Genomic DNA, 60948 nt, shown 5'->3' on the forward strand with positions numbered 1-60948 from the left:
ACAGCACGAGAAAACTCACCCCCATGATTCAATTACCTCCCACCTAGTTCCTCTCACAACACGTGGGGATTATGGGAGCTATAATTCAAGATAGAGATTTGCAGGGGGACACAGCCGAACCATATCACCACCAGACAATTAACAAAACTTCTTCGAAGACTTATGGATAATGGAAGGAAAGCTCAGCCTCAAAGGTAATTTCAACTTTTGGCAAAGCAGCTACCTGAAACACACCTACCAGAGTCATTCTCAGTAGCAGGTCCAGCTCCACATGAGAGTCCAGCACATGTCTGCCACCAGAAAGTTTGGGCCCAGCTGTCAAATGGCTTTGAGAGAGAAAAGACTTCTCTGTCCCTCTAGTTTCAGGCTGGCTTCCCAGAGAGGCAGAAACTACTACGGCTGCCTGGCATTCATTCCCCCGTTTTCTTAGTAAGAGCACCCTGATTTACTTAGGAGGGTAAAGTGCCCAGATAAAAGGCTTCATTTCTCAATTCCTCAGCCAGCTGTGGAAGTGTTTGGGGGAATGTCAGAAAAGCTATTTAAAGGGAGAATCAGTGAGGAGGTCTCACTCTAATACACATACACTCACACACGCTATTTATTTTTCCTCTTCCATCTTTCTTCCTTCTAGGCTTCAATATGGATATGATGGCTGGAGCTCCAGCAGCCGTCCTGTGACCCTGAGAACAAGCCATTCATTGAGGCTAATGAAGCAGAAAGAAGGAATCCTGAGTCCTTGGGAAACAAGGATCTACCCGAATAGCTCCGAATGCCTACTTCTAGATGTCCTTTTAGAAAGAGAAGCACACCCTTGTGTATTTCAGCCACTGCTATTTAAGGTTTAACCTAATCATGATATAATTGGTTTTTCTTGGAACGATTGACCCTGGTAATTTTTTCTTCCATAAGAAGCAATCCCAACCCCTACCACTAGGGGGTGGCCTTGCCCTGTAGGCCTCAACATGACGATTACATCACTGCATATCAGAGTCCAATATCAGTGCATTCTGTGTAATTCAGTCTCAAATAACAACGTGCATGTGACAGCAGTGGTCCAGTCTGAGCTAAGTTGTGCCAAACTCCATCCAGTTCCTCTAACATGAGATTTGGATCTCATGCTTTTCTTCTCTTTTCTATATCCAATTCTTCAGCTCCTGTAAGCAAGCCCCACGACCAAAAAAGTATGCAGAGAAGCAGCTCTGACTCTAGCAAACACACAGTTTGTATTTCCAAACAGAACAATGAGCTTCTAGTCTGAACAACATCCCATTTGATGGTAACTTGATACTTTCCTCTTTTTGTTTTTCCAGCAAGAAGCAATCGGTAGGTACTTGCTTTACATTTGTGAAAAGATACCTGGCTGGTGGGTCTGATAAAGACAGACTCTACCCTGACAGGATTATTGATATCTCTACCTCCTACAAGATGGAAAATCACTTGCAGCATTTAAGTGACAGTTTTTCCAGTTTATGCTGATCAAAGTTTCAAAAATCTCTAGGCAGAGTTTTAGTCATTAATAATCTGAAGTGAAGGGAATAATTTATCTAATTATTGCTCAGGCTAAAAGCAAGCTGCTGTCTCAAAATGAAAGTACAGTGCTAGTTCTATAAATACCCACTCACAACTAACCAACAAAGGAGTTTGTGGTGTGAGAAGTGGAACTTTTGATAGTTTCAGATTGCATTGCTTCGGTATCATCTGTGCTCTCCTTGTCTACCTCCATTTACATCGTGATGCTGTATAGTTAAGACTTGGGCAGAGGGAGGAAAGGGGTTCATGGGGAGCTAGTAATCCTGCATTTTTCCTCAATTTTCTTACAAGACTACCATATTAGATAAGAACAAAAAATGTACCTGTAGAATAGTCTAACCAAAGAACGTGAGAAAGAATCACTTCTTTTTCCTCCATTTCTGTAAAGACCATGCAGAAAGTTTTCATATGTAATAAAACCAGTGATCACCAGATAATCTCAACCTAAGAGAAATAACCAAAATGAACCACTCACAAGAATAGAAACAGGCATCCCTTGGGAGTAGGGTTTAACAAATGAAAATACAGGACACTCTGTAATTTGAATTTTCTGCAATATTTGGAACCCGCTTATATGAAAAAATTATTTGATATTTATTCAAAATTTAAATTTAATGGTATGTCCTAGATTTTATCTGGCAACCCTACTTGGAGGTAAAGAATCTGTTCCTTCCTTGTGGGGGATGGGAAGAACAGTACAAAATGAGTAGATTCTGAAATACATCAAGGGGACTGTCACTGGAAAAGTCACTGATTAAAAACAAAACACCCACAAACCACTAGGCCCTGTGCACAGGTTCCTCCAAGAAGCTAAGTCTTCTTGTTTTTTATCTTTTGTATCTTTACAGAGTCTAGATGCCCTCCTGCTCTGGGTATATTGAGAGCTCAGTGAGGAGTGCTGACCAACTGGATAGTCAATGACCACTGAGGAGGAGGTGGCCATGCAAGCCCCAGATCTCTGGGATCATGTGTTCTGTAATTTCAGATGTGCATCTGCAATGGCCTGGGATGCCAAGGGTCCTCTCCTTAGAGAGGCAAGGCAACAGCAAGGCAATCAGTTGTTACCCCAATGTCCAGCCTCCCCTATTGTCTTTCAGAGGGCATTTTGTCCAAACTACGGGGTAAGAAAAGGGTTTGGTTTTACACTTTTAGCCAGAGTTTACCCTCCGGGAATGCTCCTTCTACCACATCTGCCAGGGATCTATTTTCCAAAAGTACTGGTTGGTCACTCAGAATCCACTGGGTGCAGACATTCAAAGATGTGCAACTTCTCCTCTGTATCAAATAAGGATACAGGTGGGCAGTACTCCATTTTTCTGCCTTTTCACTCTCCACACTAGGCTTCGTAGACATGAACACGTGAAAGCACAGAACAGTAAGTCAATGTCAGAGGGAATTATAGGTAAGGACCCCCACCTTCATTCCAATTCTCTTCTGACATTGAGCATGCCATTCCGTAAGGCTAGAGGTCTCACTTACTTTTAACTTTCTTGAGTTTCACAGTATGGGTACCTGAAAACTTAGACTCCTCTCCTCAATGAGGTCCTCTCCCTGGTTCTCTCCCACTCCTGACTCGGTTTACTTTGAGCCCCCTCCCCAAGCACCTTAAGTATTGTCTAAATTTTTGTCCACCTCCCCACCCTTTTTTTTTCTTTTCTTTTTCTTTCTTTCTTTCTTTTCTTTTCTTTTCTTTTTTTTTTTTTTTTTTGAGATAGGCTCTCACTCTGTTGCCCAGGCTGGAGTGGAGTGACACAATTATAGCTCACTGCAGCCTCGCTCTCCCAGGCTCAAGCAATGCTCCTGCCTCAGCCTCCCACATAGCTGGGACTACAGGTACTTGCCACCACGCTGAGCTAATTTTTTAATTTTTTAGTAGAGCCAAGGTCTCGCTATGCTGCCCAGGCTGAACTCGAACTCCTCACTATCCTACCTTGGCCTGCCAAAGTGCTGGGATTACAGGCGAGAGCCACCGCACCTGGACTCCCCATTCTTACCTACATGGAGAAGTCTTATTCTTTGGATTCATTCTTCTTCCCCATGCAAGGCCTCAAGTTTGCTTTCAGTCTGAAATAGCACTGCTGGATGATCAGAAATGCCCATTGCCACCCAAATCTTTTTGTTTTGTTTTGTTTTTTAATACCATCACCATGGATAGATGTGGCTCCTTCGGGCCACAATTCCATTTAATTTCAAGCTGCAGGCATAGCAGCCCTTTTAATCATGGACCTGCTAAATTAGGCACATGGACTGTCTCAGGGAGAGTGTAGTCTGAATTCACATCGAGAGACACCTGTTTTCTCCCTGGCACGACAACTAAGCCCCCTGGTTCCACCTGGGGCAACCCATTAACAAATCCTCCCTAGAAAGGCCAGGAAGAACTCATTTAACTCAAACTGGTTTAATTTAGGTTCAGAGTGTCTTCTTCTGTGGGAAAGGGAAAGGGAGTGAGGACTGATTGGCAGTTCTTCCCACACACAGCTCAACAGCAAATGTTCACGGAGTCCTTAATTCTTTTAAGAGTAGCCTCAGAGATGTTGACTCTCTCTAAATTGTGATGTTGCTTTTACAGCTGGGTTATTATAAGATTAGTGTAAGTTTGGTCACTTACACTTCATCTTACTATTCCTTCCTCACCTTATTGTTTATGAGCGCTCATAGGATCCCATTCTCCCACCTTCTGTTTCTCTTTGTCCCTTCTATGGCTCCTCATCTCTAACCCCTGTGTTCCCCACATACCACCAGCTCCTCCCATGGATCTGGTTTTCTTGGACTTCCTGATCTTGGCACAGACTTTCCCTTCAGCCTAGAACAGTCTTCTCCCACCTTCCCGCATCTGACCTACTCACCCTTCCAGACTGAGTAAATGTTACTTCCCTATTTAGACCATGCAGACCCGGATGGCAGGGCTTCTCACACTTCAGTATGCATGAGAATCACCTGGAGAGCTTCTTCAACTATAAATTCCCTCTTCCCATCTCTGTCCCCTTCACCAAATTGTGATTTAGTAGGTCTGGGATGGGGCCCAAGAATTTGCATTTAAACAGCCTCCCAGGTATTCTCAATAGTGCTGGTCTGTAGGCCACACTTTGGGTACCACTGCCCCAGACTGAATTAAATCTCTCAGCTCTATGATCCTGGAGCTCCCTGTATTACTCTATCAAAACATATTATTGTTAATATTCCTGTAATGTCTTTCCTCCCTGATAGGCTGAAAACACAGTGAAAGCAGGCCGTGTCCATTTTATTTGCTGCTGAATCCCCATCAATTAACACAAGGCCTGTGACACAGGATGTGCTTAATAAATCCAGGATTTATAAAAAGGAGGTAGAAGAAAGGGGAATCTTTCCATGCTGAGAATCTTCAACATGTGAGCATGTTGCTTTGAAGTCAGTTCTCAAAAAGGAATCCAGAATGTATTGATGGTGGCCTTTGGAAGAAGGGTCTAGACAACCCCAGTGGTAATTTGCAATGTCATTATTTGCATTATTTCTGTTATCTTTGTGGGGTGGGGTTGGGGGAATCTATGAGGCAATATTTTCAGTTATATCTAATAAAATAGCTTTGCAAATATCTACTCAACCAGGATGATGAACATATCTGAGTAATTAGCCAGGAGAATTCACCCCCTTTCCATTTCGGGCACTCCTTGCAGGGAATTCATGGCTGTGGAATAATACATGGGCAGAGCGGAGGCTCTGGAGTTAGACCCAGAAGGCCAGCTATACCATTTCCCAGTTCTGGGGCTCTGGCCAAGGTAACTTAACTGTCCTAAGCCTCAGTTTCCGCATTTGTGGATGAGGATAAAATGGTACCCATGGATAGGCAGTAGGCTGTAATAGTTTAGAGCACAGCCTGCCTATGTTTGAATCCTGGCTCCTCCACTTACCAGCTGCACGACTTTGGGGAAGTTATTTAACCACCATATGCCTCAATTTCTTCTTCTGTAATCATTTCTTCAAAAATGATTGTATTAAATTGAACTACTTTAAGCTGCTATTTTGTAAGTCAAAAACAGTCGAATGTCAGTGATTTCAAATGATTCAAACTAATACCTACCTTACAGGCTTATAAAGAGAAGCAAGTGCATGAGTCAAGTTTAAGTCAACAGGCTTAAAATGATGACTGTTACATATTAAGCACCATACAAGAGTCAGCTCTTATTGCATAGCTGAGTTTGTTGGGGAATAAAATGAATATGATAATGTGATAAACACTTGGCAGAGGAGGATTGTAAACATTCAATAAAATGCTACTTGTTCTTTTTTGTACTTATGTAACCCCTTCTTAAGAATATCTGACTTTAAAATTACTAATGTTTTCAGATGGTTGTTTTTGCACTGCCCTCAAGTCCTTCAGCCCCCGAGCACATACAAACTAATTACCATGAAGTTCAGAAGGAGAGTAGGTGAAGCTATGAAGAGAAGGGACAGCTCAGGACAATGGACCTCGGAGAGATAGAAGCCCAGGACAAGGGTACTCTACAGTTAGCCTCTTGCCTCCCCAAATATTAGGTTGAAACATATGAAACTCATTTATATAGGCCAAAATGGAAAAATATTCACAATTTCATATGATTAAACATACTAGATTCCCCTAGCCAGCCTGGATTTCTTTCATATTCTTGACAGTCTATCAGTTAATACCATGTCTCTTTTTTCCTTTACATTTTAACATTTTTAGCATTGGGATGTATCTTACAATCATGTGTGTCTTTAATATGGTTGAATTTCTTTCCCTTTCTCCTTCTGAGCAACTAGGTTCTGGTAATCTCACTTTTTGTCTAGTGTCCTCAGAGTGGTAGCTGCTTTACCTCAGCCCTGGGGGAAATAACTTCTTCCAACAAGTATTAATAACCGGTTGCTTCAACTTCCTGTTTTGCTCTTCCACCCTTCCAACATCTGTGAAAAAATTCCCTGTATTAAATCCCCTCTGTTTGAAATACCTAGCAGGGTTTCTATTTCTTGACTATGCTGACTATTGCATATATTAATTTTAAAAGAATCTCTTCAAATGGCAAATGAGAGAGTTAAGCATTCACATAGTTGCATAAATTGTATATATCAGATTTCTTTCACTTTATCATGATGTTTTACTCATCAAACATGTATTGAACATCTAGTTTATGCCACAGCCTATGCACCTATCATTGGTAAAAAGGTGAAAAGGACAATTTTTGTCCCAGAGGAGCTTAGAGTAGGGGTAGAGCTGGGACTACAGCACAGACAGAGATCACAGCATGATGAGTGCCATGGGAGCACACGAAGAGCACTTAGCCTAGTCCAGTCCAAGGCAAAAGAACTCAGGAAGGCCTCCTTCAATCTGTCTGTCCTGCATGTACAGCCATGGAGGAGAAGGAAAAGGCAGGAAAGACCTTCTAGGCAGAGCAAGGAGCAAATGCTAAGGCTCAGACTTAGAGAGTAGGGTTGGCTTCAGAGCATTGAAATGTTTCAGTATAGTTGGAGAAAAGTTGGAGGATGACAACAACCGAAGCTGGAATGATAGGTAAAGGAACAGATCATGAAGGATGGTGTACACCATGGTGAGGAACTATGTAAGACTATGTTTTTATATCGAGGTCAGTGGAAAACAATTGAAATTAGTGGCTTGATCAAGTTTACAGTTAGGAAGATACTGCTCACTGAAAAAAGAGGACAACATACTTTGTAGAAGCTACCAAATGACTAACTGCCTAGTCACAGGGGTTAAGGCAGCAGTTCTCAACCTTTCTGTCACCAGAGACCAGTTTCATGAAAGACAATTTTTCCATGGACTGGGGTGGGGGATGGTTTCGGGATGATTCAAGCGCATTACATTTATTGTGCACTTTGTTTCTATTATTATTACATTATAATATATAATGAAATAATTATACAACTCACCATAACGTAGAATCAGTGGGAGCCCTGAGCTTGTTTTCCTGCAACTCAGCAGTCCCATCTGGGGGTGATGGAAGACAGTGACAGGTCATCAGGCATTAGATTCTCACAAGGTAGTGTGCAACCTAGATCCCTCTCATGCACAGTTGACAATAGGGTTTGTGCTGCTATGAGAATCTAATGCTACCTCTGATCTGACAGGAGGTGAAGCTCAGGCGGTGTGAGCAATGAGGAGTAGCTGTAAATACAGATGAAGCTCATCTGCCACTCACCTCCTGCTGTGTGGCCCAGTTCCTAACAGGTCACGGACCAGTACTGGTCTGTGGCCTGGGGGTTGGGGACCCCTGAGTTAAGGTGTTGACGGCTTCTTCTTTCAGTCACTAAGCATTTAGTGAACACTCACTATATATCAGACACTGTGACTGATCCTTGTAAGATAAATAAGCTTCATGCCCTCCAAGAGCTTACAGTCTAATGAGGGAGAAAAACATCTTAAATAATTATGAGGAGTATTACAGAAATACAGATGAGGGAGGAACCAAGTAGGAGAAGATGGAAGATTCCACAGAGGACATGACATTGGCTTGGATTTTGAAGGAAAAATAAGGACATGCAAGATAAAAGAGCAGAAATACAGCATTTCAATTAACAGGAGCACCATTTGCAGCAGCATGTGGACATCGTGTTCTTGGTGGTCTCAGAGAATAGAGAAGAGTCTGATGTAACTGGGCCACAAGGTTTACAAATTGGTTGAAAATAAGGTCCTAGGGCCCGATTCTAAAAGACTTTGTAAGTCTTGTTGGTATGAGGCATCCCCTCTAGGTAACGGAATCACCAAAGGTTGTTAAGAGAAATGGGGGTTGATAAGATAAGATTCATGTTCAAGCTTTAAAAAATTATGTCAGAAATAGAACTGAAGAATAGAGACTGGCAACATGGAGATTCATTATGAGGCTGAGGTCATAGTTCGGGTGGAAGCTGACCAGAACTTGAACTAAGAGAGACGCAATTGGGATGAAGAGGAGCAAACCAATCCTGGGTCGATATGCTCCATCCTAGAAAACATTTTCATGTTAAAGCATCCATTAGTGCCCAAAAGGAGCTTCAAAACTAAGTTTCATTCATCTTTCTCAAAACTTTGTTAGAGTCTGTTTAACTGTGTTAAAATTCATGTCCTAGTGGAGCAGACTTTTCTCATCTCAAATTATTTTGGAAGGTATAGGCTGCATTGCTGAGGAAAATGCTGAAAGGGAAGTGTGAGGACATGGGATAAAGCGCAAGTAAACACTCTGGGATGCAGGAGAAGAGCTTTTCAAAGAAGAAAGGGCAGGAGCCTGGGGTAGAGAAGTGGAAAAGACCTGAGTCTGAAAGAGATGTGACACCTGGGAGGATTTTTCTTTCTTCTTGTAATTGAAGGGGAGAGAGAGAGGAAAATTCTGGAAGCAAAGGCTTAGAGGTTCCCAAAGGCAAACACCTCCAGGAGCCAGCATCAGGTGACAAATAAATAAAGCAGACTTGCTTTAAGAACATGGAGGTGATCCCAGCAATTTGGGAGGCCAAGGCGGGAGGATCATTTGAGCCCAGGAGTTTGAGGCTAGCCTGGGCAATATGGTGAAACCCTGTCTCTACAAAAAAATACAAAAACTAGCCAGGTGTGATGGCACATGTCTGTGGTCCCAGCTATTTGGGAGGCTGAAGTGGGAGGATCAACAGAGCCTGGGAGGTCAAGGTGGCAGTGAGCTCTGTTCATGCCGCTGCACTCCAGCCTGGGTGACAGGGTGAGAGCCTGTCTCAAAAAACAAACAAACAAACAAAACCCATAAAACAGACTGGGCACCATGGTTCAGGCCTGTTCCCAGCATTTTGGGAAGCCGAGCAGGCAGATCACCTGAGGTCAGGAGTTTGAGACCAGCCTGAACAACATGGTGAAAACCCATCTCTACTAAAAATACAAAAATTAGTCAGGCATGGTGGCGGGCGCCTGTAATCCCAGCTACTCAGGAGGCTGAGGCAGAAGAATCGCTTGAACCCAGGAGGTGGAGGTTGCAGTGAGCCAAGATCACACTATTGTATTCTGGCCTGGGTGACAGAGCGAGACTCTGTCTCAAAAAAACAAAAACAAAAACCACAAAACAAAACATGGAGGCCAGGTGGCAGCGGCTCATGCTTGTAATCCTAATGCTTTGGGAGGCTGAGGTGGGAGGATCACTTGAGCTCAGGAGTTTGAGATCAGCTGGATAACATAGTGAGATCTCGTCTCTATTTTTATTTTTAAAAAACTTTAAAAAATATGTGGAAGTGCATGGTTTATGAAAGGGGCAGATACCCACAAGCTCCAGCCAGCTGTTGTCATGTGGAAATGCAATGTTCCTGATCTTGTGATTTTTCAAGAGAAGCCAGAAATCTAGATATTCCTGTAAAATCATCCACTGTTCTTTAATGCGGGCAACAAATTCGTTTTTTTTCTAAACAGCAGGCTGGCCAAATAAAACATATGTGGCTGCATTTGGCCCTTGGGTGGCCAATTTGTAACCTCTGGTCTAGAAGGAATGGTAGGTTATTTGAATAAATCCCACCAGCCATGGTGGATATGCAGCCTACTTGTGCTAGAATGTAAACAAGTCATGGGAGGATACCATTTCCCAGAAAAGCAATTCCCATTAAATCCACTGGCTAAGTTTGGAAAGATAATACAGAATGTACTGATATGTAAGTTTAGTTTTGCTTTGTTGGGAAAATTTTTATGAAGCCGAGCTAGAAGGAAGGAAACTGATCTTCTCTGAAGTCATTTCTATGGTATATCTTTAAGAAGTCAGAGTTGAGGAGAGAGTCACTTTGGAAAAGATCATAGCCTAATGTCTTTTTCAGGAACTAGCACTGGAAATTAAAGTCAATTATTTCAACCTGTATCACAGACTGTATATAAAGAGTTCCCATGAATCAACAATGAGACAACATCCAAAGGAACATGAACAAAGAATATGCACAATTCTCAGAAAAGGAAATATTATAGGTTTTTACCTATAAAAACGCTTGATTTCACTTAGCATGGGAGAAATCCAATTTATAAACAATGTTTTTCACCTATAATATAGGAAAAGTTAACAAGAACTTCATATATATAATACACTGTGTAGGCAAAGGTGTTGGGAACTTGGCACTGTCATACAGTGGTGGTGAAATTTTAAGTTGGCACGACTGCTAAGGAGTGCAAATTGGCAGGATCCATTAAAATAAAAAAATACATACATGCCTTGACCTAGACATTTCTAAATCTAAGAATTAATTACCTACCCTTATTCACACTTGTGAAAGGACATATATATACACACATGTGTATATAAGAATATTCATTATAGCATCATTTATAATAGCAGATGATTTGAAATAATCTAAATGTCCATCAATATGGAAATAAAATAAATGATAATAGACCCAAACAATGGCATCCACTGAAGCAATAAAAAAAGAAGCAGCTCCATACCTACTGAAAAGAATGCCTCTCCTATATATATCTTAAAAGCAAGGTTAAGAAGTGTAAATTGTATAACGCCATTTGGTATTGCATAAACATATACTTAGATATGCACAGTGTATCTCTAGAAGGCTTAAAAGCATCTTTTAGAAAGGGATGCCTCTGGGGAGGGCTGAGTGGTGGGAGACAGACTTGGGAAGGAAAGGTTTTGCTCTGTACTCTTCCATATATGTATACACAATAATACATAGATAATACATTATGTATTGTATAATGCAGTAATATGCATAATATAATGTATATAATTTATTTTTATATCTATATTTACATTAATCCATGAATTTTTTTTCTTTTGAGATGAAGTCTTGCTCTGTCACCCAGGCTGTAGTGCAGTGGCATGATCTTGGCTCACTGCAACCTCTGCCTCCCGGGTTCAAGTGATTCTCCTGCTTCAGCCTCCTGAGTAGCTGCAATTACAGGCACTTGCCATCACGCCCAGCTAATTTTTGTATTTTTAGCAGAGACAGGGTTTCACCAAGTTGGCCATGCTGATCTTGAACCTCCGACCTCAGGTGATCCACCCGCCTCAGCCTCCCAACCCATTAAAATTTTTAAGAAAAAAAGTTATACTAACATTTAAAAAAATCACTAACTTATTGTCAAGCCTCTCTAAAATCTCCTTTCACTTTTGAATTCCAAGGTCAAAGTTTAGGTTCAAATTTTTACTCTTACTTTTGAATTCTGAGGTCAACCTTTTGAGTTACTAGTAAGTCTACCAAAATTTTAGCTGTTGAACTAATTGCAGTTATTTTTCTTTTGCTATCTCAGATTCGGATTCAAACCGCCATTACTTTTTCTATCCAACATGCTGGTAAAAGCACATCCAACCCACAAATGTGAAAAACAATGAGACCTAGAAATACAATTCATCTGTAGAAAAGTTCTGAGTCAGTTCCTTTTCAGGGAGTCCAGACGGTTCCTGAGCTTCTGTCTGAATGATTTCTCTGAGTCAAATAAAATGACAAGGCAGGCATTTAAATGACAAGAAGCCAACCCTGGGTCTGGTGTGCTGGGAGTGGAAAATTCTGTGAAGTTTTTATGTTCCCACTGTGTACAAGCACAGATTATCTTTCTCAAGCAGACACAGAAGCATATAGAAGACCTAGAAATTCCATTAGTTTCAGAGTCTAGTGCCAATAAATTTAATAAGAAATGGAAGCAAGGTTATTTATTTGTTTTACAGCATTCTAAAGACTGCACAGAAAGAAACTCTTAGAAGAGTTTAGCTCAGTAATTGACTAAAACATTCGTGATCATTCACCAAATCCCCAAATATTCCCTGAGCACCTTCTAAGTACTAAGTCACTGGGCTAGCCGCCATGGTGGGATTAAAATGATGGGTAAGGAGTTTCTAATTTAATTCCATGCTTTCCAAAGACTCCTCTGAGGAGCACTAAAATCTGAGGAATATTAATATTATTATAAGACAAAAAGATTTTCTTAGTAATTAAGAATCAGAAAATAATTAAGCTGTTTTAATTGGCACAGGACTTTTCAGATCTTTTACTATGCTCACATGCAATATGAACCTTCTAGAGAGGGGTATGGTATGCAGTCTTTCCTAAAGCATACCCCAAATAATTCTAAAATTATTTGAATACAATTAACTTTTTTGTTTTGGGCAGCTGCAGGAGCTCACGTCTATGTAACATACATTAGGAAAACAATAACCTTAAATGCCGAGACAAACATAAATACATATGCGAAAACAAAACTATCCTAAAGCAAACTGGGGTTAACTGCCCAAATACTTGACCTGGATGTAATAAACAGCTTGAGTTTAAAAGATAGCAGTGGTCTAGAGTTATAGAAGCTGGGTGGAGCAGAAGGAGCTGGGTCTAAGCCTGAAAAAAAGGAAAGTGTCCATCAAGGAGGAGAAGCAGCTGAAAAGTGATGGAGCTATTTGGAGGATGAAGGAGACCAGCCAGCCAGAGCAGAGGGTTCATCATATAGGAAGGACAAGGAGTTAAGTCTAGATAGGATCAGATTGAAACAGGTCATGACTGTCAGGTTAGGAAGTCTGAACCTTACCTTGCAGGCAGGAGGGAGCCTTTAAAAGCCTCTAAGCAAGACACTGAAATGTTCAAAGTGGTCTTCTAAGAAAATCACTCTGGTGCTCATTTGAAGAAAGGCATTGGAGTATGACGGTGAGTGGAGTGGGAAGAGAAGATGGAAGCCCGGTGCTGACTGTGAGATGAAGGTCTAGAATAGGGTTAGTGCACAGACTAAGAAGGGCATTTTAATGAAGAATTGACAGAAAGTGAAGACTGGATGTCAGAACTGTATAAATGGGGTTTGGCTTCTGGGTGATGAGGTACCATTTTTATGGGGAGGATAGTTTTTGAGATGTCAAATTGCATCTTACGCCTTCCCCATCTCCAACCCCCTACTAATTCCACAAAAGCAGGTAGGCCTTTCCTATTTCTTTGTTTGAAGAGCTGTCAGCTCTACCTCTCTTTTTTAAAAGCTGAAGCTCACCAAGGATGGTGGTGGATATCCCAGAATGATGACTAATAATAGCTGAGAAAGGAGTTTTTTCAATGTCTGGGGAAGAGAAGGCAGCAGAGGTGGATTTGAGGAGACTAGGAAGAGAGTCCCATGAGAAGCGTGCACCTGTCTCAGCTCCCAGCTGCCTTCCAGGAAGGTGGCTAAATTCAGAGAGGAGGGCTGCAAGGTGCACCTGGAGAAACCTAAAGATAGGTCCTCCCAGGAGGAGGAGTTGAAGATTCCCATGTCTCACATTTAGAAGTGTGTATGGATGAGGAGCAATGGAAATGCTAACTGCTATGTGAATATAATCCACTTTGGAGAGCCATTTAGCTCTAGCTAGTAAAACTGAAGATTCCCAGAAAACATCTAGGTATATAGGTATATAGGCCCAAGGAAAAAGGTGTAAGGATGTAGAAGGGCAACGTTGTTTGTAAGACTGGAAAATTGGAAACAGCTTAAAAATCCAAGGGTAGGATGTTTAAATACATTGTATATATTCACAAAATGGACTGCTAAATGAATGAACTAGAGAAACATGGATACATTTCAAAAAACAGTGTTGGATATCAAGAAGAAGTTTTGGGAGGAAGTTACCGTTTATGTTAAGATTTCCAATATACAAACCATATGCAAGTATACTATGTATTATCTATGGGCATACAAACAAAGCATCTTAAGCCCGCATGAGGTCCACAATCATTAAAGTCAGGATAATGCTTGCATTTGGAGTAAGGGAGGTAAAAAGGAAATTGGATTAGGAAGGATCGTAAAAGTTTCAGGTATATCTAATGATTTAAATCTAAAGGAACCATAGAAAAATATTAAGATCCGTCAAAACTTAGTGGTGGGTACATGGATGTTTGTTATAGTATCCTCTGTTTATGTGCATTTTTGAAATATTTTACAAAAGTATTTTTCAATTATTTTAACAGCTCTATTTAGGTATAAATGAAGAAACTATCATGTTAATATAGATAGTGAACATATCTATCACCCCGAAAATTTTCCTCATGCCCCTTTTGAGGAGATCTGGCATTTGGTATTTGTTCATGCCTGTAATCCCGGTACTTTGGGAGGCCAAGGAGGGCAGATCACTTGAGGTTAAGAGTTCGAGATCAGCCTGGCCAACATGGTGAAATCCCATCTCTACTAAAAATATAAAAATTAGCCAGGCATGGTGGCATGCGCCTGTAGTCCCAGCTACTCAGGAAGCTGAGACAGGAGAATCGTTTGAGCCCAGGAGGTGGAAGTTGCAGTGAGCCAAGATCACACCACTGCACTACAGCCTGGGTGACAGAGTGAGACTCCATCTCAAAAAATAAAAATAAAAAAGGATGGGGCTTTGCCCCTATGATAAATGAATTGAATTTCCTGCCAGATTGGGAGAAAGGGACTGCAGAGTCAGATTTACATTAATTTAAAGAAAAGTAAGTAATGTGATGTTTCTTGACCTTTTGAGTTTATGATTAAAATTCATACTTACTACAAACAGCTAGGGAAATTGGGTGGAAGAAAGAGTTTAAAAGTAACAGTGGAGACATGGAGTGCGCAATTAAACATGAGGGCTAGAGCTGCAAGGAGAGGTCAGCACTGGAGGTTGAGGCTTTGGTGGACATTTGCCTGGTGCAAATAGTTAAGACCATGTGAATAGATGAGATCTCCAAAAGAATGAGGGTAGACAAAGAACAGCCCTGGATGTAGTTCCCTGCCTTGGCATGTGCAATTGAGATGGGTACAGAAAAAGGAGATAGTAAAGAAGATCTAACTGTGGTGAGGCAGGTGGTGAATTAGTATATACTAATGGTCAGGAAGCCAAGGGAAGAAAGAGTAAGGCAAATAGCATCACATACCTTAGAGAAGAAAAGCAAATTGAGGCTGAGGAGCCATTAGATCCAGTGACTGAGAGATTGCTGATGTCCTAAAAGGTGCAATTTCAGTAAAATTGTGAAAACGGAATTCTACTTTAGACACTTAAAGAGAGAGTGGAGATGAAGACACCTCTGAATAAATGCAGATCATTCCAAGAGTTTTGCTGTGTAAAGTTGAGAAATGCAAGAATGATGTGAGCAGGACCGTTAGGAGAAAGTGGAAAGATTTGCTGACAGAAAATCCTAGGATGTGTGTTTAATAATGACCACCTTCTCCATCCTCAAGTATTACTATTGTAAAATAATTGCCATAATTCTAAAGCTTTATTTTTAGAGAGTTTATTCACTCAATTCATCCACCTAGAATAAAAAGAAATAACATTTGCATTCAAAATAAGTGTCATAAGCAATGGATGTTTCTTTCAAACCCTTAATACAAGTGGAAAAATTATGAAAACCTTGCTGCTCAGAGTGTGGTCCATGGACCAGCAGCATGAGCATCGCCCAGGAGCTTGCTAGAATGAGAAAAGCAGAATCTCAGATCCTATCCCACATCCACTAAACCAGAATGTGCTTTCCCAGGTGATTTGTCTGCATGTTCAAGTTTGAGAAGGAGAGCTGTCGAAAACATTCAGAAATTATGACATGACTGATACTTTGAGAAGTTCTCTAAGGATCAGACAGCAGAGGAATAAAACTAGTCTGTCTGGAAGAAATCATCAGTTGATTAGTGAAACATCAGTCAGGGATTAATCAAGAAGGATTTGAAAGAGAACAGGAAGCTGGCAGCTAGGGAAACTGAGTAAGAGGCTGAATCTAAGAAGCAAGCATAATCTTACAAAAGCAAGATAGACCAGACTTCAACTTTTAGGAGCATAGTCTTTACTGGAAATTCTTTATCCAACTTGGTGATTGCAGGAAACTGTCACTTCCAGCAAGGTAAGGGGTGGTAGGAATGTGGTTGGCAGGAGGTCCCTTTGGGGACTTTGCAGGCAGGAACTTCCCTCTGTGACAGAGGGGCATTGCTGTTATCTCAGGCTAGGCTGGCCTCCATACTAGCAGGCCTGGGCTACCTGTGCTTACACCTCTTCCTTCTTCACTCAGCCTCAGCATCACTGTGCCATACAGTCAGGCCTCCAAAATCTGCCTTAGCTGTATTCCTCCATCCTCTTTGCTTTTAAAGGTTGAATTTCATCAGGATTTATTTGAAACTCTCGTTTAAAAGGCTGATTCTTGCCCTCCCACCTCCAAGTCTTCAAGGGACCTGATAGTGAAGGTCCAGGATGGGATCTAGAAAATACATTTGTAATAAGCACCATATGTGATTTTGCTGCAGATGTTTCCAGACTACATTTGCAGAAGCAGTCTTCCTTCTGCCCCATTCCTTTGCTGCTCAGAGTTTTACCAATTGAGAGGTGAGGATATGGAGACTCTCAGATACATGCTGGATCCTTTGTAATATCTACCCCCTCTCTAACTTCTCCTTTGCAGCGTCAGTTTTCCAGACTATGTTCTTCTTCCGTACTCCTTCATCACTTTTTCCCTCTGCCCTCACTGCCTTCCAGTGACCTTCAGACAGGTACAGGCTACCCATCCACAAATATTCAGCCCTCACCAACTCTCACCCACTCTAAATTCCTCTAACATGGTCTGTTTCTTGCTATCTCCAATTTCACTTTTGGAATTCTCCTCTGGATTCCAGCCAGCTTGTACTCTTCTCTTCTACAGTTTCTCCAGGTCTCCAATTACTTCTTTGAGGGTATATTAAAAAGCCTCTTTATACTTCTCCTTGACCGCACAGCTGCATCTGCCACTGCCAATCACCCTCTTCTCTGAGCACCCTAGCACTGCTGGGATGGGCATGTTCAAGGCTGCATCACACTTTGCCTTTCGACAGAATCAATGAGCCTGGCTCCTCTACTGTAGATAGATCTCAGGATTTAGCAGGTGTTCCTTCTCACTGCCTCGGGTGCTTCCTTTAATCCTCTGGAAATTGTAATACTGCTGGGGAAGCCTAAAAGCTAAACTATCTTTACAATTGATTGTATTAGGACTGTTTGAAGATCTGATCTTACAGTCAGGACTGGCTACATGGTTTGCAAGGGCCAGTGCAAAAAGAAAATGTGGACCCTTTGTTTAAAAGGTCTTAAGAAATTTCCAGATGATGGTAGCAGAACTTAAACCAGGGGCAGGGCTTTTTATTTTTAAGTGCAGAGCCTGTGTGACTGCATAGATCACATGCTCAGGAAGCTGGCTCTGCTGATGGTTGACCCAGCCTGTTAGCTTGGTGACCCTCAGGACCAGATAAGTTAGTGAGAACATGGTTAAAATTCAGATAAACTCATAGCTCACATTCCCAATATACCAGCTAGTTTTCCCAGTGCAACACCCTCCAGGGTCACAGTCTTCACTTCTCACCTCCGTAGGTTCTAACATGGGCCTCATCATCACCAGAAGGACAGGGGACCATGAGAATGACACAGCACAGCTACTCACAAAAAGGATGGGGAAGAAACAGCCCAACAGGGCAGGTCAGAAGCATCATCATCATTGTTGTTTTAATAATTGGAGTACGGAATAGTACAAAACTCAATCCTAAATGCTGTGCTCTAACTCTTCCCCATTTCTAGCCCCTAAACCCCACAAGACCAGACTGGAGACAGAAACTGGAATCCAAGCAGCAACAAGCCTCCCTGCTTTCTTTGGGGCAGAGCCAAAAAGAGATAAAGAACGTGTTGTATTAGGCAGCAGTAAACAGGCAAGGGACAAGCAGGCCTTTAATAAAACAGACCTTTATTGGGGCTAAAATGGCCCAGGGCTGACCCCACCCTAAATCCTGGCAGTGTCCAACGACAAGAATTCAGAGGAACAAAAACGCTGGCATTGCCTGCTGCATCCCATGCATACATAACAGAAAGCACTGCAGAACCTCGCAAGCAAGGAATACATAAATGCCATTATCCAGTCTTTCAGCCAAAACTTATTTTTTCGTCTGGACGACTATGCTATTCTGCTTTCTCTGCCTCCAATTTCTGTCCTGTGACTCACAGGGACGGCTTTGGGGAAATGAAATATCCCAAGACCTAAAATAGGTCCTTCTCCCTCCCTCTAATATCAGGATGAGTTTCCTAAGGCATTTGTTTCTTCCTTAATTAACCAGGCATGAATGATAATATTGCCTGGGTTGAAGAACTCATCTCTGTCACTGGTAAATATAAATAACGAGCCCTGTTCATAGAAAAGCGTGCCAGAATTTCATTGATTAACATCCCGTGCCACAGCCTCTCTTTGAAATTAAAAACACTTTCAATGACACTGAAGAGAAGAGACATTGCACAAAAAAAAATATTTCTAAGACAAGGTTGTCATTAAAGCATGCCAGAAATAGAACTGTTTTTATTTAACCATGCTCACTCCTCCCCGCCCCCTCCCTTGCTGGCTGTGAGGCTGCACGCAGTTAAATCACAAGGATTACAGAAAGTAATTTCATCCATTTGAATTTTAGAAGCTTCAGAAGCAGACCTGTAGATAATGCTTAGTTGATGTGTCTCTTTGCCCCCATGGCAAGTGATAATTAAGGAAGTGATATGAGCAGATTTAAAATCCAGCTGTTCAGTAATTTATAGAATTATTTTATTTCTTAACTGCACATCAGATTCTACCCCACTGTCACTCTCTTAGTCCTGACCCTCATTGCTCTCCCCACACAGCCTCCTGATTGGTCTCCTTGCCTCCAGCTTTAAGCCCCTGTTTCATGGGGACACAACTGCTGGACAGAACATGAAAACTGGTGACTGGAGGGCCAGAATCACTGCAGACTTGTTTGTAAGTACAGTGGGTTGTTTGGTTTGGTTTGGCTTTTTAGATTTGCAAAGCCTTTAAATGAGTTTAGTGTGCTTGCTACACAGCCTCCTCAGTGTTCCCCCTGCAATCTCTTATACGAGATCCTCCACCACATGACCCCCGTCACTTATGTATCTTGATGTGTCACAGTTTCTTTGCTTCTGTGGCCTCTGGTCCCGTCTGCCAGCCTTGGCCATCTATGCATTGGGCAGGAAGTGCTCTTCAGCCCACCACAACTCCCTGGCCTTTCCCAGCTCTGCTTGAAATCTAATGACAAAAACCACATGATTATCTCAATAGATGCAGAAAAGGCCTTCGATAAAATTCAACATCCCTTCATGCTAAAAACTCTCAATAAACTAGGTATTGATGGAACGTATCTCAAAATAATAACAGCTATTTATGACAAACCCACAGGCAATATCACACTGAATGCACAAAAGTTGGAAGCATTCCCTTTGAAAGCCAGCACAAGACAAGGATGCCTTCTCTCACCACTCCTATTCAACATAGTATTGGAAGTTCTGGCCAGGGCAATCAGACAAGAGAATGAAATAAAGCGTATTTGAATAGGAAGAGAGGAAGTCAAATTGTCTCTGTTTGCAGATGACATGATTGTATATTTAGAAAACCCCATCGTCTCAGCCCAAAATCTCCTTAAAGCTGATAAGCAACTTCAGCAAAGTCTCAGGATACAAAATCAATCTGCAAAAATCACAAGCATTCCTATGCACCAATAATAGAAAAACAGAGAACAAAATCATGAGTGAACTCCCATTCACAGTTACTACAAAGAGAATAAAATACCTAGGAATACAACTTACAAGGGATGTGAAGGACCTCTTCAAGGAGAACTACAAACCACTGCTCAAGGAAATAAGAGAGGGAACAAATGGAAGAACATTCCATGCTCATGGATAAAAAGAATCAATATGGTGAAAATGGCCATACTGCCCAAAATAACTTACAGATTCAATGCTATCCCCATCAAGCTACCATCGACTTTCTTCACAGAATTAGAAAAAACTACTTTAAATTTCACATGGAACCAAAAAAGAGCCAGCATTGCCAAGTCAATTCTAAGCCAAAAGAACACAGCTGGAAGCATCACACTACCTGACTTCAAACTCTATTACAAGGCTACAGTAACCAAAACAGCATGGTACTCGTACCAAAACAGAGATATAAACCAATGGAACAGAACAGAAACTCAGAAATAGCACCACACATCTACAACCATCTGACCTTTGACAAACCTGACAAAAACAAGCAATGGGGAAAGGATTCACTATTTAATAAATGGTGTTGGGAAAACTGGCTAGCCATATGCAGAAAACTGAAACTTCCTTACACCTTATACAAAAATTAACCCAAGATGGATTAAAGACTTAAACGTAAGACCTAAAACCATAAAAACTCTAGAAGAAAACCTAGGCAATACCATTCAGGACATACGCATGGGCAAAGACTTCATGACTAAAACACCAAAAGCAACGGCAACAAAAGCCAAAATTGACAAATGGGATCTAATTACACTAAAGAGCTTCTGCACAGCAGAGGAAACTATCATCAGAATGAACAGGCAATGTACAGAATGGGGGAAAATTTTTGCAATCCATCCATCTGACAAAGGGCGAATATCCAGAATCTACAAATAACTTAAACAAATTTACAAGGAAAAAACAAACAATCCCATAGAAAAGTGGGTGAAGGATATGAACAGACACTTCTCAAAAGAAGACATTTATGTGGCCAACAAACATAGGAAAAAAAGCTCTTCATCACTGGTCATTAGAGAAATGCAAATCAAAACCACAATGAGATATCATTTCATGTCAGTTAGAATGGCCACTATTAAAAAGTCAGGAAAGACCACAGTGCAATCAAACTAGAACTCAGAATTAAGAAACTCACTCAAAACCACTCAACTACATGGAAACTGAACAACCTGCTCCTGAATGACTACTGGGTACATAACGAAATGAAGGCAGAAATAAAGATGTTCTTTGAAACCAACAACAACCAAGACACAACATACCAGAATCTCTGGGACACATTCAAAGCAGTGTGTAGAGGGAAATTTATAGCACTAAATGCCCACAAGAGAAAGCAGGAAAGATCTAAAATTGACACCCTAACATCACAATTAAAAGAACTACAGAAGCAAGAGTAAACACATTCAAAAGCTAGCAGAAGGCAAGAAATAACTAAGATCAGAGCAGAACTGAAGGAAATAGAGACACAAAAAACCCTTCAAAAAATCAATGCATCCAGGAGCTGGTTTTTTGAAAAGATCAACAAAATTGATACACCACTAGCAAGACTGATAAAGAAGAAAAGAGAGAAGGATCAAATAGATGCAATAAAAAATGATAAAGAGGATATCACCATTGATCCCACAGAAATACAAACTACCATCAGAGAATACTATAAATACCTCTACACAAATGAACTAGAAAATCTAGAAGAAATGGATAAATCCCTCGACACATACACCCTCCCAAGACTAAACCAGAAAGAAGTTGAATCTCTGAATAGACTAATAACAGGCTCTGAAATTGAGGCAATAATTAATAGCTTACCAACCAAAAGAACTCCAGGACCAGATGGATTCACAGGCGAATTCTACCAGAGGTACGAGGAGGAGTTGGTACCATTCTTTCCAAAACTATTCCAATCAATAGAAAAAGAGGGAATCCTCCCTAACTCATTTTATGAGGCCAGCATCATCCTGATACAAAGCCTGGCAGACACACAACAAAAAAAGAGAATTTTAGACCAATATCCCTGATGAACATCGATGCAAAAATCCTCAATAAAATACTGGCAAACCGAATCCAGCAACACATCAAAAAGCTTATCCACCATGATCAAGTGGGCTTCATCCCTGGGATGCAAGGCTGATTCAACATACGCAAATCGATAAACATAATCCAGCATATAAACAGAACCAATGACAAAAACCACATGATTATCTCAATAGATGCAGAAAAGTTCTTTGACAAAATTCAATAACCCTTCATGCTAAAAACTCCAATGAATTAGGTATTGATGGGACGTATCTCAAAATAACAAGAGCTATCTATGACAAACTCACAGCCAATATCATACTGAATGGGCAAAAACTGGAAGCATTCCCTTTGAAAACTGGCACAAGACAGAGATGCCCTCTCTCACCACTCCTATTCAAGATAGTGTTGGTAGTTCTGGCCAGGGCAATCAGGCAGGAGAAGGAAATAAAGGGTATTTGATTAAGAAAAGAGGAAGTCAAATTGTCCGTGTTTGCAGATGATGTGATTGTATATTTAGCAAACCCCGTCGTCTCAGCCCAAAATCTCCTTAAGCTGATAAGCAACTTCAGCAAAGTCTCAGGATACAAAATCAGTGTGCAAAAATCACAAGCATTCTTATACACCAATAACAGACAAAACAGAGAGCCAAATCATGAGTGAACTCCCATTTACAATTGCTTCAAAGAGAATAAAATACCTAGGAATCAAACTTACAAGGGATGTGAAGGACCTCTTCAAGGAGAACTACAAACCACTGCTCAAGGAAATAAAAGAGGATACAAACAAATGGAAGAACATTCCATGCTCATGGATAGGAAGAATCAATATTGTGAAAACGGCCATACTGCCCAAGGTAATTTATAGATTCAATGCCATCCCCATCAAGCTACCAATGACTTTCTTCACAGAATTAGAAAAAACTACTTTAAAATTCATGTGGAACCAAAAAAGAGCCCGCATTGCCAAGTTAATCCTAAGCCAATAGAACACAGCTGGAGGCATCACGCTACCTGACTTCAAACTATACTACAAGGCTACAGTAACCAAGCAGCATGGTACTGGTACCAAAACAGAGATATAGACCAATGGAACAGAACAGAGCCCTCAGAAATAATGCCACATATCTACAACTATCTGATCTTTGACAAACCTGACAAAAACAAGCAATGGGGAAAGGATTCCCTGTTTAATAAATGGTGCTGGGAAAACTGGCTAGCCATTTGTAGAAAGCTGAAACCGGATCCCTTCCTTACATCATATACAAAAATGAATTCAAGATGGATTAAAGACTTACATGTTAGACCTAAAACCATGAAACCCTAGAAGAAAACCTAGGCAATACCATTCAGGACGTAGGCATGGGCAAGGACTTCATGTCTAAAACACTAAAAGCAATGGCAACAAAAGCCTAAATTGACAAATGGGATCTAATTAAACTCAAGACCTTCTGCACAGCAAAAGAAACTACCATCAGAGTGAACAGGCAGCCTACAGAACGGGAAAACATTTTTGCAATCCACTCATCTGACAAAGGGCTAATATCCAGAATCTACAAAGAACTCAAACACATTTACAAGAAAAAAACAAACAACCCCATCAACAAGTGGGTGAAGGATATGAACAGACACTTCTCAAAAGAAGACATTTATGCAGCCAACAGACACATGAAAAAATGCTCATCATCACTGGCCATCAGAGAAATGCAAATCAAAACCACAATGAGATACCATCTCATACCAGTTAGAATGAGGATCTTTAAAAAGTCAGGAAACAACAGGTGATGGAGAGGATGTGGAGAAATAGGAACAATTTTACACTGTTGGTGGGACTGTAAACTAGTTCAACCATTGTGGAAGACAGTGTGGCGATTCCTCAGGGATCTAGAACTAGAAATACCATTTGACCCAGCAATCCCATTACTGGATATATACCCAAAGGATTATAAATCATGCTGCTATAAAGACACACGCACACATATGTTTATTGCAGCACTATTCACAATAGCAAAGACTTGGAACCAACCCAAATGTCCAACAATGATAGATTGGATTAAGAAAATGTGGCACATATACACCATGGAATACTGTGCAGCCATAAAAAAGGATGAGTTCATGTCCTTTGTAGGGACATGGATGACGCTGGAAACCATCATTCTCAGCAAACTATCACAAGGACAAAAAACCAAACACCACATGTTCTCACTCATAGGTGGGAACTGAACAATGAGAACACATGGACACAGGAAGGGGAACATCACACACTGGGGCCTGTTGTGGGGTGGAGGGAGGGGGGAGGGATAGCATTAGGAGATATACCTAATGCTAAATGACGAGTTAATGGGTGCAGCACACCAACATGGCACATATATACATATGTAACAAACCTGCACGTTGTGCACATGTACCCTAAAACTTAAAGTATAATAACAAAAAAAAAGTCAGGAAACAACAGATGCTGGAGAGGATGTGGAGAAATAGGAACGCTTTTACACTGTTGGTGGGAATGTAAATTAGTTCACCCATTGTGGAAGACAATGTGGCAATTCCTCAAGGATCTAGATCCAGAAACACCATTTGACCCAGCAATCTCATTACTGGGTATATACCCAAAGAATTATAAATCATTCTACTATAAAGACACATGCACATGTATGTTTACTGAAGCACTATTCACAATAGCAAAGACTTGGAACCAACCCAAATGCCCATCAATGATAGATTGGATAGAGAAAATATGGCACATATACACCATGGAATACTATGGAGCCATAACAAAGGATGAGGTCATGTCCTTTGCAGGGACATGGATGAAGCTGGAAACCATCATTCTGCACAAACTAACACAGGAACAGAAAACCAAACACCGCATGTTCTCACTCATAAGTGGGAGTTGAATAATGAGAACACATGGACACAGGGAGGAGAACATCACACACCAGAGCCTGTTGGGGTGGGGGGTTAGGGGAGAGATAGCATTAGGAGAAATACCTAATGTAGATGACAGGTTGATGGGTGCAGCAAACCAACATGGCACATGTATATCTATGTAACAAACCTCCACATTCTGCACATGTATCCCAGAAATTGAAGTATAATAATAATAAAAAAAGAAAATCCAACTCATCTTTCTGGTGGGACTGTAAACTAGTTCAACCATTGTGGAAGACAGTGTGGCAATTCCTCAAGGATCTAGAACTAGAAATACCATTTGACTCAGCCATCCCATTACTGGGAATATACCCAAAGGATTATAAATCATGCTGCTATAAAGACACACACACACATATGTTTATTGCGGCACTCTTCACAGTAGCAAAGACTTGGAACCAACCCAAATGTCCATCAATGATAGACTGGATTAAGAAAATATGGCACATATACACCATGGAATACTATGCAGCCATAAAAAAGGATGAGTTCATGTCCTTTGTAGGGACATGGATGAAGCTGGAAACCATCATTCTGAGCAAACTATCGCAAGGACAAAAAACCAAACACCGCATGTTCTCACTCATAGGTGGGAATTGAACAATGAGAACACTTGGACACAGGAAGGGGAACATCACACACTGGGGCCTGTTGTGGGGTGGTGGGAGCGGGGGAGGGATAGCATTAGGAGATATACCTAATGTAAATGACGAGTTAATGGGTGCAGCACACCAACATGGCACATGTATACATACATAACAAACCTGCACGTTGTGCACATGTACCCTAGAACTTAAAGTATATATATAAAAAAAATCCAACTCATCTTTCGAGGTCAAGTTGAAATGTTACCTTCTCTATGAAGTGCCTGTTAAGTTTTGTAGTCAATCTAGTGTGGCAGAGAAAGCAAGGACTCTGACATCAGGCAGACCTGAGTTTGAATCCCACCTCTTTCATTTATCAGGTCTGAGAGCTTAGCTATTTTCTTAATATCTTTGAAGCTCCACCTATTGATTTGTAAAATGAGAGTGATTTATACTGCAGGTACCTATTATTATATTATGTGTTTTGCTTCTTCTTCTTCTTTTTTTTTTTTCTGTTGCCCAGGCTGGAGTGCAATGAAAAATCTCGGCTCACTGCAACCTCCAACTCCCGGGTTCAAGCGATTCTCCTGCCTCAGCCTCCCGAGTAGCTGGGACTACAGGTGACCACCATCACACCTGGCTAGTAGAGATGGGGTTTCATCATGTTTCTCAGGCCAGTCTCGAACCCCTGGCCTCAAGCAATCCACACGCCTTGGCGTCCCAAAGTGCTGAAATTGCAGGCGTGCTTGGCTTCTTTCGCAGAATGTTGTATAGCACTTTCGTCTTTTAATATGGTATGTGTGCATCTCTCTTTCTCCTCCACTGAATCACAGCACTGGGTTGTCATCATTGCATTTCCACAGTGCCCTGCACAGACCTCAAACTTTGGCACTCAGTGGACATTTATTAAGTGTGTGTTTGTTCAAATTGTCTGCTTTGTGTTAATGAAACTGACAGTCATTTGTTTAGCTAATAACTCACGGGAGAGACAGATCTGAAAACTTTGTCAATTCATACCTGTATTTTTCATTCCTCATTTTTAGATTTTTATTCACATGATTTAGATTTTGACCCCTTAAATTATAACATAGTGGTAATAACTTATTACTTGTGTGTGTGTGTATATATATATATTTAAATTTTATTGTAGTTATATAGTGTTTCCTATTAGCCAGGAAGAAGTCTAAGTCCTTCACATATATTTCATATGTAATTCTTACAGCCAACCTGGGAGGTAGATACCACCCTAATCCCCACTTTACGGATGAAGGAACTGAGGCTTGGCAGGATGAAGGTTAAATGATTTGACTAAAGTCTTGCAGCTGGCACATGGTGAGCCTGGAGCCAAACCCAGGAAGTCTGGCTCCGGAGAAGAGATTCTTACTACTAGTGAGTAATGCCTTTGACATACTATCACCAGATAAACCAGAAAGCAAAAAGTAAATGGAAATGATCTAATTGGTTACTGTTTCACACACACAAAATGACCTAGTTCAACTGATGTTCTGGTTAGCTAGACCCCTAGGTGCCCATATGTGAGTTTGTGTGGGAATAAAAATGACTGACAGACGTTTTGCATAAAAATGACTGACAGAGTTTTTGCCCACCCAGCTGCTTCTGTGGCCTCTGGCAGGTAGTGCTGGGTCTCCTGAAGACCCCTTCTCACCTATCCTGTAGATCCAGATGTAACTTGCCAAGAAAAGCAGTTGTAGGACACAAAGGTGTGCAGCACCACGGGGACACTCCGGTCAGAAATCCAGATCCCTACAGAAGCAAAAGTCTCCAGGAGCAGAGGAAGAGGATGTCTGCCACAAACGCCTAGCTCAGTCAATGACAACCAAGATGGCCTGGTCCTGAAAATGACTCAAAACTCAGAGCTGAAAATTTTTGGAGGATTCATGGAGTTGATAGCAGCAACCTCAGGCTTGAAGAGCACATGGCCATTCTATGGCTGTGAAAACCACCCATGCTCATTCCTGTGCTCCAGGATCTCCAGACATACCCACTGGCAGTATGCTGCTACTTCTGTTCCAGACTCAAAGACCATAGGATGCCATTTCCATATTGTAATCTATGGTTGTGCTTCTCAAACGAATGTGTAGACAAATAACCTGGGAGTCTTGTTAAAAATGTAGATTTTGACCCAGTAGGTTTGGGGTTGCCTGAGATTCTGCATTTTTAAAAATAGAGATGGGATCTTGCTATGTTGCTCAGGCTGGTCTTAAACTCTTGGGCTCCAGGATTTTCCTACCTCAGCCTTTCAAAATGTTGGGATTACAGGCACGAGCCACTGAGCCTGACCAGATTCTGCATTTCTAACAAGCTCCTGGGTGATATTGATGCTGCTGGTCCAGGGATTATACTCTGAGTTGCAAGAGCCCACGGATACTAGCCTGTAATGGGCTAAGGTGCATTGCAAATCTTTAAAAAGTGTCTGTAATACACAACATTTCCAGGATTTATTTGCCCAAGGGACCCATTTTAGTAGAACATTTATTAAAATCTCTATTAGTTAATTAAGATTAAGGTTTAATTTTGAGTAACATAAAATCCAGAATAGCTGACATTTTTTCCTTTATTACACATAAAAGAAATCTAGATAGTCTAGAGTTGGCCATGGCCCCAGACAGCCTCAGGAACCCTGTCTCCTTCTGTTGCATTGTTCTACCCTCCACAGCTTGTAGCTTCCACATCCATGTCCGAGATGGCTGCTCCAGTTTCAGCCATTACAAACACGTAACACTGGCAAGAACAAGGAAGGACAGCAGAAGGACATAGGCACTCTCCTTTCCAATGACAATTCCAAGGAGTTGCACACACCACCTATGCTTTCATATCATTGTCCAGAACCTCATCACTTGGCACAGGTGTGAGGAAGACTGGCCAGTGTGGTCTGCATTCTGAGTACCCATATCCACATCCAAAAATCGAGGGCGCTAGTACCGAGAAAGGGAGGGGAGTGTATATTCCCCTTACACAGTCTCTTAAAGAACTAGTAAAAATAGGGAAAGAAGTGATGCTCTGGTCTGACCCCTTCATTTTGCACAACTGGTTGGCAAGTGTGCAGCATAAGCATCTGTGTCTCTTGGCTGCTCTTCCACATCTTGCTCAATTACTCCATGGTTCCTCTTCAGATGATATCCTTCCTATCCCTGGTGGCAGAGAGGAGACCCTAGGAAGTCCCTGTCTTGGCTGCTTGAGAGCTGTAGCCCTGTTGGGAGCATCTGATTGATAGGCTACTCTGCCTAGCTCCCACTGGGCTCAGAGAATGCATTAGTGTCACAAAAGAGAGGCAAGAGCACTGGAGAATAAAACCATGGTCCATTATTTTGCCGTGTGACACATCTGTACAGGCATCAAAATGTCATAATATGTATGCAGTTTTATAGTGAACCCAGTCTTTGTGATAGCATTTCTGCAAGTTTTTCAATTCTGCATCTTTGCTTCACTGTCTTTGACTATCAGTGACCTGCCATGGGAGGAAGGTAGGCTCATTCTCCAACACTGAATCATTGTACAAAGTCTGTTATGACTTAGTGCTGAGATTGCTTGCTAAATAAGAAAAGAATAGAATGAGATCTGGGAAAATGCAGATTTAACATTTATTGACTGCCCACTATGTGCCAGGTATGAGGCTTGGTGTTCATATACTTATCTTTTCATGCTAATTACAATTTATGACACAGTCTGGTAATGACCAAGCTGGTAGTTCAACCAGGTATCTAGGCCTCTAAAATCTATCCCTTTTTATCAAAACAGAAAACAGGAGCAGCCTTCTGTGCAGCTCACTCTCTTTGTCTCCCTGATCTAGCCTTCCCCCACCACATTCTTTCACACATTGACTTTGTGTTCATCTTTTCCCAGTAATTAGTAAATTATAACCCCCGCATCTCAAATTCTTGACATTCATTTGCTGTTTCCCAGTAATTCATTCCATTTGGTATTTGCCTTGAAAAAGGATCCAAAGTGCTGGCTAATGCGGCACGCACTCCCTTGCCTGGATGCAGCCCTCTACCTCATTTATCACATTGAGCCGCTGGTCCTGAAGTCTGACAGGCAATTCAGGCTTTCTGAATGCAATTCAGGCATTGATTTTAATCTATAAAGCTTTCGCGTCTGGGTCCTGGCTGCCATGGAAATGAAATAGCTTCTTGGATACTTTTCCACATGCTGCTGCTAACTATTCTGATATGCAGGGTTTTGAGAGACATGTCTGTATTTCTGATGTACAAATGTCCAATATGAATAGCCTCGTAACTTTAACCATCATAGTTAAACGGAATGGAAATCCCAAACAAGGACAAATACATGGCGCACACTTACGCTTATGGCCCTAGGCAATGAATTTATTGATAACAATATCTGGCTAAAAACAAATTTAAAAATACAGACCACAAGGTGGCAAACACATTTGGTTTTCAAACAGGAAATCTCGAAGCCCAGGAGGACACTGGGTACCAGGAAACCAGTGGAGAAGCACGACGTTTAGACTTTGGTGTGTAATCTGATTTTCTCTCACCCACACAAGGGAAGTTGGTGGCAAGGAAATGATTCTAAGATGTATGCTTTGTCAAGGTGGGGGCAGGAAGAATGAAAACTTGGTGCTTACACTAAAAGTATGGTGGCAGGAAATGAGCCATCATTTCAAGTCATGGAAAGACATAGGGAAACTTAAATGCACATGACTAAGTGAAAGAAGCCAATCCAATAAGAGTCCATAGTGCATGATTCCAACTGTAGAATCTTCTGGAAAAGGCAAAACTGTGGAGACAATGAAAACGTCAATGGAGGTCAGAGGTCAGGAGAAGAGAGGGTTGAATAGGCAGACAAGAGAGGATTTTAAGAGCAGTGGAAGAAGCTATTCTCTATGATATTACAATGGAGGATACGTTATCATATATTTGTACAAACCGTGGAATGGACAACAGTAAGAATGAACCCAAGTGTAAACTGTGGACTTTGGATGATAACGATGTGCCGATGTAACACATGCACTGCTCTGGTGGGGAGTGCTGGTCGTGGGGGAGGTTGTGCCTGTGTTGGGGCAGGGAGTATATAGGAAAGAAGTCTCTGTACCTTCCTCTCAATTTTACTGTGAACCTAAAACTGCTCTAAAAAAAAAAAAAAAAAACTGGAAAAAACAAAAGTGCAGTGGCAGGCAGTGTGCCCAGGGAATATGACACCACCTTTGTTCCAGTCGGCCCTAGAGGCTGGGAAATGGGGGAGGATGACGGGAACTGTAAAGGGGATTTAAACGCTTCCACCACAGTTCTGCTTTCATTCGCTTCCCCGGAAGGTTCTGGCTGGCTGCCCTTACTGCTCACGTGGCTTTCATTCCAAAACGCAATTCCTCACTTCAGCTTTTTAAATTCTGATGACAGTGGCGTTAGCGAAGAATGTGACAAAGCAGTTGATATGTTGACATATATCCCTAAAAGGATAGAGTTTTAATTAAGAAAAATTAAGAATGTGTCCAAAAGACAGAAACTTAAGTAAAAGTAGAAATAGAAAAAGATGACTCTGAGGCATTTTCAAGTAGCAAATGATGGTTGAATCCACTCATAGAACTTTATTTTGCCATGGAAGAAGGCTGTTAGACCATGACTTATCATATAGAGAGAGCTGGGTGAAACACAGATTTAATTCAGTCCCTGAAACAGAACTTCACATAAAATGTTCAGTGGCACATATAAGTTAGGAGGCGGATGCCAGTCTCTGCTCTCATGAGCAGTGAAGCATAAACTCAACTACAGTTTTTTGGGAGTTTCCCCCTGTCCTTTTCCAATTATCCAGCTCTGTTTAGAACGTGAAAATTCTTCCAACACTAAGAAATACAAGTTTAATGTCATAAGTATACTTTTTAGGGTCCGGTTTCAGCAAAGCCCAGCCAGGCCGGGAGATGAAGCTGCCATCAGCTGGCGTCAGGTCAATGCACACATAAATTTTTTCCAAACTAAAAACTGTGGTTGTCTGTGTGATATCAAAACAACTGTATGATTAAGTCAGTTCCATCAAGAATCCCTCACGGCAGTTGCTTGGGATGTAAACAGAGACTGACCACGTTTTTCCTTTTCAAATGTGAATTGGGTGGCCTTAGATGTGTTATCTAGGAGTGACCAGTAGGCAGGAAAGGTAAGCTACCTTTGCATTTTCACAGTTCCAAGCAACAACCAACATCCTTGGCTCTTAGGCGGCTTTGGTGCCTGTCCTCCCTGCCACAGGGCCTCCCTAAGCTCAAGTCCTCCCCATTGTCAGGTCAGCACAGTGGGCACTTGCCCGTGCTCACCAGCACTTTATAAGATCGAGTTTGTAACAAGCCCCCTTCAACCCCACCATCGTGGATTGCTCACAAGCATCCTGGGATATACCCAGCGGTGATGAGGCATTGTCCTGGCCCTTCAGGGGCTCCCGGTAATACTGTTCTCTCAAGCCAACTGCCTTATTATCAGGAATGGCAAAACAGGGTATATAATATTGGGGCTCCTACCTGTTTTCTCCCAGGAAAGAACTCTGTGCTCCAATTCCCATCCAGATTCTTGGATGTAAAAGACAACAAGTGAAGCTTGCAGTGATTTTTCCTTCTCTGAGAACAGCAAAGACTCAGGGAGATGAAACTCCAGGGCTGTGTCTGTTTTACACGGCCCTGTTACATGCATGTCTGACAGATCCAGAGGAGAATGAACTCAAGGTGGATTGATCAGGACCCCACCTTTCTATCCACAATCGATCACCCCAGGAGTAGGTAACAATGTTAGCTATTTGCCTACAACTAGCAATTGCCTTTTAAAAGGGTCAGAAACTTAAACTGGGACATCTGACCTGGGGAGGCCAGGCTCATTAGATTGTTTCCACAGAGTTGGAACTAAAAGAAGAGGAGCATCTCCTCTCTGGGGGTAGAAGCCACAGGACATAAGACTTTAGCCCTGTGAACAATCCTGTTCCCCGATGGGTTGAATGCTGGTCCCAATTCAAGGTAGTGATGCCTCTGCTCTTCAGAGAGAAGTAGAGATGAGAGACAGAGACAGCCCTGGAGACATTTGATCACTGGGTCAGAGCTGTCCCTTCCCCGCTTTGTTGGCAGTTATATGAGGCACCCCCTTATTCCTCCAATAAATTCTCTTTTTGCCTGAGCTAATTAGCATTGGGTTTCTATAACTTGCAGGCAAAGCGACACATTGGCAAATTTTCTTGCCCTGACAGCTGGCCTGTCCCATAATTAGATGACCCTTCCTGTGTTTTTTGGCTCAAATCATCATCCATGTGTCCCTCTTTCCTAAAGGCTGCCTCTGAGTCACAGCCTTGTGCATGAACCACCCAGGTGCTCAAGATTTCTGGAGAGCACCACTCGCTTGTGACACTCAGCTCTCCATGGAATTCTTCTCCTCTACTATGGCCCACATTCTTCCCTTCTCTCTGTGATTAGAATTCTGGACCTCGGCTCAATACCTTTCCATCCTTCCATTATATCCTTTCCCTGTGGTTGCTTGGAATTTCTGGCAGATGATGGTGCAAAATTGGCAGATGTTCCCCTCCTTCCATCCAGGACTGTGAACTTCCCTGTCCCCAGGAATTTTAAGTAGTAGCCTTTCTTCCTCCTTTCCCTTTCCTCTTTAAGCATTAGACCCAAAGCCATGGACAATTAAAAATTATCTCCCCTTTCTAGAAATCTGACAGACTCCTGCTTTAAGGCCTTATGTTGAAACATTTGACATTGATTTCGATAGACATTAAGAGATCTTATTTCTAAAAACTATATATAGAGGCCCTTGACATTCTCAGATTTAATTCTCATCATCTCCCCATGTCGCAGATATATTTAGGCTGTGGAGCATTTGAATTTCTTTCTGGCTGGGCTCAGTGGTTCATGCCTGTAATCCCAGTACACTGAGAGGCTAAGGTGGGAAGATTACCTGAAGCCAGGAGTTCGAGTCTAGCCTAGGCAGCATAGCAAGACCCTGTATCTACAGAAATAAAAAAATAAAAATAAATAGCCAGGTATGGTGATGTGCACCTGTAGCCCCAGCTATTTGGGAAGCTGAGGCAGGAGGATTGCTTAAGCCCAGGAGTTCCAAGTTGCAGTGAGCTATGATTGTGACACAGCACTCCAGACTGAGTGACACAGTGAGACCCTGTCTTAAAATAAATAAATAAATAAATAAATAAATAAATAAATAAATAATTTCTTTCCTGTGATTGTAGACAAAAACCACTTTCTTTTGTAGATGCCGAAAAGTGCTGATATTCACTCTTCCAGCCTTGCTTGCTACTAGAGCTTACGCACCCAGAGTAGGCTTGGCCCATCAGATGCACACATCTGGGGCTTAGAATCAGAAGCTAATTAGGCAAAGAAGGAGGAATCATGGATTATCCTTCTGTTAGTGGCAGCAAAAGTGGCAACACCAACCAGTCTGTGGGGCAGTCATGGTCACGGTGCCCACCATGGTAGACCAGTGGGGTTCAATGCCCACTGGCAGAGGCATTCAGTGTCTGAATGGGACAACTGTGACATTGATCTTGGCTGTGGTCTGGCTTCCCAGGCCCACTTTTTGCCTGTCACTGTCTAAATCTGGTTCTCCAGCCTCCCCCCAAGGATTCTGTATGTCTCCAGTGTCCTTTCAACACATCACTTTTTTATTTAAGTTGCTCACAGCAGGAAACTTTGAATGGTCCACCCTCATAGGGTTCACTATAGGCAGTCATTTATTTATTCCTTGTGGTGCAAATTTGAAATATGTAGTCTGGAAGGCTGATATGTAAGAGCTGGTCACTTCACTAGTGAGAGAGCCTAGCAGATCTCCAGTTCCGTGACTCAGTACAACTTTAGTTTTTCCTTGTGAGATGATAAAAGATACTTGTTCCTTTTTGGGGGTGGGTATGAAGCATAGCTGTTCAATTGAAGCTGTGGGAGAAGTGCAGAGAAAGGGAGACATAGTTCTTACCTGGAAAATAACTTTATAAATGACTTAAGTCCTGTGCATAAAATATCGTCAAAGGTGTGGCAGGATCATTTCCAGTTGGCTTTTTTTCATTTTATGAGGGAAACTATATTCTGTGGTGACCGTGTGACTATTCGATTTATCAACTAAACCAGGGTAACATTGACAGTGAAAGGGGATGCTATATTAATAGCATTATTTATTTATTATTCCATTAGAAACACTAAGATAACAGACATAATAATGGTCACCCTAAGTGGTAGAGTGGAGATTGGAGATTCTAGATGGTCTTGGAGTCCCTCAGACACTGAGCTATCTATGGTGGTGCCTGCCCCACAGCACTCTTTCCATGTTCCTCAATCACATTCTAATTCTTTCTCTTCGAGACAAGTGCTGGAGACTGACAGGTGTCAGCCTGCCTGCCCCTTGCCCACACTTCCCTATTCAGGCAACTGGCAATCCATTCTAGATTTGCACACATTTCTACAGACGCGATTTCCATAGCAACAGCAGGACTCTATAAAAAAGGCACCTGAGCAATGCTCAAAGATAAATCACCCTCTTTCAGAGTCCTCCACTCTAGGGAATTACAGGCTACTGCCACTTAGAATTTCTGAGCTCCTTTTCACATATAGACATATGTACATTTCTAATCCCAGTTTACTGTCTTTCAGTTTAATTAATTACGAACATTTTAACCTCTTTTTTAGGCCAGAGATGCTTGCTGCGCAGCAGTGGTTCAGAAGTGTTTTAATGAACTAAGGAGGTAGGAGGAAAAGAAGTCTCATGTTAAGAGTTCCTACTATGCACCAGGCACTTTTACCTAAATTATCTCCTTTTCATAGAAACCCAGGCAGAACAAGGACACCTCTGCAGCACAGGCTGAGCTCATGCTAAATTGGCAAATGTTATGTACAACATCCCACTCCCATATCTCATCACCAAGGAAGCCAGAGAAAAAGAGGGTCTGCATGGGGGAAGGGATAGGAGTGGGAGGGGTGGGTGGCAGGATTGCCAGTTGGGGAGCTGGAAACACAGGGCTCAGGCTGGAGGTTCTGTTTCCAAATCATTCGTCTCATCAGAGCAGTGGGGAAGGAGGTGGGAATGAATGATATTGATTTATTTTCTTATCTGAAGAGAATGATGCCCTGAAAGCAAAGGGTATTAAGTAATTGGGCCTTGCTTCCTTGAACCTACCTGTCAGCCCCAATGAAGTCTCTCCTCCTTTTTTAATTTCAAGAAATCTCTACACAGTGCTATGATTTAAAAAAAAAAATTGGCAATTGTTTACCTCCCTACAAGAATCTTTCAATTTTCACAATTTCAGGGTCTTATTTCTTTGGTTGGTTTTTGTGCTTTGGAGCAGATATGAAAAAGATTTGTCTTACCTGTACTTGAAAATTCAATTCATTCATTTGTCATTCATTCATTCATACAAGAAGTATTTCCTCATTTCCTTTTTGGCCTAGTCATGAGGCTTTGCACTGAGAAATGCACACAGTCATGGGCCTTACTCTCCTAAGCTTGTCATCTTATTCAAAGGAAGAAATTAACTAGTTCACTATACAATTATGTGATTAAAAACTGTATAAGGGCAATGAAAAAAAAAGTACATGACAATATTAGAAGTGCAAGGGGTGGCCCTTGTTCCCACATTGTCCCACCATTAAGATCTATCCATTTGAAAAACGCATATTTTAATGCATAAGTCACCCAACTCATAGCATAAATAAGGTCAATCAGATTGTTTTCCTCCAAATGGGTTCATGAGATCAGTGTGCTGAGGAAGTGGGAGGATTTATGCAATCAATGAAGAGTAAAGGAATAATCTGGGAACAAAGGACATCAATCGGTGGGCAAACCTGGTTAGGAGTTCCAAACACCCTCATTGGAGCAAGAAAGCAACAGGTGCCCGAGAGAGAGGGAGAGGGACACAGAATGAGAGGCTGAAAGCACAAGGAAATAGATCTGTCCGGAGGAGGACCTTACCCAATGCTGCACACACCTAGACAAATGGCGAATATAAGATATAGGGAATGACCTTTAATTCATTCATCATTAGTACTCAAGCTACTCAAAGCTAATTTTCAATAACTTCACGATTAATAACAGACACAAATGTTAGGCATTTTCTCTGAAACCAAGCGGCATCTTTTTATTAGAGATTTTCCAGATGGCTGTGTTTGATGCTGCCAACTATCCCAGATGGAGAGGGTTTCCTCACCTGCACCCAGTCTGTACCTCTCTCCAGTTGTTTCCTGTCAAGCTTGGACTCCTGAATGGGATAACACTGGAAATGGCTGAGTTAAATGAACACTTGTTATTTCCAGTTATGACTTAATCCCTGATAATGATTTATATCTGGTTTTATCCTTAATCCCTTTCTGCTCATTTACCTTAGTGAGTCAGATCAAATCATTTATAAACTTGATGTTTCTCTCCCATTTTCCTTTATTTTAGCTAGAGGCCTAAGCCAGAGCTAGGTATGAGAAGCCAGTCCCCAGGGTTGCTTTCCCCTGGGCTTCTACTTGGCTCTGCATATTCCTCTGCATAAAAACAACACCCAAAATGATGGCTCAGCCAATGCTGTTTTATCAGTCTAGAGGCAGAAGTGAAAAGAGAGTTCCCTGGAGCTATTTGTAATCCATTTGCCCTTTCCATCAGAGTCTCTATTGCCAGGTCTTGAAGAAGGGTATGTGGACCCTCCACTAAGCCCATGTAAAACTCCTTCCTGAGTTGAGGGAAGGGAGTGTGCAAATGCTTTCCAATTCGGGGTCAGTTGGGACAGTTTCTGCAAGGGCAATTATCTTCTCCTCCATAAAGAACTAATGTGGGTTTCCTCTAGAATTTCCCCTTCTCATAACTCAAGCAAGAATCTGAACTTTCTCTTGGAGTCTGAATCTCAATGGGATTTGGTTTTCCACAGATTGGAACCTTTGTATGTAATTCAGCTTCCTTTTGATTTAAGAAATGTCAATGAGCTTCCTCTGTGTGCCTGGGTTTGAGTGATCCTGGGACTGTAGGACTATGTCTACATTCCATCTACAATATACCTTGGCCATAGCCTTTGCAAACAAAAAGTTTATCAGTTGTTCACGTTTAAGGCAACTTCTCTGCTTTCAGAAAATTTATAATCTGGCAGAAGAATAACAGCGAGCACACACAAAACAATACATAAAGTAGTATGGTACAACGGGAAGTGTTTTAGGCTGGAAATCAAGAGCTCACATCAGAGTGGTAGCTCTGCCATCTATAGATGGTGACACAACATTTCTTCTCTGAACCCCAAAGTTCTCAACTGTAAGGTGAAGTTGAACTAGATAATATCAGAGGGCTCCCTATGGACTTCACCTATGATCATATTCAAAATATCTTCTCTTGTCTCCATCTTCACCACTGCTCCCATCCAAACTAGCACTGTCTTGCTTCTCTACATCTGTAAAATTTCCTGGCACTGCTTCCAGTCTTGCTATCCTAGAATTCATTATTGCAGTCAGAGTAATCTTTTGAAAACACGAGTCATATCTTGCTACATGCCCCTCCCCCTCTGCCTAAAATCCTCCAACAGCTTCCAATTGCCCTTAGAATAGACCATAAGCTGCACAGATGGCCTTCCATGCCCTCCGTAACCTGACCTTTCCTCCTGTGCTCTCTGACCTCACTGATTGAGTGTGTGCAGGAGTGTGTTCTCATCCTCACTCACTATGCTCTTACCACTTCTTTGCCCAAACCATATCCCAACTAATTCTACCTGCTCTTCCATCTAGAAAGTTTCCTTTTCAATGGACTCATATTTTCTGGTCTTTTTGCTCCAGGCACAATTAATTCTCTCTCTATCCCTCGAAGTACAACCAGGAGACCAATGAAGTAAGCAGGAGAAATCAAGATTGGATTCTAGTCCAATCGAGAAATTAAGTCAAGGATGACATTAAGGTTTCTAATTTGGGAGACTAATGAAGGCTGGAATATAGAAGAGGAAGAGCAGGTTTGGAACCCGTGAAAGAAATTTCCAGTGGATAGTTTATTAAATCTTCACTCTTCTTTAGGTCCCTGTTCCTTACCTAGGACATATAGCCTTCTTTTTTCAGGAAGAAGATGCTAAGCATAGTTCACGCTAAGCTGTTTGCTATGCTCAGTGTTTGGACTACTTGGCAATGGTCTTTTCTATTAGTCAGTGTCCAGCTGATCCATGTGTTAACATTTTTCAATATCACTGTTACTAGTGCTCTTTTGAGTGCCATGCTTCCCGCTCTGAACCTTCCCTTGCTCTATGCTAGAAGGTCATCCCCAAGAAGGGCTTCTCGACATTTTCCTCCCCGGGACTTTTAAAGGCAGAAACTCCTGGATTTGAGGGTTTAGAGCCATCCAAGAAACAGGCCAAATTTATTTGAAAGCTCTTCTCTCAAATCCTTACAATTCATGAAAATTTATATTCTGCTTCACAAGAAATCTATACTTGTTTCAATATAAAAATAATGTTTAAAAGTACTATCAAGCATCACAGTTTAGAGAATGGGCTTCGAAGTCAGAAAGGTCAGAGTTTGGCTTGCGGCTCTGCCAATTACTTGTTGTTGGACCTGGAGCAAGTTCTTTGACCTCTCTAGGCTTCTGTGTCCCTCATGTGGTTGTTGACCACGTGGTCAATGTTCCATAGATTTAGCACCCTGAGGGCCAGAGTCTATCTTCTCTTCATTTGTGTCTCCCACACAGAGACCAGAGGAGTGTCCTGTCCACAGAAGGCCCTTGGTGTGTGTTCATTCCTCTATATCAGACATAAGTGCACCTAGGGTTATCCCGTTTTTACCACTAGATGGAGAGCACGTATCCTAGAAGTTTTAATCCATTAGTAAGTGAGAGAGCAAACATTTGTCTGTCTTGTCTTCACCAAATCAACTTATTGAATGATGACAGAATCATTAAAACTAGCTCTCAATAAATGCAATTACAAGGTAACTTTATAACTTTCAGAACTATTTCTTTTTTTTTTTTTTTTGAGAAAGTGTCTTACTCTGTCACTCAGGCTGGAGTGCAGTGGTGCTATCATTCCTCACTGCAGCCTTGACCTCCCAGGCTCAAATGATCCTCCCACCTCATCCTCTGGAGTAGCTGGGACTGCAGTTGCATGCCACCACTCTCAGCTAATTTTTTTTGTATTTTTTTGTAGAGACAGGCTTTTGCCGTGTTGCCCAGGCTGGTCTTGAATTCCTGGGCTCAAGTAATCCACCTGCCTCGGCCTCCCAAACTGTTGGGATTACAGGCGTGAGCCACTGCACCCAGCCTCAGAACTATTTATGCTTAAAGTAATGAAAGGTGAAAGCAAGGGAGAAACATTAACTTCAGGATAGTGGCTACCTCTGGGGATGGGATAAAATGGAATTGGGTAGGACGAGGAAACTCTAAATGTATCTGGCAGCTTATTTCTTACTTAAGAATAGATATGAAGTAAAAAATGTCGGCCAGGCACGGTGGCTGACACCTGGAATCCCAGAACTTTGGGAGGCTGAGGCGGGTGGATCACTTGAGGCCAGGAGTTTGAGACCAGCCTGGCCAACATGGTGAAACCCCGCCTCTACTAAAAATACAAAAAATAGCCAGGTGGGGTGGCACATGCTTGTAATCCCAGCTACTTGGGAGGCTGAGGCAGGAGGATCGCTTGAATCCAGGAGGCAGAGTTTACAGTGAGCCAAGATAACATCACTGCACTTCAGCCTGGGCAACAGAGTGAGACCGTATCTCAAAAATAAATAAATAAATAAATAAAATCTACAAAATGTCCAAAAATGTTAACTTTGGGTGAATTCTGGGTGGTAGGGGAGAAAACTTAGATGTCTCATTATTTTCTGTATTTCTCTGAAATTTTTTGTAATTTCAAATGTTTTTTAAGAGGGGGAAAAACTCAAAGGTAAAATTTATGCTTACTGTGTCTAGCTCTATTTATATTGCCTAATGAGCTCTTTAATGTTCTCCTCAGAGATATGCAATTTGCAAAAGAAAACAGCAACAGAGCAAAAACCATACGGATGTCTCTCTACTTGGGCTCTCATGTTGCCACCCTTCTACTGAACCTTACATTTTGCCCTGAAGTTAAGTCTTTTTAACGGCCATAGCTTAACTCAATTGCTAATTAGCTCTTGTCTCCAAATTGCATTGTTTTCAACTAATCTAAAAGGTGAAGAAAAGTTGTTTCCACACATCTGTTCAGGTTGGTATTCCATGTAACAAACTACCCCAAAACTTAATGGCATAAAACAACCATTTTATTATGTTCCTGGATTCTGCGGGGCAAGAATTTGGACAGAATACAGCGGGGATACTTTGTCTCTGCTCCATGATATATGGGGTCACAACTTGGGGGTGACTTGACAGTGGGGAGTAACTTACTTGATGACTGGGGGCAAAACTCATTGGGAGGTGTATTCACTCCTCTGTCTGGTTGTTGATACTGGCTCTTGACTGACACCTCAGCTAGGGCTGTCTACAGAGTCATCTACTCATTACAATCATGTCACTATGGTTGGCTCAGATTCCCAGGGAGAGGGCAGAGACTCCCACCTCTCAATGGGAAGGGTGTTAAAGAATTTGCATGCATATTTTAAAACCCCCACAATATCCTTTTAATTCTGTTGTTACAATAAAGTGGGTTGATAAGTCTGGACTCCACTTTCTCTTTGTTTGCTCAAGTAATCCATAGGGGGAAGATTTAAGTGTATCCACTAAATTGTCTAGGAACATGTCTGGTCAAGTTATAGCAGCTCAGATTATAAACTAATAAGAATATTTATTTTATCAGTCCTATTCCTTGTGAAAGCAGACTAGTTTTTTTAAAAATGACTATTCAACATAAAGGTATACATCATAAATAACTCATAGAATGAAATTTTCACCACCAACGAAATATTCTCCAAGGGGGACTCCATTATCTATTGCTGCACAGCAAATTACTCTATAATTTATGGCTTTGTGGATTTAAAACAATAAACATTTATTATCTCACAGCCTCTGTGGGTCAGGAATTTGTGAATAGTTTAACTCGGTGGCTCTGCCTCAGGGTCTCTCATGCAGTTTCAGTTAAGATATTGTCTAGGACTGTGTCATCTGAAGGCTTGACTGGGGCTGAAAGAGCTGTTTCCAGCATGGCTCACTCTCATGGCTGTTGACAAGAGGCCCCAAGTCCTACCATGTGGACCTCTCCATAGGACTGCTTGAGTGTTCTCATGACATGGCAACCAGCTTCTTCCAGAGTAAGAGATCCCAAAGAGAGCAAAGAGGAAGCCAGAGGTATCTTTTATGTCCTAGTCTTTGTAAGTGACATGCTGTCACCTCTGCCATATTCTCTACATTAGAAAGTGAGTTACTAAGTCCCACTCACATTCCAGGCAAAAGACATCAAACTCCATCTCTTGAAGGGAGGCATAGCAAAGACTCTGTGATGATATAGTAAGACTACCACAGGGAGCTGAAAAAGGTGCTCTCTCACTCCATCCTGAAGGAATCTGCCTTAAGGCATCTGTCCTTATTGAGGAAATGAATGTGGGGAAACAAGTTGTTTCCATATGGAAAATTATACATCAATTTCCACTTTGCCATTCAGGTAAGAAATACACCTGCACTACTCTCTTCTATTCTACTCCTATCTTCATAGGATAAGAACTATGATTCTTGCCAATTACAGCCTGGGGAATGCTTTGCGTGTTTTATATTTACATGCAGTTGTGGTAATATCATGGAAGTACGGGTATTCCAGGGCCTATTCTAATGCCCTCATTGACATGAAGGTTCATTTGGTCAAGTCGCCTGGACAGGTGTGCTCTTTCTTGTACTCCATTCTATTATGTGTCTTTCAAAACTACAAACTTGAATGGTCAGGATGATAGATGGGGCTGTGCTTCAGGTCAAGGGAGATCATAAGATGCAGAAAAATTGCCATCTGCAAAAAGCAAAACGCAATGAAGTGAAATGCAATCCTGACTGACTGTTTCTCATCTTTAGTGAGGCATTGCAGAAAAGATACAATTACTCATTCATCTGAGAAAAGGAAACCTAGGGTGCACCCAGTTCAGAAACCTAAAAGAAGATCTGCTAGAATTTCTAACTTAGGAAATACCAGTATTTAGGATGGGGTAGCTAGGTCACTGACAGGAAGGTGGGGGTCCCTCCCTTCAAAGAAAAAGGGTAGGATTGTATCTGGTTCTGGATCTAATTCAACTTGACTACTTAGCAGTAAAGATAAATTGAACCCAAAGAGAAAACTGAAAATCACATTTTCCTGGCAAGTCCTTCAATGGGCTTAGTGTGTTTAGATTTATGAGGGAGTGAATGACCTTCTCTGCCACAGTTTTTCACATTTTCGTTATTCCAGGACTGATTTTCCATCTGGCCTAACCAGAGTCTGAAGTTGCTGAATCAAACAGAGCCAATAGGTCGGACTTGAGTTGGCTGGAGCCTGCACAGAGCTGGGAAGCACAAGTATGTTCCTTTTGTAAAGGGCTGTCAACCAGATGCCTCCTCCTCCCTCCTCCCGGCCTGCCTCCGATCACAGCCCTGAAAGAGAAGACATGCTGTTTTTCCAGCTCAAGAGACACCACTGCAGGGGGAGCAGTAGCAGGCTTGGGGACTTTTTCCACTCAAGAAGCTGGCTATGGGAAGAGGCGGGATGACAGTATTAAATGCAAGGACATTGTCAGACAGAACTGGTTCCTATCCCAGAATCCTGGGTTGGTGGGGGGTGGGTGGGAAGGGTCAGGGAAGGCCAGGGTGTTCTACTCATCTCTAGCAACCCCAGAGAAAACGTGGAAGAGCAGTGCAAAGTTTCCACACACTCGAGAAGAGTTCAAGAGTAGCAGAGCACTGATAAACCCAGGTATCCGGCAGAAGTGACAAAAGTACATTATAAGAGAAAGCCACAAGACCAGGTGAGGTAATGAACATTGCTGGAGTGCTAGTAACCAGAAGCGGGATGCATCTCAGGAGAGGCAGGCTTTGCCAAAATACCACGTAGGCTACCCCACACAGGTGCCATCTAAAGGAGATGGAAGACAATAGAGAAAATCCAGAATTAACCGAATTTTAACATGAAAAGACTGAGAAAACAGAGAAGTTTTCTAGAAATAATGAACATTGCATGTTATAATGTTAAGTAAATTAAGTTACATTATACAAAATAATATTATCTATTTTGCACACTCAAGTTTGTGGCTTAAGAAAATTCAAACCTGCTTATCAATGTACCATTCTCTGTTGTTCCTATAGCTTACCCTGTATTTCATGCAATACAAAGGAAGATGGCTGTTTGGGGTTGCCGTGTCTCTTAGCAATTAAGGAGATGGCTACAGCCAAGCAGTGTGAAGTGACAGCACCAGAAAGTTTTCTACACCAGAGGTCAGAAAATATTTTCTTTAAAGAGCCAAATAATGAATATTTTAGGCTTTCCCAACTATACAGTCTCTGTTGCAATTCTTCAACTCTGCCCTTATAGCACAATACATAAATGAATGGGCCAGGCTATGTTCCCATTAAATTTTATTTATGGAAACTGAAATATGAATTTTATATTATTTTTCTGTTTCACCAAATATTATTATTCTTTTGATTTCTTTCAAGTATACAAAAACGTAAAAACTATTCTTAGCTCATAGGCCATGCAAACACAGGAGGTAGACTAGATTTGACTACCGGAAGTAGTTTACTAGCCCTTATTTTTGGCTGGTCACTGATCTCCACACCATAGAAGGAATTAATGTATTCAGGCTTATGGCCCTGGGTAAAAAGGTCCACCTGCTTAGGAAAGTGCTCAGGAGATAAAATCCTTCTGGGAATCACAGAATCTTTTTTTTTTTTTAACAACTTTTTCTCTTCCATTGTCCTGTGGCTTTTCACATGGTTTCAAGACAAGTGTCAAACTTTACATTTGACTTAGAAAAGCCACAACTCATATTCAAACTCCTCCTGTGGTGGCAGAAGACAGCTGGGCTCTAAGCCCCAGGAAGACAGGGACTGTGTGTCTTTTTCCTTGCTACCATATTGCTGGGGTCTAATGTAGCATCTGACAGAGTAAGGCACTAAATAAATGTTTGTTGATTGAATGACTAAGTGATGAAAAAGTCCTTTTAAAGCACTTATTTTTGGTGTTCTTGTTTTTTGTTTTTGAGATGGAGTCTCACTGTCTTGCCCAGGCTGGAGTACAGTGGCACGATCTTGGCTCACTGGAACCTCTGCCTCCCAGGTTCAAGTGATTCTCCTGCCTCAGCCTACCGGGTAGCTGGTATTACAGGCGCCTGCCACCACATCTGGCTAATTTTTGTATTTTTTAGTAGAGACGGGGTTTTCCCGTGTTGGCCAGGCTGGTCTTGAACTCCTGACCTCAGGTGATCTGCCCGCCTCAGCCTCTCAAAGTGCAGGGATTACAGGCGTGAGCCACTGTGCCCAGCCTAAGCACTTTTAAAAACTGTTTTGTTACTCCATCTTACATGCGTTACACAACTCTCACTTTAAAAATGTCTATAACAGTGATTTAGAATTCAGAAGACTCATCATGCATAAATAGATTTCCTTCAAAAGCTGGACAAAAATTTTATGTCAGTGTGAAACTGCAAAATCATTGTTAGCTATGTTTAAAAGAAAACCTGTTTGCACCAAGAAGTGAAAGAAAAGTAACTGCAAATATCAGAGACTGGTCTCAGTAAGGAAGCAGCCACCTGGGCCTCTCTCCTGACATTAATGTTGTGCCTTCCATTTGGCCTAAGGAGGTGGTTTCTACCATTATGCGCATGACATGAAAAAGCTACCTGGGTAACAAAAGACTGGGAAACTTACCAGAGACCCACAACATGGGAGGAGCTGATGCTGAAAATCCTTCTGCTCTGTTCTAAGCTGGCAGCTTCTCTCCCCATTAAGCCATACAACATCTAGGCAGAACAGAGCAAACTCAGAGAAAACCACACAGCTTTTGGCTGTCTGGATTCAGCATTTTATCTGAACAATCATCTTAGCTCTCCTTTTAAAGTTTTCTTTTCTTTTTAAAATCTCAAGTGAATTTGCAAAGGGAGGTATGAGAATGTGGGGGAATTGGGGATGAAAACTAGTGTGGGGTACCAAGAAGAGGCAAAAGAAAAAGATCAAAGATTAGCTTTCCTAAACTGGGTGGCACCTTGGCACTGAATCCTGGGAACAGATGCTGGCTGATTTGAATTAAAAAAGAGCAAAAGTAACCAAAGATAAGAAATAATCGGCTAAAAAATACAAAACCATACTTCTGACTAGGGACAATAAAATGTTCCAAGCAGATGTTAGAATAACTGACTTTTAAAAACCAAGCTCAAAGAAAATAGGGAAAGAGACTCATTGCTAAATATTTTTCCTTCAATTGTGAATTAAGACATGGGCAGAGGAGAAGAGACCCTTTCCAGAATCTCAGCAGGATAAATCAACCTTGTGGAGGCCTTTGTGTTCCTGGAGAATGATGTCAGAACCCACCCCAGGAAGAAGAAAGAAATGTTTGCACTAAAGGTCACTGGAGAGCTATAAAGAAAAATGCTATTTGTAATGACCTAGAAAGCCTTCCAGGAAGAAGAGGAGTCAACTCACTGTTTTGGAATCAGTGGGGAAAAAAACAACAAAACTTTTCTGATGAAAAACATTCCGAGGGTCACTTAGACATTCTAAGAAAATCAATGAAACTTTGAGAGAAAAGAATCCCAGAGTAGGATTATAGGAAAATTATGTTTTTCTTAACTGTTTAAAGCATGTTGTGCATTTACATATGTGTTGGTCATACAAAGATAATTGGAAAGGTTTCTGGCAGTAAACAGAAGGCAGAGACTGACAGTCTCTCTACCCTATTTACTGTTGACCCTGAGAATCCTTGGGGTAATCAGATATGCGTGGCTCACAGAGATATCCAGGGGTTTAGAAGAAAGAACATTAGCCTGTGAATCAGAAGACCTGGCGTCACATTTCAGCTCTATGGCCTTCTAACAGAACTGCTGCATGCCATTTAACCTTTCAAAGCTTTAGTCTCCTTATCAGTTAAGTGAAGATAATGTGTGTTCCTTGTGGGAATATTGTTAAATGCAGTCCCTATATAGAATAGACACTTAGTCGGAGCTCAGTAGTAGTAGACTTGAATCTGTTGCCTCAGAATTAACTTACTAGCTGTCTATATTGAGCACTCACTATGTGTAAGTCTGTTATTCACACCATCTTGGTTTTCCCAACAGCCCTATGACCAGGGGCAATTGTTATCCCCTTTATACAGATAAAGTCACTGAGGCTGGAGAGGTTAAGAAACTTGCTAGTGGTAAGTGGTCAAGCCAGGCAGCCTGGCTCCAAGCCCCTGCTCTTATCTGACCAAATATGAGGGGAAGATTTACTGAACTTATACCATCTTCTTCTTCCTCTTTGTTTCTGTTATGACACAGGGAACAAGATGAAGAGGTTTTCGTCTCTCAGAAGCATAAAAAGCTACTGACCTCATCCCAATAACAAAAGTTAAAGAGAATGACTTTAAATACAAAAGATACAGTAATAATGACACTTTATGGTCCAGGCAGTATTCTTGGTGCTTTATTATATAGGCTAATTAATTAATTTAACAACCTTCTTAGGTAGGTGCTACCATCTTCACCATGTTGTGGGGACTCAAGCAAATGTGCAGAGCCCTTGGAGCTCCAAAGACTGCTTTCAACCACTGTACTATACAGGCTGTCCAACAGTGGGCTCTCAGAGGCAAGCCAACAGGCAATTATGGATGCTGCCTTGGCTAGGTATCAGGGGTGAAAGGCATATGGTCAGCAATGTAGTCTCAGGGCAAACTGTGAATTGAAGTTAAAAGAAAAGTGATATTTATTGACAGCTTATAATTTAAGTGAGTAGGAATATTTTAAGTTAATAATGCCCTAACTGGGGTTCCAAGTCCTTGGACTTCACCAAAGAAAATAACAGGGGTTCAGGAGCTATTTTTAATATTTCAAAATGCCTATTAGTATGTCACTAATCACATAAAATATAGTCTTTGTGTATGGTAACAGAGTCTTAAAGAAGAAAACTTTTAGGGAAAAAATCATTTTTAGACTTGAGCAAATTTTCAAGTATTCCTAATTCTGGAAACAAGTGAATTTCTCTCCTGTCAGAGTTGAAATAATCCTTATGTATGTCAAATTTACCCTAATAGAGAAGATACTCATTATCAAAGCAAATGCAACAAGACTCAAAGACTTCAGGAAAGAAGTTGCCGGCAGACATGAAAGGCAATTTTAGCCATTTACTTAGAATTGCCAGTCACCGTAGGAGCAGAAGAGGCATTTTTCTGCCAACTGGTTGAAGCTTGTGCCAGAATGATCCTGCTGTTTCTTAATTGTCCTAAAAGCTCGTAGCCAGCAATTTCCCTGCCAAGCCTGACCTCACTTTCATGTTTTTTATAATATGCAGATCACGAAGTGTCCCATTCAGAGTGGGAAAACAAGAAATTACTTCCTCATCCTTACTCTTGGAGCTCATCACATAATCTGTATGATGTCTCTGTAAAATAATACATCAATGGCCATCTCAAAGCCTTCTGTGCCATTTTTTAGTACCACTGTCCTTGCGTATCTTTGAACATATGACTAATCCTCATGGCAAACTTGTAAGGTAAGAGAGGGGACAACAGTGTTTTTCCCATTTATGAGTGATAAACCAACAGAATTATGACTGATGGACATACAAATCTATGTGTGGTGTATTAAGTTGAAATCTGCATGATGAAATTTAGAGTATGCTTTCATTTTTTTGTATAAAAGAAAAGGCATGTAACTGTGTATGTCTGTGCATGTATATGCAGGTGTGTGTAGAGGTGGGATATAAAAGCTCACAAAAGATCTTGTGATATACAATCTAGTTACTTCCTAAGGTGGTAATGTTACCTCCTAACAGTTACCTCCTAAAATGGGAGTGAGTGAAAAAAGCTACCGAGAATGTTCACTTTTATATCTATGCACCTCTGTATTGTTTTAATGTTTTGCAATAAGCATATATTGTTTTTATAATGTCAAAAAGAATTTTTAAAAAGAGAAAAGGTTTAAAGTCGGTGATAGATGTTCTCCACAATCAACAGCCCTGTCTAGTTTATTCCACTGGATTCAGATTTTCAGAGCAATTTTAAAGAGACATTAGAAAAACCTTCCTCAACTCTGGAAGAAAATAGTTGCTTGGTATTTGAGTCTTGGGGAAGCAACCTTCTACTTAATGCTTTTTGGAGGCCCTTGCTCCCAGATGGAATGGAGACTCAGTTGGGATGACCAGAGGCTTCCATCAACCAGCTCCTTGGGTTCACGGAGTTCTTTGAGGAGCAAAATCAATATGTAAAAAATGGGAATGCAGAGCTGTACTGTGTGGCATGGCGGTCTAGGCACTCCTTGGACAGCATGTCTCACCTGCTGATGAAACTCCTGAGCAAGGAGATGGAGAAGCGGAACCTCAAATTGTGGCAGTGGAACCTAAAGTTGCAGGGGGCCTCAAATCTGACCCTATCAGAAACTCAAAATGGAGATGTGTCTGAAGAAACAATGGAAGGTAGAAAGGTTAAAAAATCAAAACATTCTATAAATGTGGCCTTATCAGAAGCTCAAAATGGAGACGTGTCTCAAGAAACAGTGGAAAATGTAAAAGTTAAAAAATCTCCCCAGAAATCCACCGTATTAACCAATGGAGATGCAGAAATGCAGTCTCCCAATTCAGAATCAAAAAAGAAAAAGAAGAAGAAAAAGAGAAAAATGGTGAATGATGCTGGGCCTGATACAAAAAAAGCAAAAACTAAAACAAAGAAGAATCTGAAGAAGAAAGTGCTGAGACTCCTAAAGAAACAGAAAATAATGTGGAGAAGCTAGATAATGATGAAGATGACAGTGAGGTGCCCGGCCTGCCCCTGGGACTGACAGGAGCTTTTGAGGATACTTCATTTGCTTCTCTATGTAATCTTGTCAATGAAAACACTCTGAAGGCAATAAAAGAAATGGGCTTTACAAACATGGCTGAAATTCAGCATAAAAGTATCAGACCACTTCTGGAAGGCAGGGATCTTCTAGCAGCTGTAAAAACAGGCAGTGGTAAAACCTCGGCTTTTCTCATCCCTGCAATTGAACTCGTTGTTAAGTTAAAGTTCATGCCCAGGAATGGAACAGGGGTCCTTATTCTCTCACCTACTAGACAAGTAGCCATGCAAACTTTTGGTGTTCTTAAGGAGCTAATGACTCACCATGTGCACACCTATGGGTTGATAATAGGTGGCAGTAACAGATCTGCTGAAGCACAGAAACTTGCTAATGGGATCAACATCATTGTGGTCACATCGGGCCGTCTGCTAGACCATATGCAGAATATCCCAGGGTTTATGTATAAAAACCTGCAGGGTCTGGCTATTAATGAAGCTGATTGTATCTTGGACATTGGGTTTGAAGATAAAGGAAATTATTAAACTTTTGCCAACACGCAGACAGACTATGCTCTTTTCTGCCACCTAAACTCGAAAAGTTGAGGACCTGGCAAGGATTTCTCTGAAAAAGGAGCCATTATATGTTGGTGTTGATGAAGATAAAGCTAATGCAACAGTGAATGGTCTTGAGCAGGGATACTTTGTTTGTCCCTCTGAAAAGAGATACCTTCTGCTCTTTACATTCCTTAAGAAGAACCGAAAGAAGAAGCTCATGGTCTTCTTTTCAGCTTGTATATCTGTGAAATACCCCTATGGGTTGCTGGACTACATTGATTTGCTGTCTTGGCCATTCATGGAAAGCAAAAGCAAAATAAGCATACAACCACATTCTTCTAGTTCTGCAACGCGGATTCAGGAACACTATTGTGTAAGGATGTGGCAGCAAGAGGACTTGACATTCCTGAAGTTGACTGTATTGTTCAGTATGACCCTCCAGATGACCCTAAGGAATGTATTCATTGTGTGAGGAGAACAGCCAGAGGCCTAAATGGGGGAAGGCATGCCTTGCTCATTTTGCACCCAGAAGAATTGGGTTTCCTTCACTACTTGAAACAATCCAAGGTTCCATTAAGTGAATTTGACTTTTCCTGGTCTAAAATTTCTGACATTCAGTCTCAGCTTGAGAAACTGATTGAAAAGAACTAGTTTCTTCATAAGTCAGCCCAGGAAGCATATAAGTCATACATACGAGTCTATGATTCCTATTCTCTGAAACAGATCTTTAACATTAATAACTTAAATTTGCCTCACGTTGCTCTGTCATTTGGTTTCAAGGTGCCTCCCTTTGTTGATCTGAACATGAACAGCAATGAAGGCAAGCAGAAAAAGCAAGGAGGATTTGGCTACCAGAAAACCAAGAAAGTTGAGAAGTCCATAATCTTTAAACACATTAGCAAAAAGTCATCTGCAGCAGGCAGTTCCCCCACTCAAGACATGCCTTTCTTTATCTTGAGTAAGTTTGTCCTAACATGAAAATTTCCCCCTTGATCTAACAGGATTTTTGTAGCCTTTAGAATTTGGACTGGTCTAACAAGAGTATAAACTGACTTGGGTTGCAAGCACTGAGCACTGTTGCTTCTATCAAGTCTCTTTTATTTTTGGGATATAAAACAGGCTTTAATTTTCTTGGCTGCCCAAGGACAGAGCAAGGAATATCTGCTCTTTCTTGTGATGATATAATATTTTAATTTTAAATATCCCTCCTTCATACACACAAATGTACATTATTGTTTTAATATAATTCTTTTTGTACCTTTCCTTCTTGGTTTGTGAAGATTTTTGTGGCATGTGAAGATTTTTGTGGCAAAGCAGTTGCTTTGCTCAATGCTGTAAAAGGTGACCTAGTGTGCTGGGAAGCTGGTGGTAATGCAGAAAAGAGTCTCAGGTTATTTTTTGGTTTTAGTTATTTCTTGGACCTTGACAGTACCTAATGACTCCTCCAGAAAATGCTGTAGTATAAAAGAGCAAAGAGCTTTGGAAAATATCTAAGAAGCACCTCAGGATTAGGGTGGCATTGCTTTTATAGATTCTTGATTTTAAAGCAATGAGCCTTTCTCAGGTGTTTTGTTTTTTAGAGAAAAATCTATGGGTTGTAATTTGAATAAAGTGTCACTAACAGTCATAACATTTGATGGGTGTGGGGTAGGAAGAGGGTGGAATTGAGATGTTTGAGCCTCGTTCACATCAACAGAGTTATAATATACTGCATGTCTTCATTCAGTAACACAGCAAAGACTTTAAAAACACACATACAAAGAATGGTGCTGCTCCTCATTCAGATTTCTTTAATTCAAAGTGGTTTGGATTTTGGTAAGGCTTTTCGCTCTGTACAGTACTTAGAAGACAAGGGCAACTGCCCTGGACTTAGAGCCAAGCTATCAGACAGTGCCCAGCACACATTAATGTTTGCTTCTTTCTGAGAAAAATTACCTCTTCCAGTCCCTGAAACAAAAAATACACTTGTTGTGAAGATTGAAAATGAACAAAGTCAGAAAAAAACAGCGAAGTCAGATGGGTTTTTTGTTGTAGGAGCACTTGATTTCTAGTGTGTTTTGTATAATGTATAACTACAAAATGATAGATTTTGTAGCAATTCAAAACGGAAGTTGCTAGCATCATTTTGCTGTTGTGCCAGTTAATTATAGGATCCCATTAAATGTAAGTGTGCTAATATCTAATGTAGAGGAAAGTGTTTGGCAAAGAATATTCCAGTAGGAAAAGAAAAGAACAATCTTCCATTTCTGGGCTTGGCCATTATCACCCTGGTCAGACCTGTCCTGGGCTTCCAACCTTGACTGCTGGGCTCCTGGTTTGGCTTCTTGGATTCCTAATTCCTCGTGTTTAGTAACTGTCTCCAGGATCATGTTTTCCTTTTTTTTTGTTTGTTTCAGAAGTAATATTTTTTAAAAGACAAAAGCAAAGGGAAGAATATTTAATTACTGAGCAGAAGTAAATACTGTTGGTATTTTGTACCTAATCTAATTTTTATATGCATGTTCATGCTTTTTAATTTTTCATCAAAAATGAAGTCATCTACCTACTACTTGTAACCAGCTTGTTTCATAACATGTTATTTTCCTGTGTCATTAAATAATAACCTCAAAAAAAAAAGCAAAAAGGAGAATGCAGTCTTCATTATTTATTTAGATTTTTGTACAAGTCTTTGATAAGGTTCCATAATAAAGGCAATTTGGGGATGAATAGTCTGCATAGCAAACTCCTTCCGTCCAACTAGGAATGTGACCAAGGAATGGTGGTGTAGTAGAAATAGCAAAAACTTGAATTTTGACAGACTTTTATTCACATCCTAACTGCTATTTAAGAGAGGTTTGACCTCAAACAATCTACTTTGTGTCTCTGAAATTCTGCTCCCTCTACTATAAAATAGAATAATAGGGAGATGAAAGGTTGTATGTAAAGGGCATCACATAATACCTGGCTCATGGAAGGTGGTCAAAAATTCCTAGGCTAATAAAAAAGTGTAAATGATTTTTAATGTGTATTGACATTTGTAGTGAACAAATAAGAAAACTTAGAATTGTGGAAGATTGGCAGGAGATAGTGATGATTCTGTCCATGGTATAGTCACTCCATCGTATTATCTATCAGGCCACGTCATTCCATCATACTGTGCAAAAACTACTTGAGAAGTATATCTTACTGAGGAAGAGCCAATAGTGTCAACTACACATATGAAACACCCAACATGCAAAAACTAGAAAGTGATCTATTTGTAGATTTAGTTGTAATTGGGCCGTGTTTGCAATTGGAGGTGTCTAGCTCTGGCATCTTCTCAGACATTCTGCATCAAACAGAGATGACAAAATCATTAAATTTCTTAGAAACATTTCTCTGATGACTAGACTTGGCCATGGAGAGTGAAAACCAACCAAAGGAAAATTTCTTGGTACTTACTGAATGACAGGCACACACTGGTGACTGAGGAGTTCCAACGTGGCAAATCCAAAGAAGACACTTGAGAAGAACTAAACCAAACTGTATTTGTAGGAAGATAGATTTTAGGTTCTCCAACATACCCCTGGAAAGACACCTGGATGTCTGTCTTTCACTCACCTCATATTTGTGAGCAAGACACCACATTAGGCCCTATAGGAGGTTTAAAGACTCATAGTCCAAAAACTCAGTCTCATAAAATCACAGAAGACAATGACTCACTAGGTCATCTAAGATTCAAATGCACTGAAGGTTGTAATGATCATTAAATAGCTTCCCTGGAAAGTGTTCTCTGTAATGCTTCTACCATTAGCTGATATCAAATGCTACATTTTCACATGGAAGAGCCCTAAGTCTTGCAATAAACCATCAAAAAGATACAAAAAAGGACCATGAAGACCCTCTTTGAGACCATGGTCTTGGTACAGAAGTTCTTGCTCTATAATTTTTCGTCTCCCTGCCTACTGGTTGACCACCAGCAGCACTACTTTCAGGTCACTGATGAAGAGAAGTGACTTTACAAGAGTGTGAGGAGTACTGGGACATTTTTAAAGAATGCCTGTCTTAGGATGAGGGCAGTTTTTAGAGTCCAGCCCCTTCCTTTTTCTGTCTGGCTTTCTAAATCTGAATTTTTCTTCTTAATCCCACTTGCTGCTATATCTCTTCAAATACCGACGACTTTCCCTCGGCTGTCCTTGTCCTGAAGCAATAAGACTCTCTGATCTGCCCTTCAGAATTCTCACTCCCCAGATCCTAGGAAAATGGGAATCTTGGGTACTATGAGGAGCTGCTAATTGGATGATGATACTCCCTTGTCAGCACACCCCAAAATTTTCCCATAGACTAGCTTCTCACAGGCATCATCTTCCATACCTTCTGTTGTTTTTCATGATTCTCTCGTTCCCATGATGGCTGCTAGCACCCAAAGCCTGCACTCCATCTCAAAGCTTTTGCCCAGCCAGTTTGAAACTCCAACACAAATTACGCTATATTCATTTAGACCGTTAATTGGTGGCTTGTGTTCTCATGATGTCTCCATGGCCACGAGTGAGTCAATTCACTTCTCCGAGCTCCAGGTGACTGGATGAGGAAAACTCCATCCTTGACAAAGCCATGTTCATTGGGCACTCACGTGCAAACACACGTACATACATGTAATTTCAGAATGAGTTATGAAGGTAGTTGCATTTCCAGCTTCATTGTTTACTAGAATGTACAATTGTGGGCAAGTTAGTTCTGAGTCTCGGTTTCTTCATCTGTGAAGTGGAGAAGATGACACCTATTTCTATGTTCTATGAGTAGAGAATGAAATTATATGGGAGAAGCACTTAGAACAGAGTCCAGGCTCAGAGAAAGGATGACTCACAAGTATTAATGGTGAATAAACATCTGAAGGTATTTTAGCATCACTAATAATCAAAGAGGGAGAAGGAGCAGGAATGTAGGGCAGGCAATATCAATAAAATTGTAAATAACCAAAATGGCCCAAAATAGGCAATTGGTTATATCTGAATACAGTGGAATATCTTGGAAATTTCAGGTTACAAAACACAGGGAAAGATTTAGTAAATGTTTGTTTCCATCATTGCTTTTCTCTCATTCATAGGATCTTGCAAGTGTCGCATGCTCTCCAAAGGCCCCTGCCCACCCTGCGCCCCACCACCCTTATTTCCTTCCTTCTTTTCTGTCATCTTAACTACATGATTCTTCAGTTTTCCTCTATTTTTCTCCATTTGCAGTGAAAGTGATAGAGGGCTGCAAAGAGAATGGATTTGTGTCCTTTAAATGTGTCACTTCCCACTAACTAAGGAATTATAGCAGTTGTACTTATACTTCTTTAGCCTTGGTAGCCAGTAAAAACAATATGATTAAACTGTAGAGCTGACCCTGAATTTCACTGAGACCAGTCTAACCATTTAAATCATAACTTTATGAACAACTTTTTATTGTCATCACATCATATTCTTGTGAGGAAAAGCCAACAGCAATATTAGATGACTTCCTAAAAATATTTTCTCAAACATTTTTTTCTGTGAAAATTATACTATAAGAAAAATTTGTGTATAATTTTAATATCTCTTTTATTTTTTCTTTAAATTTATTTTGATTTGGCTTTCCTGTTTCATGTTTATTCTAGAAAATTGGAAATTACAGAAAAATATTTGGAAGAATTAAAATTATTCATAGTCACACTTCCAAAAATAAATATTGTTGACATTTGGAGAGTATTCTTTTTAAATGCTTTTATTTTGAAAGCTAAGAACATATTTGCATATATAGTTTGTGACCTGATTTCTTGATATTTTATGATGCCAATAAAATTTTTTTATTAACAGAAATTTCCAAGATATTCCATAGTATCCAGATTTAACTAATTGCCTGTTGGGGGCCATTTTGGTTGTTTGCAACTTTATTGCTTTTGCCTGCCCTACATTCCTTCTCCTTCTTCCTCTTTAATAATTAACGATGCTAAAATACTTTTCTGTGTTTATTCACCATTAACATGTGTGAATCATCAGTTCTGAGCATTTTAAGTATCTCTTTTATTTATTTTTATAATGATGGTGGTGGCCATAATCACTGTCTTCATTGTGGCACTTGGGACCAGGAATTATCAAGGCCAGGTTAGCTCAGAGACCCAGATGAAGAAGAGAATTACAGACAAGAACAGATTTGCTCTCATTCCCAGCATTGACCTTCCCAAAACTGGCATTCTCTGGGACCAGGTGGTTTTGAAAAGAGTTGTTTTTGATGCCACAGAAATCTATTGGAAAGTGGACTTCCAAGCACATCCAGTCCTGGTGTGTATTCTGCAGCTAGATGAGAAGCTAGCAAGTTATGGGCCTTCTGAAGACAGCTTTAAGTTCAGCTAGAGGAATGAAATCCTAGGAAATAGTGAAATAAAACACAAAACATATTTTAAAATTTATAAACAGCAATTGTTCCTCAAGGGAGGAATTAATTTTCTTGTAAATTATTCCCTTTTTGCCTGGATTGTTGCCTTGAGGCCCAGGTCAACTCTCTACATGGAAATCTTCAGAGGACAGAGAATAGAAAATAAACACTCATGCTCCAAATTTGGGCTTGTACACCAACCAGGACCTTTTTATGGCCACCTTCCTGCCAAGCTCACTGATAACCAGGTTTCACAAGTCAGGGAAGGCAAGTCTAACTTGGAGGTCAATTAGAGATGTTGGTTCTTTCTCCAAGGATAAAAACCAGTTATTTTACCTGTCACCCTAAAAAGTTTCTGGGATGTCATCTGGCATATGTCCTAGCCTTGATGTTTCATAACCTCTACAACTTTTGGGCACACAAAAAAATTCACATAGTCTCATCTATAAGGATATAACACTCTTGAACGTAGAAATGAAATCTTCAGCTTCTTTAGAACTCCCACTGCACAGAAGCTGCTCTAATCTGTCAGACTAGGAGTCACTCTGAAGGTGTATTGCTTTGCTAGGTGCAAGTCCCCTGGAGGGCTGGCAGTCCCCTGGAGGGATGGATGTCACTGACTGAAGGGAAGGAAGTGGGCTGGAGCAGAGTCAAAGGCTGAGAACTTGAATCGAACATGAATTAGCTTATGTCAGTGCCCACTCAATGCCTTCCTCTCACCTCAGATCACTTTGAGTAGAAGCCAGTGTTCTTACAATGGCCTACAAGGTCCCCCATGATCTGGGCTACAATACTCCCTGCTTACTTCTCTCTCCTCTCTTTCCTTCTACTATCCATTCTACTCTCTGCACAATGAGAGAGAGTGGAACAAAGCTGTTCCCCCTGCCTATAAGAATGTAGGGTCAGCTTGAAAGCTAAGGCTAATCCTGAGAGCCTAACAGCTGGATGCTATCAGATAACTGCATTTCTAGACGCTGAACAGTACGTTCTTTCTTGAGGGGAAATCCAAGTGGTTTATTTCCATGGCTGCCACTCTCCCCAAAGTTATTTTTCCCAAGAGACTTTCCCCATAACCACCCCTTAACCTACCAACCATGTCTGGGTTGGATGTCCCAACTATGTGCTCTCTCAGCATCCTGTGCGCCTGCATTACTGCACATTCACACAGAGTGCAATCACTCATTTACTTATCTTTTCTCCCACTAGGCTGAGAACAGGGGTTGTGCAGTCATATTCAGTATTAAGTCCCCAACCCTAACCCGGGCCTGGCACATACAAGACATTCAGCAGATGGCTATTGAATGAAAATATATAAATGAATGAACAATTACCAGTTGCCTCCACTCCCTTAACCTGCTACAGAATTAATAAACTAATCTTGAGCATAGTGGATATATAAAAATAAAAGTATCGTTGAGGACTGTCAGGCCAGCCTCTCTGTACTGATTGCTACATTCTTCTTGTTGATTTATGCTACTAATTACTGTCACTTTTATTTTGGATTTGGACAGAAAACAAGAGTGTTACTTAAAGGAAGGCTTCCACATTTCTAAGTGTAGGGAACCCTGCTAAGGACATGGAGCTTCAAAGGGCTCACAAGAAATTCATCACACACATGTGTGCACATGCATATGGCACACACACTCAACTTTGTAACATGTAGTAGACCACATCTAGAATAATATAAAATTTCTATCTCAAATGATCAGCCCCTGACCCTCCAAGCCATGGCTGAGTCAAAGATGATATGGCATCCCTGTAAAGATCAGAAGGAAAACAGGAGAGAAGAACCCAGAGTTTCCTTCTAAACCAGGGTGTGTTTCTAAACCTTGGCTTTATAACAGAATCACCTGGTGGGCTTTTAAAAATGCCAACACTCAGACCACACCTAAGACCAATTACATCAGAATTTCTAGGGAAGTGAACCAGGGATTTTTTTTTTCAAGTACCCCTGCTGCTTCCACTGCGCAGCCAAGGCTGAGAACCACTGCTCTAGATTCTTCCTCTCCTTGAGCCCTACTATGTGCCGGCGTTATATGGGGCAATGTCTTTTCCTTTAATTTATTGATGTAAAATGTTATCCACTTTACATGGCCTAGCCTACACCCTGGAAGGGAAGCAATTTTATAAGCCCTCATTATTTACTCTATATTGTCAGGGCACTAGGAAAATAAGAAAAAAAAATGATTTCTTCTGCACTCACTTGCTTAAGCTATCCCTTTAATACCTAAAGGGAACCCTTTAGTGTAATTCTTTATAAGAACAGTGACAGTAAGACTATTTGGGAACTGAAGCCATTCCATAGATGAACTCTACAAAGTTTAATGTACACACTTCAATTTACATGCGATGAGATAAAATTGTTAATGTTTGGAGGTTCACAGCTTTCTCCCTCCATCTTTGCCCACTAAGCTCCTTATTTCTCCTTGACTTTCTATTAATAAAAGGGAAAAAGTCAGACGCTGGTGAACAATTAGCATAGAACCAACCCTCAATCTTCAGGGTGCCTCATGGAGCTGGGGATGTGATTCATCTAGAGCCTGTGTAGACTTACACATGGCCCAGAGAAGAGAGGGGATCAAGGGACCAAAGGGGCAGAGACATGGCAGAAGAAATAGAAGCCCAAAGGAATATAGGGGTGGTAAAGATAGAAGTGGACAAGAGATTTTAATGAATTTCTAAGGACTAAGTGTTTGGATTCATTTACATGTTTTTGAGAGTGCGAAGTGTAAAGACTAAACCTGCTGTATAGGCCCTGCTACTGAACTCTAACGACACTCTGGACAGGATGGCAGGGTCATGCCTTCATGTGAGTTGCATGAATGCACTGAGTGGGCAGGTCCACCACTGGAGCACTCAAAATGTGGCTAGTACAACAGAGGTACTGCATTTTCACATTTTGTTGATTTTAGCTAATTTAAATAGGCAAACGTGGCTAGTGGCTACCCATACTGAACAGTGCAGGCCTACAGTGCTTAATCACAAGACACACACCTATCTATTTGTTTATGCATGTATGGACACCTACCTACATAAATGGTTTTGTATTTGCACATAATTACATACCCTCATATCTCAAGAGTATACATACAGACACAACTAGACACAATTGCACAAACAAGACACCTGGTCTTGTGGAAAGATAAAAAGAATAAAAATTAAAATTGGAACTATTGCATGGGTCCATGTAGGGAGATTTGACACAAGAAGAATTGGAGCAAAAAGTACATGGGTGTGTTGGACAACATGATGAATTTGGGTTGATGCTTTGATAATAAAAATTGAAGGAAAGAAAATCCTGTGAGACCACCAGTGGTTTAGGAATACAAGCAGCTTTGATTCCCTTGATCTTTTAATCTTTCAGCAAAAGACCTTTACAAATGACATACATCCTTCAAAGGTGGACTTGACTGTCAAGGATGGCCCTGGTAACTGGGAAGAACTCCAAAGGGCATAGATAGAAAAGGGAAGAAAGCACTTCTTAACAAGGATGACCAAATTCTCTAAATGATATTCATTCGCCAAAAACATTTTAGGCACTCTTGTTTCCGGGAGAAGTATTTATTCCAAAGTTATTAAAACTGTATGAGATGGAATAGATGAATTTCCAGTTGTCAGAATTATTAGTTTACCTAAAAGTTATACCAATTCATGGACTATAATATTGACTTTTTCCCTATTGAACAGGTAACTGAATTCTACCCATATGAACTAAACAATAATTCCTCCACCCAGAAGTGGTATAATTGTTGCCAGCTAGAAATATTATGATTTGCTTTCCAGTGCTCATATTATCCATCTCAGTCTCTTGATGTATATCCTTTACTAATGCTTGCCTTGCAGGTCTTTCAATATGCTGTGCTCCTGCCTGCCTCTTAGTCTTTGCCCATGCTGTCCCCTGTACATGAAACGCTCTTCCCAAACTCTTGCTGAGTTAACTTCTGCACATCTTCCAGGTCTCATCTTACCATCCTTAGGAATGTCATCTCCAACTTACCCTACCTGTCCCAGATTAGATCAGTCCTTCCTGTTTTATGTTTTCATAATACCCTGTTCTTCTCTTTCATAGCCCTTTTTTACAGTTATAATTACTGAATTATTTGTGTCTTTATTATTTAATTTTATTATTTAAGTTTATCTTACTCTCTGGATTGTGAGCCCCATGAATACTTTGGTTCAGATATTGTAATCTGCCTTATTCATCACAGTACTATGTCCCCAGGATGTAATACAATACTCAGCAAATAGTTGATGCTCAACAAACACTAACTAAATGTTCAATAAATGAATAAATGTTTCACTTTAGCTTTATTTATCTAATTCCTCCCTTTCTTCCATTATTCTTTATCATAAGCTATACTATTATGCAGTCCTATACAATGGTAAACAACTAAAAAATCTCCTAAGCCCTGTACACAGTTGATTAACTCTGATATTCCTCGTTCAGTTCCCCTTAAGATCTGACAGACCACCTGGTGGTATACCATTTAAGTCACGGCAGCTATAAACACATTAAGGCCCAGCATGAACCTGGTCTGACATCCAACCAGTCTTCTGGCTGTCACAGAAATGCCTCCATCCATTTTAGAAATGTGCTTACTACAGAAATACGATGCTAAGCTTGCTGTATTTATGAGACACTGAATTTTCAGGATGCCTTCAATCAATAGAAAATAGACATTATATTCTTACCTGAAGGCAATAGTAATATGACTGGCTGTGAATTTGGGAGTGAGGGAAATAAGAAGGCTC

General features: G+C 40.9%; 2 long non-coding RNA genes and 1 pseudogene across 2 annotated transcripts; all 3 read left to right on the forward strand.

The window, feature by feature from the left end:
- The first annotated feature begins 28902 nt into the window (after positions 1-28902).
- On the forward strand, positions 28903-36994 carry LOC129045144 (uncharacterized). The gene is made up of 3 exons (XR_008504897.1): positions 28903-28931; positions 35093-35148; positions 36545-36994. It is a non-coding gene; the product is annotated as an uncharacterized LOC129045144 (long non-coding RNA).
- Positions 36995-41539: 4545 nt separating this feature from the next.
- Positions 41540-57583, forward strand: LOC134740217 (uncharacterized). The gene is made up of 4 exons (XR_010127513.1): positions 41540-41660; positions 42742-42848; positions 43632-43760; positions 57403-57583. It is a non-coding gene; the product is annotated as an uncharacterized LOC134740217 (long non-coding RNA).
- LOC129045066 (ATP-dependent RNA helicase DDX18-like) lies at positions 48782-50804 on the forward strand (annotated as a pseudogene).
- Positions 57584-60948: the final 3365 nt, after the last annotated feature.

The sequence above is a fragment of the Pongo pygmaeus genome, chromosome 8, assembly GCF_028885625.2.
Source record: "Pongo pygmaeus isolate AG05252 chromosome 8, NHGRI_mPonPyg2-v2.0_pri, whole genome shotgun sequence".
NCBI lineage: Eukaryota > Metazoa > Chordata > Mammalia > Primates > Hominidae > Pongo > Pongo pygmaeus.